A 70498-nucleotide genomic window follows, 5' to 3' on the forward strand; every position below is an offset into this window, starting at 1 on the left:
CTTCCCAAGTAGTAAAACAGGAATACTCCAGTTTCAGAGGTACCACAATGATACTTCTTGCTTCGATAGTGGATCTATAGAATAGTCAAGTGGTGCAAAATTGAAAGGTGAACCGATTCTGAAGTCTACGATATGCTCGCCTACATCACCAGTGCATGAGGAAGTCTCACATGCCTGATCGTACTGGAATTCGGTTGATGGAAAAGCAGAATTACTCAATGGCACAGTGTTCTCTTGACAAGTGCTGGTCCCAGATACATCAGCTCCCTGTTTAAAGAAGTTGTCATCTCGCTGGAGCTGTATTGTCGACGGCTGTGGGTTCTGATCAACAAAAATGTCGAAATGGCCAGAATCAGAGCTACTGCTGTCCTGAAGATTGTTGTCATAGAATGACATAAGCTCAGCAATCATTCTTTCGCCATCTTCCGGAATCCCGAGTTCAGAAATATTCACACAAGTTGGAGCATTATTCATGGGCAAAGTCGAGACCTTGGATTCATTTGAGGGTGCCGAAGAGAGAGCTCGCTTCTCATTGTTTATCTGATAGGTCGGTGCACAGAGCCTTTCTGATGAACCAAAGCGGAATTGGCAATTCATCTGGTGATTGTTCCTCGACATTCGGTCATTAAATCCCATCCGATAATCACTGTGTGGGCATTGGGGAAACTCACAAGTGTATATGTTGGTTACTGTGTGCTTCTCAACAGAAACAGTTGTCTGTTTCCGCTTCAATGTAAAATCCGAATCTAAATTAAATATCTCTCCCTTAACTGGACCGAACGGCAGCATAATGGACTTATCTTTGGTTGAAGAAACACCAAAGTTGAAAAGATTCCCATCCAGGGGCTTACAGTCCACTTCAAAGTTCCCATCATCTTCTACTGCTTCGACATCATAATCACTGGTATCGCTGATCAGAAACGATCCACTCCCAGCAGTCAAGGATGAAGCTGGACAGCTATCTGGATATAACTTTCTAGACAAAGCCTCCTCTTGGTTAATAATAGAAAGCCATGTTGCACTCTCCTTGGCCGTCATCTTATCCTGCAGGCATTTAGACTGTCGAACGAGCTTCCGAATTTTGGCAATATCAGGTGATATGTGTTTGATTACAGCTGTAAGAACCCCAACCTTCCATGCCTTCTTCAAATCATGAGGCTTCTTATATGGAGGCGGTCCTTGGTCCTTTGGCAAACCTACTTGAGGCCACCATTCTTCGCCCCCGGTAGGCCACCAAGGTGGGGGAACACCCTTTTCCAACGGGAACCGCCTTTGTGGTGGATTGCAGTGCTGCATCAGAGCCGACAACAGCGACCCAAGTGTTGTGTCCTGGAGCTCTAGAAGATTATGAGGAGTCGAGGCTGCTGTACTTGAGTCCTCGATTTTTCCAGGAACTGAATGCTCGGCCTGATACTTAGCAATCGCAGCAGGGCCATTCCTATCGAACCGGACTTTCTCCTTCCACCATGCTCGGAGATTATCAGAGGCTCCGGTCACCGGTTTTCCCTTCTCAGGAATGATTCCATATACAAAACCTTGAGCTTTACAAACCTCCATCATCTTCAGCATATACTTCAAGATGCCATCTTGGGCACGAGACATCTTCTTCCTCCGTGCTTGCTCCTGGGAATAACGCTGCTTTGTGCTATCATCACTTCCATCCTTACTCTTCTTTTGCTCCTTAAGCCGCCTCAAGAGCATCCGGTCTCTCCACATCCGCCTTTCTAGTTCATCAACATCCATCTCCTCATCACTGTAGTCTTCATCCACCTGCCCAACAGGTTCAACCTCTGGGGAAACCTCCACCTCTCAAGCAGGTCCAGAGAGAAAATCAAGATGGTCACAAAAGCCCAGTTCGTCGAATATATCCATTTAGCTGGAACGGGCAACAACCGTATGTATCCCAAGCTGATTTTTCTCTCTCTCTTCACCCCTTAATAAAGACAATACCCGATATTTAGGCGTAAATTTGGCTTTTTCCAGATAACATATATCAAAACAAATCCTCCAAAAATCCCAGAGATCTGATCCAAGAAACGAGAAAAGAAAAAATCAATCAAACAATTTCACTAAACACTCAAATCCAATTCTCCCTCACATAAACCGCCATAAGTAACTATTTTGCAACAACAAAATAAACAGCCCCGAGTTCAATTTAAATCAACCCAGAACACAAAGTACTGCAAATTCTTGACCACAAACATATGAAAATATAAACAGAACCCTAAATCGTGCATTAAAGTCCTCCTAGACTCAGTGATCCACAAGCTCTCTTTAAAAATCCACCTAGAATCACTGATCTACAACCTCTCTCTAAAATCCTCCTAGAATTAATGAATCAACAAGTTATTAATAGTCACAATGAATACACACACACACACACAGGAAAAACCAAACATACAGGAAAAAGAAAAGAAAAAACAATTATAATTAACTTGCAAAAGACCAAATTGAATTCTTGCCTGTAACACGATAAAACACCTTAGAACAAGAACTTGGGGTCACAAAATTTGACTCAAATGCCACAGTACTCAAGCTTTAGAGTTCAAACACAATTTTAGAGGAAAAAGAAGTTGAAACTTCAATTTCAAGAAACAAAACAAAAAATTAAAAAAAAAATAAAGTAGAGGAAAATTTACCAATCTTTATCTTCTTTCTGAAGCTTTTCGAGGCTCAGCTGCCATCTGCCATTTGCTGTAATCAGATAAGAAAGAGGAAAGCAGGGGGGGGGGGGGGGGGAGAGAGAGAGAGAGAGAGTGGAGAATTTTTTGTGGGTTTGAGGCTTTGGCAAGAAAAAGCGACTGGAAAGTCGCCAAGAAATGGGAAATGAGCAGCATTAATTTGACATTTCGGTCAACCGACTCCAAACCTCTCTGCGTGACTTAATTACTATTGCCGCTCAATGGAAAGCCCCATAACTTTTGGATATATCACATAAGCCCCCTTCTACTTGCATTTTGGGATAATTACACCATTCCCCCCGAGGTATTGAATAATTATATATTAATCCTTATGATTCAAAAATTACATTTAATATTTCTGATATTTATTTTCGTTCACTGAATAGGTTTATTAGTTAGTCAAAATTAATAGAATTTGTTGATATTATCAAAAAAGAATAATTAAAAATTTATATTTACCACTTATTAATTCAAATGATTATTGGACAAAATTACCTTCATCTTAATACAGTATGAGTTCCTTTATTTATTGTTATTTAATTTTAAAATTAATTTATATCCCATTACATATAATAAAATTTTATTTTTTTAACATGAGATTTTAATCTTTTTGTTTGGCTTGTTCATTTAAAAAGTTAAAGTTGGGTGAAGTGGTACTTTTTATTTTGAAATATTTACAGAAATATTCTTTTTTCCAATTTTAATTCAGGTAATTGATTTGGGATTTTTTATCAACAATTATTTTTAATTTGATAAAATTAAAATTTTGAAGAAAAATGTTTTTTTTAATAATTTTGGAGAACAAATAATACAATTCAGTAATTTAAATTTTTAACTGAATGATTTAGATAAAAAGATTAAAAAGTATCTGAATTTTGTTAGAAAAATAAATATACGAATAAACAAAAATAAGTTATTGTTTGCTTAAACTTTACGAGCCTGACGTGTTAATTCTTGAAAAGACGTTTTATTAGAAAGAGTAGATATTGGATCTTAATTATAAGCCATCCAAACTCCGTGTCCGCAATCGACCATCAGCATCCTAAACGAGAGATTTGAGACGGGCACATGGCCTCATTCTCACAAACGGCGTCAAACGATGCGGTGTGTGACGTTTTGTTGTGTAAGGTAACGTCAACTTTTTTATGTAAGGACATACAATGACACACTATGCACAAATATCCAATGCTTGTGAGTTTGGAGAAATTAAAGTGGTCATGATCATATCATACTCAAATAATGAATGGGCAATTAATTTATATTAACATCCATCTCACCATCACTTAAATATCAAAGGAGCTTTATGTTATATAAAAAGCACATAGATTGGTTCTTTTTGAGATTATTAAATAATAATGTCACCATCAATTAAATATCCCAATAGACCTTTATGTTTAAATAAAAGGGTAGATTGGTTCTTTTTGAGAATACTAAAACATAATCTCACTATCAATTACACATATCTTATAATACACCTTTCTACATTAATATTTGTGAAAAGATGGAGTGGTCCTTTTTGATATTACTAAGACATGCTTGCATCTTGTTATTGGTTCGTACACACATAGTGATTACCAATTATAATTTTATTTTAATTTTTTATTTTTTTGTAAGAAATTGACAACTTAAGATGTATATTTTGTGGGTTGGGGAGATGCATGTAGCATATTCCGAGGACATAGGCCAGGTGATTAGTTGGTCAACCCTGTGTATTTCTCGACAGTTTTGAAAAAGCGTTTTTGATGATTTGATCTTAAAAAAATACTTTTAAAGTGCTCGGAATGTCACTTTTTATTCTTAAAAGTGTGTAAAACATAGTTTTAAGTCAAAAGCTAGACAAGCACTTTAGGAGTGCTTCTAACTGCTTTGATTTTTTCTTAAATAAATTCAACTTTATTTTAGAATGCTTTGCACTCATTCAAATCATTTGAATAATATAACACTAATAAGTTTATAATTTCACATATATAATATTTTATAAGTTTTATGTCATCTGATGTTATTTGAATATCATAGAAATATATAAATTATATTGCTATGATTAATTAATAAAAACATATATAATTTTGCAATCACGCAAATTTATTTGAACGAATAATCATATTACTTAGTGGAGCATTACTAAATTCAATTTTTTAACGGTGTTCAATATTTTATTAGTATAATGAGAAATATTTATAAAAATAAATAAATATTTTAATGGTCTTTAATCAATTAAACTTATTTCAGAAGTGATTTTTCTCCAAATAAAAGATATATCCCACAAATTCATGTTTAAATCACTAAAATCGTGGGGAGGCGATTGCTTTGTTTCTTCACTATTATGTAATTGACATTGGCTAATCATTTCAACTAATAATATTATCGCTATATTTAAAAAAAAAAAAAAAAAAAAAGGTCGCATGTGGTCATGAGATCAAAACTCTGACAAACAACCAATTGAATTTTCTCTTTCAAATTCTACTGTATTTCTTATTTTATTTAATATATACATGCTATCTGTGCAAAAATTGTGCCATTAATTTTTATTTAAGAAAAAATTTTATACACATACATTTACACATTAAATAAATTGAAGATACGACAGAAGTATAAGTGTAATTTTCTAAATTTCTCGATAATTTTTATATATCCGTTATAGAATAATCGGAAAATGGAAAATACCAAAAGTTCTTGTAAAGATTATGTAACAAAAAATGAAGTAATTAAAGCTGCATAATGTGCAGCACTTGGATTCAATATACATCAATTCTCTCATTTTTTAGGCAGGTAAAATTTTCAGAAATCATGTAACGAAAATTAGAAGAAAAAAAAAAAACTAACTTCAACTAATTATGAGATGAAGTGATGATCAGTACTGCAGCAATCCTGCAGAGAATGGAATGGTAGTATCGGGCAACCAGGTATCCCCCATAGTTAAATTATACACTGAAGTTGAAGGCTTCAGAAGCATTCATTACACTATAACCAGGCCACTGCACTCTCATGCTTGTATTAGCACCTGGACCATAATTCTCGTACTCTCCATAATAAAGGGTGTCTAATCCCTTGGTCCCGTTCCATTCCAACCATCCTACCGGATTAATGAAGCTCCCGATGTATGACTGCATGTACACGGTTCTTGAGTACTCTTTCCACGGCCTGCCAAGATAATTCGTGCTCAAACTTGATGAGTATAGGTCCATTGCTAAGTCGGGTGCAGCTTCGATGGTGCAGTTGTGGATGGATATGCCGGTGTTCTGGTTTGGATCGGTCCGGCCTTGGGCTGTGAAGGCCACCTTTTGGTTAGGCATTGGCTTCCGGGCAAAGAGATTGCAGTTTTGGAAGACGGCAGCAGCATTGCCAAATATGAAGTCCACAGTGCCGTAAATGTTACATTCTCTATAGAATTGCCTCAGGGAGTGGATGTAGAGCGTGTCTTGATAGCCTTCAAAGCTGCAACGGTAGAATGTGGAGAGATCTGCGTTGTTTCTCACTGCCACGGCTTGGTGCTTCTCTGGGCCAGCTGTGTTCTTGAACGTTATGTCGATCGCAACGAAACGTTCCCCGGAGACAACTGTGAATGACAGAGTTCAGTATGAATACTAACCAAAACGGTGGGGGATAGCATAAGGATTCCTATGGCTGACTAACAATAGTAAAATAAATTAAAAGTCTAATCCCGTAGAAATCAACACACACGTCAAAAGCACACGTTAGATTTGAACCTGAAATGTGCGTGACAAGATTCAATCTTGTTAACAAAAATGATTACTCACCAAAGGTGGCAGAATTGAAGGTGGTCCAGCCATCAATGACACTCCGGTTTCCAGTAATAACAGTGCTGTTGATCCCATCTCCAATCAACATTATATTCTTCTTGTTTCTTGGAACCACAACGTACTCTTCGTAATAACCTTGCATCGCATAGATGATGAAGTAGCCATCCTCGATCGCTGAGTTATTAGGCGCAAAAGCAATGGCCTCGTTTATGGTTGTAAAGTTGCCACCTCCGTAAGGGCTAACTGTAACAGTATCGTTGACATGAATTCCACCATCCATGTCTAGTTCTCCGAGAAGACGTCGGCCCTTGGGAGACTCCTCCGATGCGTGTAGGATCTGTTTTCAATGATGAACGGCCCAAGTGTTAATTATCACGAGAGCTTGAGTAGGGAGAGAGACCAAGCACATAACAAGTCTGAAGCCTTATCTTCCGACACAAAAAGATGAATTTTCTTTGTAGTGTAAAGGACTTAGAGAAATCAACTACATTAATTATGTAGATAAATGCTCCAAATTGATTGACAGCTTGAATTGCTTATAAACCCAAGACCAAATTCTTTTTTCTAGACAAAATCAATATCATAGAACCAATTTCAACCTCTCGCGATAAATTATGATCAAATCACAAATCATGTAAATATGATATATTCCATATTTAAATTTAGGTTTCACGATCCCGGAAAGATTACAAGAGCATAAATCTACAACAATGGGCATGTATATGTGTACATGTATTTTTTAAAATAAATTAATTACAATCATTTATTAATATGCATGAGGAGAAAACAAATTAACTGATAAAGAAATCACATTTATTTTTAGACAGGTAAAAGAAATGTACTCTTACCTCGATAAGCACGGAAGTGGGGAGTCGTGCCCAATCCAACTCCATCGCCCCCCTCCGCCCCGACACTCCGCCACCCCCCTTCCGCCTCCTCCGCCCACTGCCCAATGCATGCGTCACCAACCCAAGCGAAGCACTGTACATCGCAGCCGCATCTCCGAGCGGCGCAGCCAACGCCCTCGCAATCCCGCTGCCCGCATCCGCCAGCCCGTCGTAACAAGTCTGCTGATTTGTCACGACGGCGCTCAGCAAGCTCTGCACTCTGCCCACCAGCACGTCGCTCATGTTCTCCGCCGTTTTCAGCTCGCCGGTGATGGTTTCCAAGTAGTCGACATTGAGTTCTTGGAGGTGGTGGCAGTCATTGAGCGCGCTGATCTCGGCGTAGCTCATCAGGGACTTTTGTTTCGTGTTGTTTGCGAGGAAATGGAGGATGGAATCGGACAAGCGGCGGGCGTGTTTGAGGCTCTGCTTGACGGAGAATTTGCTGTAGTTGTCGGAACTCGCGGGGGAGTGTTGGAAGGCGGAGAGAATGGAGAGGCATAGCTTGGGGTAGAGGGTGGACCTGCAGGCAGAGGACGGTGGCTGCGGCGGAGAGTGGGCGGAGAGTGGTGGTGGAACGAAAGAGAGGATGAAGAGGGACGAGAAGAGAAGTGTGCAAAGTGGGTTTGGCATTTTGGCCTTTGAGTTTGATCGGTGATTTCTGAAGTGTACTGGTTATCAGTGAGGAACACAACACAAATACTTGACGGAAATTTTTTTTTATATTAATTATATTATATTTGTAATATAATTAGTTCAAATTCATTCAAATCGTAATTTGAATTAAAATTTTCCCATAGTTGATTCAATTTTTAAATTCTATATAAGAGAAATTGCGTGCATAGTCATTCAACTTAGAAACATTTAAATTTAGACATGACTAAATCGAATTAATTACATAATAAGTGTTATGATTTAAATAGTAACACTTTTTTATTGTGTAAATATTGATTAAAATAAAAAATGGAGTCCAGTTGATATACCCAAGACCAATTCACAATAGATCCAGTCACATTAATATTTGGAAAGAGTATTGCAGGGTTGAAGGGTTGGAAATTGGGATGCATGTGGCAGGAATTAAAACACCAGTTGGAGGTTTTCGCGCTTCTGCAACATGACGAGCATGTGCCACAAATTATACACCTTTCATTTAACTTATCACTCTATATTTTTCCTTGCATTTTTATGTTTTTTGATTAAAAAAAATTTATATTTTATTTTCAAAACTTAATTACCTCTATAGTCTTATAAAAAAAAAAAAAAAACAAATAGGTTATGGGTTGACATTTTGCATCCACATGGCCGTGGACTCACTACCACTGTTGGAACATTTCATGTGCGTCAAGCTGCAAGTTGTGCATCTTTTCCTCTCCAGTTATTACTTGGATGATAAACGAAGGACTGTTAGCCGCATTTTTCATTACCACCACTTTTATTAGTGTATAGTTGTTTTTGTTGCACCCGTTGGATGTTTTACATGGATGATGGACATGTATCCATCAGGTGTCAGTTGAATTAGTTTAAAAAGTAGTCTATTTAAACTGGGGTTGTAATATTTTTTTTAATAATTTTTAATTAAATGAAACTTCCTTCGATTATGAACAATCACGCTATTCTTCCTCTTTTGTTTTTGTGGTTTAATGATTCATCTAGCTGATCTTGATTGTTTCCAGACATGTTGATTCTCATCAACATCATCCGTGTTTTGTTAATGAACATAATCTTCATTTTCATCAACATTATCAATACTCTTTCCCTTCTTTCCTCTTCTATTTTTGTCCATCTTGACCTCTTTTAATGATGAAATGCCAGTTGACGACTGATTCCAATTGTTTTCATCAGTGATTCCATCATCGATATCTTGTTTGTGAAGATTTGTAATTATCTTCATCTGCATAATCAATAGGCGCCTTCCTCTTATATATTTCTTCATCTTTTGTTTTTGTAAATTTTGCATAGATACCATTCGCTCAACATAATCTTCATTTTCATCAATCACTACAAGAAATTACAATATTACCGATTAACTATCAAGTGATAATTTTAAAGTTATCATTAATTATATATATTAAGTGACAATAATTTTTACTTTGTCACTATATAATTATTAGGGATAAAAAATGTGTATAAAATTGTTACTAAGTACAATGCATACACATCTGTTGTGACGACAACTATTATTATTTGTCATTAGATCGTCATTATATATGAGTCACTAATTATATTTAGTGACAACTTTGTTCACATTTTTTATCATTAATTCATGTTGTTAATAATTTTTAAAAAATAATAATAATTACTAAAATCAAGAAATTTCTTAGAACAGTCTTGTCATTACGTATATATAACAATTAACATAAAATCATATGATGAAGAGAAATTTGAACAAAAATTAGATTGTGACTCACTATAAATGTCTGAAAATAATACTCCTCCACTCCTCCTATAAATAAGTACAAATTGGGCCACCATGAACGTACAAATTGAACTGCAGACTGTATACCGCCCATCATTATTTACGGTTTCAGACAATCAAATTAAGATAGAGAAAATTATTTTTTTAGTCCTTGTATTTTATCTATTATTAGATTTAGTTCTATAATTATATTTTTTTAGTTAAGTCTTTCAAATTTTAAAATTGATGAGATATAGTTTGAGTTAGGGTTTCCTAAATGATTTTTCTTTCGATTAGATTTCGAAAATCAGTCGAAAATTGAGGACGTGTCATTGTTTGTATTGATGATGTTTATTGTATGTGAAAGAAAGCAAGAACCAAAGTGGATACAGAAGTACGACTCGTAGAAGTTGAGTTCATATGATCAATTTACATTGGAAAATCAAAAGAAAAAAAATCGTCGTCGTCTTCGACATGATCCATACTCGACTTTCTCTTCTTTCCCGATCTTTTATTCTTATAGATTTTGCAGAGAACCCACTGGTTCAACTGCATAGAAGTTGAGGCAGGCGTGTGATCCTTCTGCTCTTTGGTCAAGTATTCATGCATCTTCCATTCCGTTTTAACGCCGCCGGGATGCCTTCCCTCGTAGAAATCCAAAACCCTCTTGAACCCTATCACCTCGCCGTCGTTCTCCACTACTGGTGTATCTTTCCCGATCGCCTTCCAATACCCGTCGCCTGCCGTCCTCTCCGGCCGTTGCCCGTTCGGGTATCTGCGGATTCTTGGCGTGAAGAAGTACCAATCTTCTTGATCGTCCTCCAATTTTTCATGCATCGCTATATATATATACACAGGCAAGAAACTGAAGAATCTTGATTCAAAGAACAAAAATAGAAGGGGGAGGGGGGGGAGGGAATCAAATTAAGTTCAGGAAGTATATATATATACTGACCGATGAGTTGTTGAGGGTTGTGTTGGTACAACGCGACATCAAGAAAAAGCTTCTGAAACCCTTGTGGCAATGATCCGACGATGAGTTTGTGTCTCAGGTAAACTCGCACTAATTCGACGTCGGTGGGGAGAAACCTCATGCCCGGAGGCATAGGTTCCGACATGATTCTCTCGCAGTAATCGGCGCCGTTCATAAGGTTGTCGTAGTACTCCGGAGGGTGGTGGACTAGTGGCTGCTCCTCCATGGGTCTGTGGTGGCTGTGCGGTGGTGTATACATGAGTAGCTAGATCTATGGGTGGATGGTGAAGTTGATGATGTAGTTAGTTAGGTTGTATTAGGAGAGGATTTTCGAGTTGCTCAATGTTTAAGAATGTCTTATATATATATAGATATACATATACATATATATAGTGTGTCAGTTTAATTACTTGGGTTAATTATCTATTATCTAATAAACCGCAGCAGTTAATTAGAATATTGTGCATGTATTGTCAAGATTTTCATCATCTCGTGTTTTACTTCACACGATTTTTTAACCAACGTTGATAGTATTTTTGTAATGTTAAAATATCCATCACGACCACGTCACTTGAGCATCGGAGGATCTAAGTCGGGGACGCACCCGACGAGCCTCACGTGCTTTCTTATCCTCAGGGTCCAACATTGTTTTGGTAGAGTACATGACTGTGAACGAGATTGTCGTGGAAGATCACATACTTCGATCAAGATCAATATATATAAAAATTAATATAACTTTTTAGCCTCTTATTTAAATTTAACAAAAAAGAAAATAAAACTTTTTTTCTTGTCATGTTATATATATATCATCATCTGCCATATTGAACACATTAAAGAAATAAATGAGAGGTTGAGTAAAAAATGTGCGATTAGTAACTAAGTAAGTCGAAGATAATTAAATGCCAATTACCTCAAAAATTAGTGCATTGGGATATTTATAGACCCATGTGGACACTGTTGCTTGGGCTACGCGTCACCATCGAGATTATAGGCATCCTCAATTGTATGGCCCTCCTCGAATCAGGTCTTTAGTTATGAAACGGGTCTAGTTCATGGATGATTTGGCCCGTTTTTAATGATACGCGAATTTTAACCTTCCAAATGACGGAAATGCCCTTTATTAAGGGTATTTTCGATATTTTACTTGAGAGTAAGGATTTTCCCCATCATATATATATTGATAGGCAAGTATATGTATTTTTTGAAACATATAAAAATAAAAAGGATAAGTTACATAAAACATTGGCGTCCTGTACCAAAAAAATAAAAGTACACCTCTTGGTGGGGTGTTAATTGTAATTTAATTTAAGGTAAATTACAAAAATCTTCCCAACGATTTGTTATAATTACGAATACCCCTTGATTTTTAAAAAATTACAAATATCCATATCAAATGAAAAATAATTATGTAATCTCTAGGCGAAAAAATCAAAGCTCCTATTCTACCCCTTGTTGAATTTTTCCTTAAAATCATATATATATAAATATATATCTCTATATTATTATAAAAGAAATTTTTTTGTGTTTTGAATACTCAAATTTACCCTTTAATTCATTTCTTTCTTTAAAAAAATTTAGTCAGATTAATAATTTCAATATTTTTAATAATATCAAAATTATAATTTTTTTCTTTTATCTACCCACAACTTCATACTTTAAATGGAAATTAAATAAAAAGAGAAGTAGGCAAAGAATTGGAGTGGAGATTGGAGAGTGGAGAGTGGAGTCTCCTTATCCTACTCAAACTCCCTTAGTTAATTCAACTAAACTATTATATATAAAGACGAGAAATTAAGGGGTGCAGTGCAGAAGAAGAATTATAAGAATGGGAATGGCGGCGAGAGCGGAATCGAAAGGGCGGAGGAGAGGACGTCCCAACTCCAAGGAAACTTTTTCCAGTAATGGTGCAGAGTTCTTCAAAGTCTTCCTCCCTAATGTCACTTCTCACCATCTTGTACGTATATTCCCTTTTCATCTCTCTCTCTCTCTCTCCATCGCAACCGCTTTCTCCAATAACTTTTCTTCTACAGATGATACCGCCCGATTTTGTGAAGAAGTGCCATAGAATAATAAAAGAAAGGGTCACACTGAAAGATACAAATGGTAAAAAGTGGCACGTTGATGTGGAGAAAACTCCAAAGGGATCAGTTTTCCTCAAGAATGGATGGCAAAGCTTTGTGGCCCATCATTGCTTGACCCCCGGCGACTTCTTGCTCTTTCACTACGACGGACACTACTCTTTCATTGTCAAGATTTTCGGTACTAATGGATGCAAAAAGGAACCTCCTCCTACTACTACACATGTCAAAATTGAACCAGAGATTTAGGTCAAGCTTGCCTTAGTAGATAGCATTGTGTTTTTCTTTCCTATGTTATGTGTAAATACTAATATTATTTTCTCGCAGTTTTTCAAGGTTAAATGCAACAAACCCCTGTAAAATACATTACACAACAAGTATAATATGAGCAACATTGATATCGAATAATAATTTTAAACTTATCGTTAAAAATTTATATTAAACTTTTGTGAAATACCCATATCTCCTGCACAGCAGAAATGAGGTAGAAATAGGAAATCCTGATAGTAGTAAACAAACGACCTCTCTAAATATGTTCCAATTTAGTAATTGGTAAATCCACCAACAGGTATGTGACAAGATTTGATATGGCTGATGATGATACATTTAACTTACACAAAAGACGTGACAATTTTTGCAGAACATTTCTACATCAAGCTCCTAGATACGGAAGACAAACAGGGCCGGTAGTAGGTAGCATCTAGGACATGGGAACACGTAATCGGCTAAGAAATTTACACAAAGTTCACAAGATGAAACAACTCCTAGAGGATACATAAGCGAACTAAAATAAAGTGTGCTAAAAACAAAACACGAGTAACAAAGAACTAGAGGCTGCATCACGATTGCTTTTCCAACATTGGGACAGAGCTCGGTTCATGACCATGTACCCTTAGTCGGTAGATGCATGTATGAGTAGCACTCCCATGGTTGGATGTAAAATCAATCCTAATAGTGTCCACAAGATTAGATGATGCTGACTCCACCTTAAAAGTTTGAGCATGACTCTTCTCAAGGTCGTAGGTAAATTCAGTCAAAAGAAGCATCTTCTTACTACCAACTTCCGAATCAGTTGAATCTTGTTCTTGCAGCCATCCAGAAACTCTACAGTGCTTGGGGGCACTGGACCTATCATAAGCAACACTCTGTTCATAGAAGAGCAGATCCAAGAAAAAAAAAAGGTTAGAGGTAGTAAAAATAAGCAGAAAAACAACAATGCTATAACTTAAAGCATGAATGAGCACATAGTTTGATCACATGGAGATCAAATTATTACTACCAATCAAGGTAAAGGAAAAGGCAATATAAGGCGACAAGGACTTGAAATTCCTAATTGTGTGATGTAATTAACAGCAACATAAGTCCTGATGGGGGCACTTTTATTAAAGTTATTTGCACTATAAATTCAATCTAACAGACATAATAACTGCATTTCTTGTTGGCTGAAATTATCATGTCCATCCATCTGCATGTGAAAGACAATAAAAGTAGTGTTGCAGCCCAAAGAACAGTTAAGCACCTAGCAGAAAATCTAAAAGAAACTAAACCAACACTCACTAAATGCTCTGATAATTGCTTAAATGTAAGATTTGAATATTTCTACTTTATAAAAACTTATCGTTAGGCTTTATCTTATCGAACAAAATTAAGAGGAAGAACCTAAATACTACAGAATAGGGGGGGAAACTGAAAGAGAATCAATTAAATTACTGAAAATCGATCTTTGCATTGGTAATTATTCGGTAGCTGTCATAAGATAGTAGGAAGTGGTACGAGATTTGCTGCAGTTACTTGGCATCCTATGTCATCTCAGTAAGACAAAATGAGACAAAATGCGTTTGGTTGAGAAGTGCTTCTTTTTTAATATGTGATTAATTGTGACATAAAAGCATAATGATAATAGTTGATGTAATGTGTAAAAGGTGTTAGAGGTAAGAAAGAAAATGTAATGATTATAGTTGATGTGGTACGTTTTTTCTTAGAAGTACTGAAGTGTGTTAGAGATTTTTTTTTTCTTTGAGAGAAATTTTTCCCACAACCAAACAAAACATTGGCCTCCTCAAACAAGATGAGATGAAAACCATCCCCCAAGCAAGCGCACCCTATGTTTCTAAATCCAAGACTTCATTAGAAATGATTAATTGATAAAAAGTGGACTCAGCAGCCAAAACAGTCTAGCAGTTTATGCATGGGCTATCCTGTTCAAGAAAACTAAATTCATGATCCAACATCACAAGAAAAGTAACTGTAGTGTTGCACACATCCTATTCAATCTGGAAACACCACCAGATCTATTTACGAAAAGTAGGTGAAATTGCTGATAACCTACAAAATCACTGTAATAATCATTCAAACATGCCCCCCACCTAAGGCCATATCTTTTTCTGTAGCCAAGCACTTGCTTAACATTCACACAATAGGTGGCATTGAAACTTTTGCCTATACCATATACAAAACAATCTCCAACAAACTAAAACAAAATACAGAGAAGATCAAATAACACGAAAATCTGAGAAGCATGTTATATAATATCAACTCTCTTCTATGTCATTCTTTGACTAATAACTACTTTCTAGCAGCATTAAAGGATTTTTATCTTTGAATAAAGCAACAGCAGAATTCTCCCGCCCATAATTCTGCTTATTTTATAGCGGTAATCTTCAGTTTACTAACATGCAAAAGAAAAGTCTGCTAGCACACCAGTATGAAATGCGATCATATAAATGTGCCGAGAGACATGTCATGTTTGCCTACCACAGAGTAGCAATCCATGTTTCAGAGAACCAGGTGACCTTATATGCTGAAAATTTTCATTTTGCCAGGTCCTTCGACAAAGCTTAGGGCTTAAAATTTGCATTGGTTTTTACCCAAAATAAATAAACAACACATATCATACTCCATTTGTTTCCTCCTTTGTCCGGTTGATCAACAGAAATTTACATACATTCAAGCCAGAAAAAGATATATGAGGTTTTGATGCAAGAAATACTTGAAAGGGTGTGATCTGAGTCCATTCTTTGTAAAATTCCATAAAATGTTTCTTCTTGCATTCAGTGAGGAATTCAGCCATTGCAAATATATAAATCATAAAGGTGGACCTCAATTCTAATTTCTAGTTGGTTAGACTGTTAACAGTCAATTTTAAAGATGAAAGCAATTAAAATGTCTAAAAAAGACATCATAAAGAAGATATCAAAAGCCACATAACCATGAAGTTTCTTCTTGAGAAAAACTTGTCCACAACCCCTTCACCAAGCATGCATAGATACAAACATACCACTACAGAAAATTAAAGGCATCAAATTTGATAGAGTTGCAAAGTAATTCTCACATTAAAGTTTCCTTCTGAGATGTAAATCAGGTAAAGTGTTAAGCAAAATCATCATGAAAAAAGTTGTCCAAATAAACTCCCATCATCCAAGCACTAATCAATCTAGTAAACCATTTAATAACATCAAATGTAGAACACAAGAAACACTGGGCTTTGGATAGTAAAGTTTACTTCAGTAATGCAATACATGGAGGCAATGATGCAGTACAGAAAAAGTGCTCCCAACATGTTATGTTCACATAAAATTAACCCCTGAGAAAAAACAGCATAACTATAAGAAGTATAAAATCGTAGACAACAGAGTCAAATGATTACCTCAGCTACATGTTCCAGAGTCACAGCTTCTGGAACAATGGCAGACCTTAGCCTGATTTCAATAAAGCCACTGCTCCCTTTGAGAGGAAAGCATTGCCCAGGCTCCCCAAAGCTTGGCCTAATCATCTTTCCCGCTTCAGGACTAACCCTATTCAGAAACCAAACCCCACCACCATATGGCTCCGAATGCCTCAGCACCCTGCCCCCTCCTGATGCCAATGCATAATCCACCATACCCAATCCATCAGCCGCATGCCTCTCAATTTCCTTCTCCACAATCTCCCTTGCATAATCCCTAATCTCATCCAAACTAACCTCACCACGACCAGGGTTTTCCATGGCCTTTTTGAACTCCTCAAAAAACTCACCAAAGTCTTCCTTTGACAGCAAACTCTTAGTTCTAAACTCATCCATAAACTTCTCAAAAGCATCACTTCTTGCATCCAATGCTTTCAACTTCAAATCCATTTCGTCCCCCTTCTTTTCCACTTTCTCATCAAACTCCCTCCTCACCAAACTAATCTCATCCTCGAGTTTCCGATCAATGGCATTCACCTGAACCTGCATTGCCTTCACTGTCGTCTTAACAAACTTCTCCACCTCAGCAAACCTCCCGTCAAAATCCCCGGAAATCACTGAAAAATCTCTCGTATCAGGGCCCGAATTCAACACCACCCACCGAATCATCTGCACAAACCCCAATATAACTACAAGTAACGCTAAATTCTTAGTGAGAATGCTAACTGCAGTCAGCCATCGCGGCTTCGTTGACTTCCGGGCCAGGCCAGACTTTTTCGACTGGGTTTGGGCCGGGGTTTTCCTCGCATCCCTCAAAATTGCAGCGGCCGTGTCACCGGCTGTCAGCCTGGCGTCTTTATTTTCAGCCACTGTGACATTGGCGGCGGCTAAATCTGGACCCCCAGTGGGAGGATTCTTCTCGACTGCTCGGCGGCGAGTGGTTGGCCCTTGATTCGCCGTAACGGAGACGGTAGATGCGGACATTTGAAAAAATCTGCAATTCTTGGTACTAAGCCTAACTTTCGAGGCGAATTTTATCCGATGTGATTGTTCAATTTAAAGACGGATCAAAAACCCTAAAGAAAGAGGGAAAAAACAGATTGAAAACTTCAGATTAGAGTAGGCAGAGAGAGAGAGAGAGAGGGTATTGATTAATTTATAGCTGCTTCGTAATTCTGAAGGAGCGGTTCCAAATTTTGAATTTCATCTCTCGTGTCCCTTCGAGTAAAGAAGCAATCACTTTTCCCTTTCTTTTTTCTTTTTCTAATTATTTGCTAATGGCTCACATTTAATAATCTACATCTTATAAAAATTAATTTAAATTTTTTGCCCACCCGGATCTTATAGAATCAATTATTATAAAATTATTAATAATTAATTCTCAATCATTTTATTTTAGTCATTCCTTAAACTTAAGTTACTTAATCTTTGCATTTGGATTAATAGGTTTGAATTTGATGTAAGAATTTGAAGAAAGTTTTTTAAATAAATTCATTCGAAAAAAATTTGAAATCCATCAGTATTCAATAAAATATAATTTATAATTAGAATTGAAGGTAGTAAGAGCCACGATGCCTAGTTCAATTAGCGGACTTGAAGCCACATGACTCTAAAATCACATGTTGTATTCTAATTTAATAGTAGATGTTTTGTTTTATAGTGCGTATTACTTAGATATAATTATATAATATTAATTATCAATATATAATTATTATAATTATCATATTTGATATACTAATTGCAATCAACTTATTAAAATAATAATAATTCATCGTTGTCACTTCAAAACAAAATTAAAGTAGCAAGATAATAAGGGTGCTTTGATGAACTTTTAAAGTACGAAAACAACCACACTGAAGTAATTAAATAAGGATAATTACACCTCATTCTCATGAGATTTGGTGTAATTACACGTAAATTTTCTATAATTTAAAAAAATTATATCTAGCATCCTTGAGATTTGATTCCGTCTAACAAATAAGTCAATCCGTCAGTCAAAATTAACTGAATTTGTTGATATTAATAAAAAAATTGAATGAAAGCTGACATTTATCCTCGATTGACTTATTGCATATCAAATATTTTTTTTTGGATTAAACTATTCTTATGACGGTGAATATATATCCCCTCACATGCATTAATGCGTGAGAAAATATGAAGGTAATTTGCAAATTCGGTGAATTTTGACAACGGATATATTTATTTGTCATACGGAAGCAAATTTTGATAGTGCTATATATAATTTTTCAATCTATAAAAAATTTACGTATAATTACACTAAACCTAAAAGCAGGGGAGCCTAATTATTCCAATTAAATATTTTACAATTTAAAATGGGCCAGTGGTGATAATATTTCAATATTACACAACTCCAAAGAATCCATAAAACTAAAATTCAGTTAGAATGAAGCACAATTACAATAATAAACCATCAAACTGTTGCATATACTATGAACAACCTTTGGCCCATTGATTTAAAAATTATATTGTATGGATTAAGCCTGTTTTGAATTTGGGTACTTGAGAATTTCAATTTTGTTTGAGTTTTTACATTCTTTTTTATGTTCAAGAGAAGATCAAAATATAGATTAAAGTTGTTAATGGGCTGCCAAAGGAGTCTATTTGGGCTTGATGGGCTTCACTTGTTATTGCCATCATTTTTATTCACAAACCTCCAAACAACTACTACTCCTTGACTTCAACTTTTTACAGTTGGTATAAAAAATATTAATTATTTCTAACCAAGATAATTTTTCTTAGTATGTGATTCATTACATCATTCAATATGTTTATATTACAAGGGTAATTCAACTCGTTCATGATTCAAATCAACGAATACATTCCAGAAAAACAAGAAACTAACAAAGAAGTAAACACGTACTCACATTCTTATGGCTCAAACCCACAATCTCTTGTGATAATACAATTTAAGTCGTTAAATAGTGCAGCAATTCAGACACGACGTTTCGACTGTAATTTCATTATAAGGAGAACTGACAACGATGTAAAGGGTGTTTAACCGAGCAACGAGCTCATAAGCTCTTTAAAAGAGACAGTCACGTGGCACAATAATGATACTTTATTTTCAGTATAAAAAAATAAAAAATAAAAAACTTACAGTATGGAAGCTTGCAGAATGAAAAAGAATTTTATCTTCATTATGAGGAGAGAACAAATTCCATGCGCTAGTTGTGGAACTTTTGTTCTTTTTGCAACTTGATTTGATATTTATGGTGTAGAATGTGACTAAAGATGGTGAGAAAGTGGTTCTCTTTTGAAAACAACGTCATAGTGTTTGGATTCTTTCTGCAGAGTGTTTTATTGTATTTTATGGAGATAAAGTGACAAAAATAAAGATAAATAAATATGTGTTATAGATAATATGTATATTTAAATTTGTTTTTGGAGATAATTTAAAATAAATATTGTATATTTAATAATGTGTTGTGAGAGACAAAAATTATTATTTACTGTCAAATTATGTATTTTATATATATATATGTGTGTGTGTGTATATATATGTACGTATTTGTACTAAAATAATTCAAAATACCCAGATAAAGTGTTTTTATATGACGACAAACATTAGGTATGTTTTGACTCATTTCGAAAATAATTTGAAAATGAAAACAAACATAGTGCATGTTTGTTTGGTCCGTATAATAGCAACTAGTGTTTTTTTGGATGTACAATGCATGTGTTCCAATTTTTGAAATATAAAATTCTAAATATTTAAATTTATTATATTTTTATGAAATTAAAGTTTTTTTTTTAATTATCTAGTACATTATTGAGTTTATGATGATTTAAATAAAAATAATATGATTAAAAATAAAAAATAAATATGAGATTAAAAAATAAGAACTTAAATAAAAAGTAAGAGGAGAGAAAAAATAGAAAAAAAAAAGTAATTTGAATTATCTTTTAAAATATAATACTTTTGAAAAAAATATTAAAAAGAACACATATGATGGTTCCATTTAAGACCTCTACACTTTATGTAAAATATAGAAATGTACAAAGTATTATATTTGACACAATAAGAAAAGAAAACAATTGCTGAGATATTAATATTATTTAATTTTTTTCTTTGACAGCTTAATTTTCTAAATAAGATTTTCGTTTAAGAGGTTCGAATTTGAATCTCACTTACGCCCATTTATAAAGTAGCAATTACATTTTTTGGAACGACAAATTGAGAAATGGGTTTTTTTAGACTAAAAGGTATTTTTGATATATTTTTAAAATAAAAAGATATTTTAAGGAAATTATAATAATTTTTCCAAATATATTTCTTAAAATATTTTAGAGAACAATTAATCAGTAGTTGAGAATTTTAGTTGATAAATTAAACAAAAAATGTAAAAAATTTATGAAAATTTTATCACAGATAAATGAATACGGTTTTAAAAAATTCTTTTTAAAATTAAATATCAATAAACGAATTTATAATGTAAAATTTATGATAGTTGGATTTTTTTAATAAAATTTTAAGAATAAAATTTAAATATAAAAAAATATTTTGTAGGGGCTTTTTTATTGTAAACGAAAGGGGGGGGGGGGGGGGGGATTTTTGTAATTTTCTGCAACTCTTTATAGCTAACAGGACAAAAACTAAGACGAGGACATTGAAAGCAATAAATTCCCATGGTACGAAAATTTTGCCAATTCTTGGCCAGCCACACTTCATTATGATCTGATGGTGATGATGTCTGAGTACCGGGGCCGTCTGTTGTTTCGCACGAACATTTTAAAAAATTATTTTATATAATATTGGCTTTGGTATATATTTGAATAATTATATTCTCATCTCTGGAGATTTTGCATAATTATATGTAAATTTTTTGTAGTTTAAAAAATTATATTTATCATCCCTAATGTTTGCTTTCATCTAACAAATAAGTTACTCCATTAGTCAAAATTTACCAAATTTACAGATATTAATAAAACAACTAAATAAAAAATAATATTTATTCTCAATTGACTTGTTATTGACTTATCGCAGGTCAAATAAATCTTTTCAGACTAAGCTACTCTTATAACGGTGAAAATATACCTCCTCACATGCATTAATTCGTTAAGACGTATGAGGATAATTTGGTTCTAAAAATATTTATTTGACCTGCAATAAATAAGTATTAAATCATTGGTAGGTAAATATAGAATTTCTTTTCCTTTTTTTTGTTAATATTAGCAAATTCGGTGAAATTTTACTAATAGGGGACTTATTTGTTAAACGAAAGCAAATATCAAAAGTACTAAATATACAAATCACGTAAAATCTCATACTAACAATCAACATTTCTTCTCTTCCCCCTCTCTTTCACTCTGTCTTTTCCATCATCAATTTCATCACAGAATTTATTGGGACAAAGATTTGTTTTAAATATATTGCTAAAAATGAGGTAAAATTATATTTTTTGTCTCACATTTGATTTACATAATTTTTAAAATAATTATGTACATTTAGTCATTTGCTTTACGATTTTTGTGGAATTACATATGACGAGTTTCCTCAACTTTGAAATTATTTTAAAAATTTCGTAAAGTACAAGACTAAATATGTTCAATTTTTTTCCTAATTGTTGGGTCTATCTATCCGAACTGTTCGTATCTTTTGTGGAATTACAGAAACCAGTATTGACAGTCAGAAAGTATAGATAATTTGTGTAGTGATATTGATATTTTTAGGAGTGTAAGTGTAATTTTCTAAAAAAATTGGAATGATTTATGTAAATAATATAATTGATGTTTTTTTTATAGATATATATGTATAACTCTTTAAAAAATATTGATCGTTTACATAAATAAACCATATGCCCGTAAATGTTGAATGCAATTCTCCATATTAAATATATAATTATTTATCGTATAATTTGCTATCAAAATCTAATTTAGAAAATAATTTTAAATTGGAGAAGAGATAGCCACACACGAGTAGTGAATGAGACAGGCAAGCCATCCAAGTAAGAAAATTCAAGAAAAGTTGTAATTAGTCGAATACTCTCTTATTATTTGAAAAATTATAAAATATATTCTAATATTTGAAAAAATTATGTAATTCTTTGATGGAGGTATGAAAATTGTCAACTTTGTCCTTAATGTATCATTTTGATTTTTCTTTTTAAATTAAAATTTATAGAAAAATCGAACATGATAGATGAAAAAAATTATAAAAAAAAATTATCCACTTAATTCGTAAAAATTAAAAAATTTAAAAAATAAATAACATCATATTTTTAATCTGCAAGGGTATTTTGATAAAAAGAATGGATGAAAACCTAACGGATTGAGCTAATTGTTAGACATTTGTTAAAATCAGGGGGGTGTACTGATAATTTTTCAAGCAACGAGAGGATATTCGTATTATGCGAAACTTCTGAGGAGGTTGTTGTAATTTACCCTTATATTTTTTAGTGTTCTATTGTATTTTTTGTGAAGATAGAGAGAGAAATACAGAGATAAATAAGTATGTGTTGGAGATTGTGTATGTCTGAATTTGTTTTTAAAAATATTTTAAAATAAATATTACATATTTGATGTTGTTGTTTTAAAAGACGAAAGTCATTATTTATTATCAAATCATATCTATTCTATATACATATATATATATTTATGCCAAATGGCAGAAAAATACCATTATTTTTTAATGAAAACAAAATATATATTTTGGCCCACCCCAACCACAGATCTGAAAATGAAACCAAACAAGGCTAAGTTTTGAGTCTGCTTTTTCAACTATGTTGTTTTAGTACCAATTATTTTGGTGGGACCATTGCATGTCTCATCATACTTCACTGTTTCCAAGAACTAAAAAATGTGAATACAAATTTAAAATTAAAAAATAGTATTATTTTAGTCCACTAAGTATGCCTAATTTTAATTTTAGTCCGATAACTATGTCCATTTTTTTAGGTCCAGTAACTTACGAAAATGCTTACTTTTAGTCATCTGGCAGATTTTTGGACAATTTTATCCCTATGCAATTTTTGAAAGGCAGTTTTAGTCCATATGCACTCATAGGGGTAAAATTGTCCGAGAATCTGCCAGAAGACTACAAGTAAGCAATTTCGTAAGTTACTGGACCTAAACAAAAATGAACATAGTTATCGAACTAAAATTAAAATGAGATATACTTAGCGGACTAAAATAATACTTTTCCCTTAAAATTATAAATTCAAATTTTATTATAGGGGTGGATATTTATTTTACTTTATATAAATTGTTATAATTTATTTATTTATTTTTAATTATATTAATATATTAATTAAATTAAAATATCCTATAATATATTATGTAATTTATTTATCATTATTTTATTTAAAAAAAGTACGCTTATATATATATATATATTTGTTTAAAAATAAAAAAAAAACAAGCAAAGAAGATCAAAAGGGAAGAGAAATGCAATTGAAAATGATCAAAAACCTCATTGGCGTGTTCAACTTTTCAATGCGAAGGAAGGACACTTCAAATTGAGTTTGATCTCCAGCAGTCAATGTCGCCTAAATATTTGTTGTATTTTTTCTTTAAATAATATATATACGTCACGTCCGTAAAAATCACGATATTATATCGTTATTTTAATTAATATAAATCTAAATAAATATTTTATAAGAAAATTATAAAATTAATCCTTTAATTTATACTTATTTCAAACTTAACCTCACGTTTTATGAGATTTTAAAATTTAACCCCACGTCCTTTAAAGTGGCAAAAAATGGTCACAGCGTTGCAAAGAAAACCCCCTTAGAGTAGTAGACGATAAAACTAACGGCGAACCATTTTTTTGACCAATGTGCACGAGAATTCCATGTGTTTTCTCTCCGCCGTTAATTTTCACGTCTGTTAGTGTTGAAATTAAATTTATAATTTTGTCTATTTTCATCATGCATGATGTATATATATTAATTAAAATAGAAAGTTAAAGTGTTGTGAAAAATATGAGGGATATGCGGAAGTTGTGTTGTGAAGTCGAGACTGAAGTTAGACTCTTTATCTTTACGATAATTATTTGCCCGCTCTGGTGCTAAGGAAAACGATAATTTATTTTTCAAGATACAACGATTTACAATTTTAAAATAGCAGCACTGTAGATTTTGAGAAACGATGAGCCAAATAATAATATTTTTGAATTCTCTTAATAAAAAACAACAACGTGTTTTTATTGCCAACACATTGATAATGCTCTAAAATGTCTTTCAAGTTGAAAGGGGATCTGTCTGTACAAGTTGGAAATATATTATCCAATGGGCATGTCCAATAAAAAAAGATATATTTAAAATAGTATAAATTTTCATCCGAATTGACGCATCATTTTCAATCAAACGAATTCATCGTTTCATTCAAAAGACTTCATCCAATCGACACTGATCCGGGTCGAATTGTTCGATCTCGAGTGACGATCTCACCGTTGAAGGATTAACTCTTCCGAACCAGATTTTTGGGTCTTCTGAGAATAAAAACACGAACCGTGAGCTCGTCGGGCACGTCCCCGTCAATGACCCTCCGACGCTCAAGTTAGGTTGATCGAGAGAAATAGGTGCGATCTAGAAATTCGGTCTCAATTAATACGTATCAGTTACCTCATTTATGGTGCGTCGGGGTCTATTTATAGAACACAGTTGTACGTCAAGTACTGGGCCACGTGGCCTTATCTCGTCGGTGCGCGTTCAGATCGAACGGTGGTCATTATCCGAGTCTTCAGTCAGTCTATGCGATCCGGGTCGGGTCAACTGCGACCCGCCCGCTACAAAATACGCGGACCTTGATCGCGAAATGACTATAATGCCCTTAATGAGGGGCATTTTGGTCCTTTTGTAGGTGTTATATTTGGATACTCATCAGACCATTTCAACCAAATGACACACCTATTCGGTTGATTAGATACAATCGGATAATGATTGGACGCCATTAACCATCATCCACACGTCACAAACTTATCATGCGTCGCACATCATAACTAATCACTTATTACGATTTAATTGAATCAAATAAATGTATTTTTTGAATTATCATTCGTTACTTTTTTTTTTAAATTCTTTTTTATTTTTTTAATACATCTTATGAGTGAAATATTGTCACGTTTCCGCAGTCCGAGTCAATATTTTCTCTTCTTTAGTTTTTTGTTCTATTGTCGTTAAGTTGATTTGACAACTTTCTGTCACGTTGCTGCAATCTGCACCACGGAAGCCCTCATCAATAATTTAAGTGATCCAAGCCCACCTCGGACTATAAACCGTCGTATATCACATCATTGTATCGTATATTAGTATTCTATTTATATGTATATTTTATATTTTTAAATTATAATATAATTTAATTTATAATATAAAATATATTTTAATACTCATTCATAAATATGATATCAATACGTGACGCAAAAGTATGATAACAGGTCCATACTATCTTAATCTCCACAAATCTTTGTAAAAATACAAGTACTTTGTAATTAAAAAAACACAGCAATCAATGGATGTGTTTTTTTGTAATAATTAATTATTAAATAAAAATAATACATAATAATGAATAATAATTAATCACGATGTACAATAAATATTATTTATTATTGTAATAAATCAAGTCAAAACACAGGCCATAATTAAAAACTTTGACAACTACAATTGATCTGATTACAATTTTCATCGATTTTTTAAAATAAATAAATAAATAAAAATAATTCGACAAATATTTAGTTATAAAAATTAAATTTTCATATTATTTTTTTTTAATGATTGATAGTATAGTTTATCACAAAATAAACAATTTATATATTTTATAATATAGGAAATAGTTTATTTTTCCTGTAGTAAAATATGATTAATTCAACATAACGTATACGTGTGAGAAGACAAATGTTGTATTTCAAATTACCGTACATGAAAAATAATTTAAATGTAATATAGATAGAAAATGATGAGGAAAAAAAAAGAAAATTATTTCATTTCCACATCATTTAACGACATCGGCTTCATATGTGTTTTATTTTTAAATTATAGTTTAATTTTGATACGATATGAGCATTAATCATATATCAAAGTATGATCTATTTATAAAAATTATCTTTTTATTTTAAATAATTATAATAATATTATCTTTGTAAATAAAATAAATTAACGTAAAAAATAATTGTATGATTAGGTTATATTGGGTTGGTTGGGGTGGGGATATATTTGTGTTAAATTTCTGACAGTGTGGACCATAAACATAAAGAAATAGGACTGCGATGGCTGCTGCATAACGTGTTTTACTCTATTCCATTTTCATGACATATGCAGTGATGCAAATACATAGATAGATTTAGGGTGAATTGTATTTTAACCCCTGTAAAACCATTAAATTACACAAGAATAATTCCCTGAATATGAAAATAGATGATATGTCTGGATTTGTGTTTTGAGGTAATCTAAAATATTTTAAAATAAGTGGTGTAGGTTTGATGTTGGGATTTGAGAGACAAAAATCATTATTCATTGTCAAATCATGTCTCCTTTGATATATAAATATTGTATGTTTAATCTTATATTTTTTTGAGACAAAAATCACTGTTTATTGTCGAATCACGTCTCTTTTATATTATATATATATGAGTATATAGAAAGTTAAAAAATAAAAAGACACACAGATAAGGTGTAAAAACATAAAAATAAACATTGAGTGTGTTTTATCTTGTTTTTGAAAATGCGAAACATAAAATCAAACATAGTGTATGGGTTCAAGCCCATCAATTAATGTATAGTATACTATAAAAAAAATTAAATTTTCATCACACTATAAATGGTCACAGCTTGAAAATTGAGGTTTATTAATACTATTAATCATGATTAAACAAGATCAACTCAAAAATTTAAATTTTACCACAATTAATCATTCGCCATGGGTTTTAGCCATCGTAAAAAAAATTGGCATGGTTTTGCTCACGGCTAATGTTTTTAACTGTAGCGAAAAATCATATATTTTAATAGTAATTATTAATTAATTATACATATTTAATATCGATATTTGATGTATATTAATAGATGACGATTGAAATTATAATATAATTATAATAGATGACGATTGAAACTAAGTTGATTGCCTCCATGGTCAAGGAGTCAAGATGCCTCTGTTTTTTAATCAGGGGATTGCGTTGTCTTTATTTTTTTATTTATTATTTTTGGCCTATTAGTATTTTTACAAATTTTTTTATTAACTTTTTTTTTTTTTGCATTTAGTCATATATTTATGCTAACAAATATATGTCTTAAAGGTAAAATCCTGTAATAACTAATTTTGGTTGACAAGATATAAATTAATTATATGGTTTGAATATATTTATTATTTATTTTTTAAACAACCAACTCTTAAATTAATTAATTTATATTTATATTGAAATTTAATTTATTTTTCACGATTGTTCATTTATCTTATCTTTCTCATCAATTCATAATAATAATAATAATAATAATAATGATAATAAAACTATGGACACGCACCGAGTATGCTTCAATCGTAAGCATATATGATTTATAAATATGGATTATTTAATAATTAACATGCCGCATTATTTAAGAGTTTGTAAGGTAATTAAGTACCAATGATGTCTTAGCCCAATAACCGAGGTCCCATGAACAAGTTTGAGTTTATGATCGAGTCTCACAGGATGTGTCAGTATTTGTTTCACTTTATATAGGTTATTATAATTTATTTACAGTCAACATTGATTTATTGGTTGAATCGAGAGTGATTGTAATTTATTTTTTATTGTTTGTAGTATATTGATGTATTGATTGAGTATTTCTTTATATACTGTGATTAATAATTTTGAATAGATGGTTTTAAGTAAATTTATGGATCAACTATAGTATTGTCGAATTAATATAACATGTGGAAAAAATTATAATTTAAATTAAGTTTGTTCGAATTAAAGAAATTAGGGAATAAGTGTGATTAGATGATATATTATTTATTTAAATGAGACATGAATCATAGTATGATACGAAAAGTATGTTATATTTATCATGGAATGAATTTCTGAATACATGGGATCGAAAATTTGGACCTGTTGTAATTAACTATTTTTCCATGCATTTAATTCTGTCCATGAAACAGCTGGAAATAAATAGGTGTTCCCCATTCGAGAGTGTGGAGAGGGAAAACCAGGGGAGAGAGAGAGAGAGAGATGGCGGAAGGGCAGGAGCATGTGGAGAGCTTGTTGCGGAAGGATTACTACGTTGAGGGGTGCCCTGGATGTGAAGTTGATCAGCTGAAACAAACGCAAAGAGGAATGCCCATCAAGCAAGTTCTCGTTGTATGGGTTATTGTGCTATCCACAGGTAATCAAGTTTGATGTTCGTCTTTTCGTGAAAAGGAAAAAATAGAAGAATCTAAATGTTTGAGAAGTTTTGTGGGGTTTTTTTTGATGGATTCATGGAAGCTGGTATCTGTTGTTTGGCTTCATTTCACGTTTTTTTATGGGTTTGATTGGTTGGGTGAACATGCATATGCACACATGCTGTTTGTTAACGTGTACCAGAGGTGGGAGATTTATGGAGTGAGAACTGTGAAAATTTAACTGGATTTGAAGAAGATTGAAGTGTATATAGGAATATATATGAGGTGATTGTGTTGAGTGTTTTAGAAATGGATTATACAACTGTTATCTAAAGAACTTAAGAGGACTGTCTGGAAAGTGAAACTTACCTGCAAAGTATTTCTTTTGGAATAAAAGATTTTAGTTAGTTTCTAAATTTTTTGTTTTCTGCGTAGAAAGAACTATAAGATCATGCACTCATCATATGCTCTTCTCTGTGTTAACCATGAGAATCTAGAACTTGTTGCTAAGTGTACTGCCGACTTCAGGGCCTGTTCTCTTACAATTTTCCTTGTCAATATGTCGGTTTCCTTTTCTCAATTCACAGTTTGAGGGGGAATATTTGCATGGTTTGCTACGGCCCATATGAGTTTCTAAATGTTTGATTGAAATTGTAAAAGTTCGGTCTTCAAATGATATTACATTTCCATATGCATTTATCGAGTACAAGATAAACTTAGCATCAATCATCGTGCGTTCGTTGTTTTTTTTTATTTTATTATTATCCATGTAAATCTTTGGTCACGAGTGACTGCAATATCATCCACTTTTTTGGTGGTCTCGGTATCTTGTTATACTTCAACTGCAGACATTTGATATCTTCATTTGGATTGATCTTATTATTTTTTCATTCATTGATAAAGCTTTTTCTGTCTTCTATTCCTTCGCATCTGCAGCTCTGACAATATCATCACTCTTCCCATTCCTTTATTTCATGGTAAGTACTTAAATCTTTAATTCTCTCTTTATTAGAAACAGCTTTACTACCCACCTATTTTTTTGAGATATGTGACACTGAAGATGTTGAAGATGGAATTTGTTCTCTTCTATACATGACAATTTGAAAATAATGTTGTTAACTACTCATCTCCCTTGTGCCACTAATCTATAACGTAACAGTTCAAATGTATTATTTCCCTTGAGATTAAGAACAAAATGAAATCTAGAAACTGTTCTGCCGTTCCTAATTCTATAAAGAGCCGCTTTGCAGACTCTGGCTTTTACTGCAAAGTTTCCTATGAGGCCAATCTGGTTATGGTCTTTGGTGTTCTTATATCCTTTTTTTCTTTTCTTTTTCTTAATATGTAAATTTCTCTTGTATGTAGCTCAAAGAATAATTAACAGTATAATGTACCTTTTTTCCAGACTAAATTGTCCCGATACCAAAAGGAAGCTCAAATCTTCTGTTAATCTCTGATCAAGAAACCTCTGGGTCACCCGAGAAAAATATTGGGTGGGGAAGTGCTCCAATAAAGTGACAATAAGAATACCATTATGACTGCAAAATTGGTGAAATAAAAACAAATTAGCGTCTATTAGAAGTCTTTCCATATTTTATGGAGTTTGTCATGCTTTTATCCAGTTTTATGCATCCTTATCACTTTGCCACTCAAAGTTCTGGTTATCACCAAAAGGTCACAAGTGCTGGTTTTTGGCACTCCAATTTAAATTTGATAACCAGACAAAGTAACATACTCTGAGTTTGGCATTTGAAGTCTTGTTTATCATTACCATGATTAGTACGGAACCTATCCAACCTGATCTTGTAGAAGTGAGAGTAAAACATCTTAAGTCCCATGTATCAATTGCAAAGTGGCGCTATCTTTTTCATGCATAAAGATTCACTATAGGCACATTACATCAGGAAACGAGTTTTTACCAGTCTAGATTCAATCCAAGAATGATGCGCTAATATGATACAAGGGATGAGCATCTTAAGCAATGTAAATATCTTTCTGCAGAAGCGCTTTACTACAATCCATAATATATATGATAAAATATCATGCAAAAAGTAAACCCTAAATTTCCATTCTATTTCTGGTAATGGGAACTTATTAAATGTATACAATAATTTAAGATGTACAGTTACCACATTTTGTACCTTTCTCGAAGGCAATGTTAACTAATTCAATAGATCAAAATTTTATATACTTAAGATGAGATATTGCTGACATGCTCATGGCAAAAGGAGGGGATTCTTCACGTAACTTATGCTTCCTTTTTTCTGTTTTTATATAACATTGACATTTTTGTTGCAGATAAGGGATTTTGGCATTGCAAAAAGAGAGGAAGATATTGGTTATTATGCTGGTTTTATAGGTAGGCTAACTTGTTTTCATTTTTTCAATATAGTTGATTAGTTTCACTGCCTAATGTCTCATTGCACTCTGATAAGACTTAATAAATTTCAACTCATGAAGGGTCCTCCTATATGCTTGGAAGAGCTTTGACATCTATGCTGTGGGGAGTCATTGCTGACAGATATGGTCGAAAACCTGTAATAATTATAGGCTGTGCCACAGTGTCAGTGATCAGTTGCTCTTTTGGTACTTTGCTTTCAATACATGTTCAATCCAGACATCCTAATAAGTGGGCGGTTATGCATTTACAGTGTTGTTTTCAACACCCTATTTGGACTTAGTATAAACTTTTGGATGGCCATCACAACAAGGTTTCTTCTTGGAAGTTTGAATGGTCTACTCGGACCAATAAAGGTATTCTTTTTCTGATGTAACCACATTGCGGCAATATTAAATAAGTTCTTTAGTGCAGTTCTGTTAAGGAAGTGGCATATTATGATTTAGCTTTACTCCCTGACCAGGCATATGCATGTGAAACAGTTCGTGATGAGTACCAGTCTTTGGCATTGTCGGCGGTAAGCAGTTATTTTATTAATTATCTTCTTTAAGTTTTTATTATGTATGTTCTTTATAACTGATAAAAAAGTACTTTATTAAGGGATCAACTAAGGGATACTGGATTAAGGAAGAATAATTATTGGAAGTACAACCAAAAGTATGCATGAATTTAGATTGTGCACGAACAAGGTGATCAGTCTCAGTAGTCATCACTAAGATTTGTAATGAACTAGATAGTTGCAATAAACCATGTTCATATATCCCACTAGTTAAAACTTCTGGACTATTTTTTTGCCTATATGGAGCCAAGCCACGAAGTTTGATGGCAATGGATCCATCTGTACACAGTCTCAAATTCATTCAGAGAAATGCTCTTCTATCTGTTGGAGAGAGTGTTGCAACAGTAAACTCTCTAATTTCTTAGATTCCTCATAAAGGATGTCTTACGTTTGTAGAAATTATTTAAATAGCAATTTCTGAGTATTCAAATTTGTATATGTTTTCAGGTTAGTACAGCTTGGGGTGCAGGACTAATTATTGGACCAGCTTTAGGAGGCTTTCTTGCTCAGGTACATATCATATGTGCATGTATCTTCTTGGATTTTTCCTATTGTCATGTTGGAATGGCAGAGGGAGAGATGATAATTTGTCAATTTTACAGTCATCTTGAATTGATAAATAATACTGATGACGCCAAGGGGCCCAAGTAAATCCAGCTTCACTGATGCAGCTTTTTCTCTGCTCTATTTTATACGCAGCAGGCGAGAAGTTGCTATATTCTGTTCAGAGAATATATCGGCAAGTGGGCAACTGAAAATTCTAAGAAATTCAAAACCACAAAATCAAGAAGTAGTAGTTCTAATAGTGATCTTATTATACCTCCATATTTTTTAACCCCCTGTCGAAGCTTGTTAGTTTCCGAAAGGACTTGTCAAACATGCTTGGTAATTATGGTTGACAAAGTACCAACAGAGAAGCTGTAGGAGTCCAACAAATCTCATCCAACATTCTTTATTGCTACATGACTTCCACCTCCTATTTAGTTTGTTGTACTTATTAAGAGGTGTCCAGTACTATGAGAGACATCTTATTTTGTACACCGTTATTCATTATATTTCCGAGGTCTGAAGGATAGGGCCAGAGGGGTTTGAAGTCCAGACTAAGGAATTGACACTTGCAACTTTTCTCTTGTCAATTTTTTGTTTGCATTTTCTTCATGAGTGTACTGCAGATGATCCAATATGTGAGACAAAGTATAGTATCTTGCCTTGCTTTACAGAGTAACTAAGTCCTACTAAATATTTCAAAAGATATCTTCAGAACCAAGAAAATTTGTACCATCCAAAATTTGTTTTTGTTGATGAGATGAAGTATGTACTAGTGCTTGCAATCATTTATACTCTTATATACTATAGACTTGCTTACACATCCATCATGTATTTTCAGAGAATATAAGATCAGTTTGTCTTATATTTTGTCAGAAACAGAGTAACAAAGGTGGAAAGTTTGTCTTATATGTGCAATTTGCATAAAAGAAAAAGAATTCTATGTTGTTTGATGTGCCTATTCTGTCAATTTTCTTTTTTCAGTTAAGTTGTTTATTATTCTTATTTTTGTTAATTAACTGAGCTTAGAAGTGGAAGTAAGTGTGTGCTTGAAGTTTCCAGAGGATTGATTTTAACAGGAACTACCAGTAGGACTTGCCTGTATATGTTTTCCTCTATATTCAGTTTAGCATTTCTTTATCCTTTTCTCATTTATATTGTTTGAACTAAGCCTGCAGAGAAGTTTCCTGGAATATTTGCATCAGATTCTTTCTTGGCAAGGTACTTTTACTCTTTCTCCTACCTTTTTTCACATAATTATCTTCAAAATCTGGTATTGTGATTTGTAACACGTCTTTTGTAGGTTCCCATACTTCCTTCCCTGTCTGATAATCTCACTCTTCGCGGCGGTTGTGACTGTTGCTTGTTTCTGGATCCCGGTATGTTTCCTATAATAAACATGGTTTATCTGTTTGATATGTCATTTTCTTCCTATTCCAGTTTTAAAATGTATATATTAGACTTTGCCTATACAAGAGTGTTCTGCATTTATTCATAAAAATGTAACTCAGTATATTGCACATTTTCTGAAGTATGAATATTGAAGATTAAGTTGATGACAAAAATATGGCATCTCTAAAGTTCCTGTAGTCACATACGTAAATGCAACAAGATAAAAGGGAGCAAGAGAGGGGAACTAAGGCTTCGCCGTTTGACAATACCCCCTGGAGGCCGACCAAGGAGTAGCAACCCACGGAGGTCGAAGGGGCTGTATATGACATTTATTAGTGGCTTCAGACTGGTAGTTTAATGATATACTTTGTAATCTTGTTGTTCGGCAGCAACTGATTGCCTAGTTGGCAGGCAGGAGCCGTGGAGGCTGGTGGGAGGGTCTAATTGTGATTAACAAACTCAGTTGTTAAGAATTTTGGTAGGCACTCCTATAAATTAGAAAATGCACTTATGTGGTTGCATTAAAATAATAATAATATGATTGCGTGTATCTTCCTTGTTTATGTCATGTTTCCAGGATTATATTCCTTCAATATCTCTGAATTATTCCTTGTTGGCCTCTTCTAAGTATTGAGAAATGCAGGAAACCTTGCACACACACAACTCAGAGAAGATAGCATCCCAAGATTCCTATGATGCTCTGGAATCTGCAAATCAGGGGTCTAGTGAAAAAGAGGAAATAGAGGAACGACGAGAAACTACTTCTAAACAAAGCCTCTTTAAGAACTGGCCCCTCATGTCATCCATCATTGTATATTGTGTTTTCTCCCTTCATGATATGGCTTACACAGAGGTGAGATATCATGGTCTAGTATTTAACATTGAACAATGCTCGAAGTTCCTAATTGCTCTTGGACAAAACATTGATTTATCTTGTAAGTCAGTACAGTTGATCTTTCTCAAGATAACCATGGTTCAGCAATCTTTGTTAGATATATTCCCTGGTGCATGGCTGTGAAAACTGACTTTAAGCTAAAACTGAATGGCAATATTTTTCCTGACAATATGTGTGAATTATTTTCTGCAATTCTTTTTCTATTGTTAATATAAATTCCTTCTATTTCAGGTAGAGAAGTCATATACTCATTTTTGTGCTTGATTAGGCAGCAGTTCTTTAACCTTCTTTAAGTTCAAGTAGTGTCTATATTCATTTAGGCGTGGCTCGCTTGATCCCTTCTTCTGTAATACCAATCTTACTGTTACTTACGCTATAAATATTACGACATAGCACAATAGTTTGAGATGGGATTTTGTTTCCTGGTAAATTGCACCATCACAATAGAGCTACAGCTGAAGAATGTCTTTTGTTTAGTCTTTCTTGTTGCTTTCACTTTGGATGTAATTCCAGTCTTTACTGATAATAAGTGGGAATATGAAGAACAAAACATACAAAATTTCAACTTTAAGTTGACCTTATTTGCTGAAGTTGATCACACTGTTAAACTTTTTACTTCAACAGATATTCTCGTTATGGGCCGAGAGCCCCAGGAGACTTGGAGGTTTAAGTTATACAACCGAAGATGTTGGAACAGTCCTTGTAATCTCAGGTATAGGTTCTGCACATTCCTAACCTCTCTCTACTCTTTGTTCTTTTAAGTTAAAGGTATTTTAGGAAGGAGGAGGAATAGGATCCATTGATGCTGCTCTTGTTGAAAGGAACTTGTGTTGCTAATCCAACTTTTAAATGAGAATAAGGACAGTTGGCGGTGCCTATCAGATGATATAATAACCATACAGTAAAAGTTGTGGCTCCCTCCTTTTACTATTGGACAAAACATTCGACTTAAGAGTTTACTCATGGTGCTTGAACTGAAAGATTCACAAGGCAAACCTTTGGAATGCACAAAAACATGGAAGTTTTCCGTTCTATACCTCTTCCAATTAAATGTCTGTGTCTATGAATGGTGATTGTTATTGAAATATTTGACTGGAAAAACTTCAATATCTATATCATGTCACCTATTTGAAACAAAAACAAGAATGTAGCTTAATAGATGTACATTATAAATGAAATGATTAAAAAACAGATAAAAACCTTTTCTGACTGTTTAGGGCTCTCTGATTCAATTCTGGCTTGCGGATAAACGCAGCACTATAATAGCCATTAGCAGGAGATGTAGTCATTAGATGACAGAGATTTGACTGTGTTGCTCATTTATTAAGTTATAGCCAGCCATCTATAAGGATATCCCCATAAGCACATCTCAGAATGATCTTTCAAGTGCACTAGCACTGAATTTAGGTTTAGCAGTGCTTATCACTCAGGCAGCCAGACTACTTAACAGTACTGAAACAAGCGAGTCATCTGTCTGAGGAAAGAAAAGGACAACCTTTGCTTATCTTGGCATTTCTATTTTTCCCCTCACTGTTTGTGTCCAAACAAGATGAAAGACCATCTGATGGTTATGTTTCTCCATATTCTAGTACGGTATCTAGTGTATCTATGGTTTGCTGACGGCTTGCTCAAATTTCAGGTGTTGGTCTATTAATTTTTCAATCTTCTTTATATCCACTTGTGGAGAAAATCATGGGTCCTATCAGGCTTTCACGAATTTTAGGAGTAAGCACTTGAAACTTGAGATATGGTACTGGAATGGTGATTACCAATCTATTTACTCAAAGAAACTCTGTGAATGCAGATCATTTCAATTCCTCTGTTAACCAGTTATCACTACATAGCCATGCTATCTGGGATCACACTGTCCATAATGCTCAATTGTGCATCTCTACTGAAAAACGTGTTTTCTGTAAGTAACACTTTTATTACAGTTAGTTTAGATAAATTATGCAGCCGTATTGGAGAATGTTGTATCTCTGAGTTACATTTTATCATAATCAAATAGTTTGGTCGCCATTGATTCATGGGCATTGTTGTTTAAATGATTTTCTTTGATGAAAGTGAAATAGAATTATCCTTGTCATGTTCTTGGTGGTTCATAAGACAGTAAACTTTGCATAAGTATACTCAATGCATGTAAAATTACAGCTAGAAACATCAAAATTGTTCCACTATTGTCATATTCTGCTCCATATGGTTCCAATTTTTTGCTCTTCTATATGTCATCAGAAACCCCAAATTGTAGGTTTAGTTCTTAAACTTGTAGTACTTTCATGGACTGTTAATAATTCCACCTTGGACACCTGAGTTTCTGCTGAGTAGGTTTAACATATTCCTTTATTGAGGCTGGTAGTTGCTGGAGACACGTATCTGCACAAAGATGGGGTTAATGAGATATGCCCATGAATAAAATTGTCTTATTAGATAAAAACCAAAAGATGATTATATGAAAATAGTTGGTCCGTGTTTTGGCTTCTAATATGGAAATTCTTTTTGCATCCTGTCAAGTAGATAGCATCGCAGTGCATGTAAATTACATAAAAACACCATAATTCAGAAGTAAAAAACATGCTGATTTCCAAACTTTCTTAATTCTAGACTTGGAACACGAGTACTCAATCCGTTAAAATACTTACTGCTGGGAAGTACAGATGGTATGAGCACGTAATCTACTTGAAGTTCTTGTAGAATAGAGCATATTTTCCAGTACTTGTTAGCATGAGCTTTCTCCACATGGTTCTCTACTTGCCTTGTATGGAACCATGAATTCCAATGACCATTCTTGTTTGCTAATTTAAATTTCATAGCTACTAACCTAGTTTCATTTTCATCAGATCTCCATTGTTACGGGCCTGTTCATATTGCAAAATAGAGCTGTGGTAAGTATTTGCCTTCCTTTAAGCTATTATGCATCCATACAACATGCCTAAATTAGATTTCTTGAACACAGGACCAACACCAGAGAGGAGCTGCCAACGGTATCGCCATGCTTTTCATGTCACTTTTCAAAGCTGCTGGTCCAGCAGGGGGAGGAGCACTGTGAGTAACTGTTGGGTTTCTAATTTGATCTTTCAACCTTCTAAGCTATGTTCAACCGAAACTACTGTTTCTTCAATTTCTGGTGATAACCAGTTATCAAATAACCCACATGCCAAAGATGTTCATGGTTTTAATCATGTAATTTTGTTGTTACTGTCCAAATCGCACTCCACATAGCAAGCAAATTATGCATATGACAAGGGGCATGCATGCTAGCCCCTGTTTATATATAAACGTGACATGAAACTTCATCATTCTCTTCTCCTGCTAAGTATAGTCACCGTTCATATCAATTCATGCAGATTTTCTTGGGCTCAGAAACGCCAGCATGCTGATTTCCTTCCAGGTTCCATTTCACTTGTGATGCCTTGGTGCATAATTTCTACTTAATAAAATCTTAAAGTCTCGAATTTCATGACCTTGTTCTATATGATTTATGAATAATCCTTTCTTCTAGGATTACATATTAACGTTGGTTCATCACATTTTGAAAGAAATTCATTTGATGACTTCTGAAAAATGTACCAAAAGCATAGGAAAAAAATAATGACAGTTTTGTAATTAATATAATTAAATTTGAAACAGTTTGTTAATATCTTAAAAATAAATTAGGGACTCTTGCTTTTTCTAAAGGAGTTTATAAACTCCTAACTTCTTATTTTTTGATCAAATAAGTTCTTTCTCTTAAAAATGTACTAAACACTTTTCAACATGTTATAAACTCAAACATTTCATAAAATGTTTTGAGCAACGTTTATGATCTCACCCAAACACCCTCTTAATTTGAATAAAAGCGACAATATGGGTAAAAACCTTATAAAAGATGCTTGTTGTGTTTGATGCAAAAATTATATGGTTCCTATGATGCAGGCGATCAAATGGTTTTCTTCATCCTGAATGTAATCGAAGCAATTGGAGTTTTGATGACATTCAAGCCATTTTTAGTTGAACGACGTAATAGTTGATTATACTATAGCTACTGAGCAATTGTGTTCGATAATTGCATGATGGAATATTAGGAGCCACAGTCTTTCTAAGTAAGCGAGTGCCTGGGACCAAGTTGCTGTGGCTAGCAGAGGACTTACATGCTCGTTGAACTGTTGTTACTTGTACACTATTCTTGTACCGATATTGTATTCTTTGTGCTATAGAAATTCATAGCTAATACAACCATGATTATGTGTTCAGCTACACTCTTCAGGATTGTGTTTCTTGTTTATGGCATATGGTTGGTTGCATTAGAGCTTCAAACCAGTTAAGCAGCTGAGTTTTTTGAAAATTTCAGGCTTCTTCTCAATAAACTCTTTTAAGCTGCGAGCATAAATTTAGGTTTGAGCATGGTTTGTTTTGGTTCATGGGAAATTTTAAGTCGGACCAAGTTTGGCTAAACATAAATTAATTATATGACAGTGTAATACACTTGTTATGTATCAGTGTATAATTAAAAAAGATGATCAATCATATGACAAGTGTATCATACTTGCAATGTAATTGATTTACTTCAGCCAAATCAGGTTTACATAAGAATTTTTCTATGTTTACTTATAATTAAGCTTATTCAAGTTCGATATATATATATATATATATATGTATATATATATATATAGAGAGAGAGTATGGAAGGTAGTGCCTGTTTTCTTTTTTTTTAAAAAAAAATCTGGAGGATAGGAGGGTATTGTATCGAGTTTTCTATTCTATTATATTTTATATGTCATTTAATATAACATGAAAACATAATGTGTGTATATATCGAATAAAATAAAAAATAAGTTAAAATTTGGAGTAGAAAATTGAATTCAGTTTATGATTTTATGGGATTCTTGCCCTTTAAATTGAGTCTGACACCTCAATTGCAAGATCCAAACGCTATATAATAAAAGTCAAATGAAATTAACTATGGATTTATCGCAATAATATTACAAATTAATATCATTTTTCTTCAAATATATAAATATTGCCATGAGACACAGAGAACACTGAATGACTATTTAATTAATTGATATTTGGTCATTTTTTTATTTGCAACTTAGGCCAAAATAGCCAACTCATTGCGCATTAGTGTTTTTTAACGAAACAATTTTACAGATATAATTATCAAAGAATAAAAAGAATTGGTATTATTGCTACTTCAGAGCGGATGTGATTATAATTAACCTTAAATTTTACTGATACATAATTCAACCTTAAATAAAAATTGATCATAAACAGTAACACTATGTTTGTTTTCATTTTTAATTTATTTCCGAGACAAGTCAAAACATACCAAATTTTTGTCATCATTCAAAAACACCTTATTTTAGGTGTTTTTAACTGTTTTAGCATAAAAATATACATATATATACATAAATATATATAAAAAAGGCATGATTTGACAATGAATAGTGATTTTTGTCTCCCAAAATACAACATTAAACATATAATACTTATTTTAAATTATCTCCAAAGACATGATATGACAATGAATAGTAATTTTTGTCTCCCAAAACACAAAATTAAATATATAATACTTATTTTAAATTATCTCCAAAAACAAATCTAAACGTACATATTATCTCTAATACACACTTGTTTATTTTTGTTTTTCTCTCTCTATTTCCACAAAACACTCAGAAAATGAATCCAAACATTATGTAACCTTTTTTCAAGTTTTTTCTTTTTTTGACTTGTAATAATTCTGACAATGTGATTTCTTTTTTTAAATTATTATTACACTCATACATCCAACATATAAACACACCAAAATTCAAAATAAAATATCATACAGAGAAGTCTTGTATCAAAACCATCAAATCGTCCCTATAGAGACATAAAGTTGATTGTTGTGTCTTAGGTTTATTCTTTCAAAAGTTGGGCTATCCATTTTATGCAAGAGTAAAGCATGAGACATGCCGGCATGTTCAGTTGGGGGTGTTTGTAAACAAAGCCTTTCCCACAATTTATTTTTAAAAAAGTGGACATGTGATTAATGTTTAAAAATAATAGTTATAAGTAGAAAAAAATTAAGATGGATGTATTTGGTAAAAAAGTTTTACTATGACTAGCTCGTTTATAAATTTACTTAACTATTTTGGTAGGCGGGTAGATTTCAAAATATACAAAAATGGTTATGGCAAAAAAAAATCGTAAAAAAGTTCAACTTTGATGTGTATCTAATAAAATATGCTGGGAAATATAAAAAACACCCTTCATTAAGGGTATTATTGTCTTTTTTAAGAAGATCCGTGCCTCCTTTGATGGACGGGTCGAGGGGGACCCGACCCGGACCAAATTGCGCTCTTGAAGACTCGGATAATCACAGCCGTCCAATCAGGACGCTAGCCATCAGGATAAGACCACGTGGCCCAGTCAACAGTATCCAGTTGTGCTCTATAAATAGACATAGACGCTGCAGTTATAGGTAACTATTCTACGTTATTTGAAATCGAACTCTGTAATTGCATACTTTTCTCTCGATCAACCTAATTTGAGCGTCGGAGGGTCATTGTCGGGGACGTGCCCGACGAGCTTATGTTCTTGTCTTATTCTCAGGAACCCAAAAATCTGGGCTTGGAGGAGTTAGCAATCTGTGACGAGGTCGTGCGTTTAGGTCGCTGAATTCGAGTAAAATCAAACTTATTTATAGAATACCTTAAACTGCAACAAACACATTCTCACCAACTTGCAGCTTTTAGCTTAAATTAAGAGAAATTGAGTTATTTATGTTCTATCATAAATATATATAAAAGTTTTGTGTTCTTGGAATATAAACTAAGCTTTTGTATTTTATTCAACTGAAGTAGCTTCAAGGGGTTGCATTGATTTGTAGTCTCTATATGACCCCGTCCTCTTATGTCTACCAACAAATGAAAGAGACGTCTCCCTATAACATTGCTCACAGAAAACAGGACCGACACCTCAGTAGCCATTATTTATGAGCCACATTATTCTTATGGTTTTTTGTTATTTCAGTTGATGTATTTGTACATTCAAATACTATTTTACTCCGTTCAAATGATTTGAGAGGTCGCATTAATAGTTGTCTTTTGTATTACGTGGCTCTTTATTTTTTACCGACAAATACACAACACCTATCCGTGCGCTTTGCTTATCGGACACGTGAAAAATGCTTTGCGTTGCTCTTTTTTTTTTTTTTTTTGTGGGTATGTGTGTATGTTTATAAATTAATTTTTTTGTAAGATTTGTACAATTGTCGTTATTGTCTTGATGTGAATGCCTTTAAATAGTCCTTTACAATATAATTATGGGGTAGGCCACGTCATGAGCAAGAGAGTACCAAACGTGGTGGGAAGTCATTTAGGTCTATTGAATATATTAGATAAGAGATCAATGAAAAATTTGTCTGGAAATTATGGATAGTAACTTAAGGTCGATATAGAATTTATTGGGGCTAAGTTTTACGTATCTTGTAGTTACTTCACCGGTGTGTACTGCTCGACATGCGATGGTGCAATGTTCCGTATTCTAGTGTCTCGATGCTGCTATTTTCACTAGACAAACACACATTTCTACTATATAAAATGAATGTGATATCTATATTATCTAAATATTCATATTTTATTTTATTATATGTGAACAAATCATAATTAATTACACTTTTTACAATGTCTTAATGTAATAAAGAAAACAACGTATAAGAAAATTAAAATATAACCATATAACTTATCTTTAATATATAACTCCTGTGTGTTTATAGTCGTTCATTACGCGGTGTTTTTTCGTAATATAAAAATAATATGAAAAGAGGGGACGGTATATATCTCGAGTTGATTTTAATATTTTTTATATTAGTGGTTTTAGGTTGATTTAACCATTTAAAACTCCTAATGCCATCATATTTGGTGTCATTTTTGATATATTTCAAGAACTAGCAAAAAATAAAACCAACCAAAGGAGTATTATTGCAAATAAATTCGTAGATGGTATGTGGATCAAGAAAGCAACTATTGTCAAAACATAAATATTAAGGGGCCTTTTTGATATCTCTTTAAGAGTATGGGGGTCGAATATATAATATGATATAATAATGGGGTACAAATTGTATTTAGCCCTAAAATAAACCTAAGAAAAGAATCACCAAAGGCAAACTGTAAAAACATGAGATGAAAATGGAGTTTACGGCTCGAGTCCGCGTTTTGACTCTCTGATCTGCACGCATACACTCTCCCTATTTATGCGTCTCTGTCTCTCTCTCTCTCTCTTGCAATTTACAACGACAAAGTCCTTTCTCTGGCCTGGCCTGCCTTATTTTCTCCAAAAGATAAAAAATAAAATTGGGAAAATTGAGTAGAATTTCAAGAATTTATACGGGTCCGATTGCAAATCAATTTCTTTTATTCGCTATCAGTTCAGCCGATAACTTCGAGGTTTTTCTTCAAGTAACTTTCCACTAATTTCGGTTTTTTTTCTTTTTTGTATACTTATGCAATTGGAAAGAATTTATTGGGGGTTTAAATATATATATTTGAGAGTGAATGTGCATATATGAGATGGTTTGTTTTACTTAATAAAACGCCGATTGATTTTTATTGTTGTTCTCTTTTCTTGGTTTTGTTGTCAGGGTTTGATGCTGAACAGCTAATGGTTGATTTTTCTGGAGCTCTTATGTATATGAATAGTTGTATTTCTTTTCTTTTTTCTTTTTTCAGTTTCTGTAGGGTATTTTGGCTGAGGAAGAGAGACCATTTTTTTGTATCTTCATTTACTGTGAAAGCATATGTAATATTTTAAATTTGTATTATTTATGTGGCTTGCCTTTCTTTTTTTTTTTTTTTTCCATCAAAGCATGCAATGACCATTAATTCTTCAAGGGTACATCATTTGACGCAAAGGGTACAGTACTACTGTTACTGTGGTTCGCTCTTGCTATATGAGAGCATTATGCTATGCCTTCTTTTTTTGAATTTAATCTGTGTGAGCATGAGGTTATCACACTTCTTTATCTATTATTGTATTGAACTTTGATACATCTGTTTCTATGTTGGCTTTCACCTGTTCTTGAATCATATCTTTCACTCACCCACCTACCCGCTGGACCGATGTGTATTTCTTTTGACGCATTTCGTTATGTCGGAAATTTTGTAGACTGAGATTGGATTGGATAAGTGCGCCTACTTGATCGTCTGGAATTTGTAGGAGGGCATTCTGTTGTCGCTTAAGTGTTAATGGAGAGCCTAGCCCAGTTGGAAGTATTGTGTGAAAGACTTTATAACTCGCAAGACTCAGCGGAACGAACGCATGCTGAGAACACTCTGAAATGCTTTTCCACGAATATTGATTACATTTCACAGTGTCAGTATATTCTGGACAATGCTTTGACTCCTTACGCTTTGATGCTGGCTAGTTCAAGCTTGTTGAAGCAAGTGACCGAGCATAGTCTCTCCTTGCAGCTACGCCTTGATATCCGTAAATATTATTTAGCTTACAGTTTATGAGCATGTAACTTTACATATTTGTTTTATTATCCGGTTATCTTTATCTGATTCACTTTTGAACTTTAGATTATCACAAGCATAATGGCAGCTTAGCCAAATGTCATCATGGAATTGATTAGTTTTTGTTTGTTATTTTCTTTAATGTGATCTGAATTCATTGGCTTTTACTGTCTATGAAGGAAATTACCTTATAAACTATCTGGCAAACAGAGGCCCTGAGCTGCAGCCCTTTGTGATTGGATCGTTAGTTCAGCTTTTATGTCGGTTAACCAAGTTTGGATGGTTTGATGATGATAGATTTAGAGATGTGGCTAAAGAATCGATTAACTTTCTGAACCAGGTAATTTCTCTTTTTGTCTGGTGAGATTATGTTATGTTGATACAACCCTCTCCACATCACAATCTCTTAAGCTGCTTGCCATCTGTAATTTAGATTGTGCCTGTTCATCTAGTTTGCAGAAGTGAATGCTTGCATGTCCTGCATTTCTATACATCTACAATGGAAGGTATTTGCAAGAATTCATGAAATGTCTTTTTTTGGCTTTATTGAATACTTCAAGTGACACTCAACAAGTTAATTGGAGCAGAGACATTACGTTGTCCGTAAGACTCTAGAAGAAATTAGGTTAAAGGGAGTAATGAGTCTATACTAGAGTCATCTGTTACCCGCTATTTAGAGCTATTTATTAGTGGTTGATGAACTGTGGGAATATTTGGAGATGTTGGATCTGGTTCTAATTTTCTTAAAATCAGGAAAAAATTGAACCATATTTCTTCTCATATTCAACAAGTCTTCTGCCTACAGCTTATAGTCTTCTCACCACTTCTCCCCTAAAGCAGGTATTGCTCAAATGATATGTGTGAAGAAACTAAAGTAGTTGATATCTGGTTTCAGCTTTTCTCAAAATCAGCACCAGGTCCTGCTTGTTTCTTAACACGCCAGCTGATATAGTTCTCATACTGGCTGCGTTACTTAATATTTAATAATACAAAATGCAGAGCATCAACGAGAATAACAGCATGTAACACAAAGCATGAAGCAATTTCTTTTTGCATGCATCCTGTAATTATATCTATCGAGTGCCTTTCGGCGCATCTTCTTGGAACTTAAACTTTTTCCTCCCTTTCTCCACAGCTTTCCTAGTAAATAATTACATATGAATTTTTCCTTTTTACTGCCGTGTTAATGATCTTTTCTTTCCTTTGGTTTTTATACAAATAGTTGTCGGGCAGTTTGCATGTCCTTAGATGAGACATTCATCTTTTTTGGAAAAATATGCAGGTTTTAACTTGAATATGTCTTTAGTTTCATCTGCTGTTTCATAATTAAAATATTTTTTAAATCCTTGCGGACATGATCTCTGAAGAGGTTTTGTATTTTCCAGGCGACATCGGATCACTATGCTATTGGTTTGAAGATATTAAACCAGCTTGTCTGTGAGATGAATCAGGTCGGTCTTTTCTAATTCTTTGTCCATGTGCTTCTTATTGAAGGAGCGGAGGTTCAGAAAGGAACTATTACATAAAAGATATATACAGGTTTAATGTAATGCTTTCTAAATGATATCACAGTTGTCTGGTTACCAATATACACTAAAGTGAACAGATATTGCTTTTCATTTCAGTATTTTAGAGCTTAAAATGTTTTACCTTTTTCTCATGTTGTCAAGTTTCTGCTTGCCTGAATCTTATTTGGATCTTTTTGACCTTTTGCTCTCAGCCAAATCCAGGATTGCCTTCATCACATCATCGGAGGGTGGCCTGTTCCTTCAGGGATCAATGCCTGTTCCAGATTTTCCAAATATCTTTGACTTCATTACATCAACTTAAAAATGATGGTAGGGTGTTGACTATCTTTCTGGTTATGTTGCATTAGTAACTTCATCCTTCAATCATTTATTTTGGGACCATGAGAGTAATACACCAATTTTTTTGCATGCAGCCATCAACCGGTTGCAAGAATTGGCTCTATCACTGTCACTGAAATGCTTGTCTTTTGATTTTGTTGGGACATCAATTGATGAAAGCTCTGAAGAATTTGGGACTGTTCAGGTATAAAATTTCAGGATATTAATGAAAAATCTTCTTAAGTTGATCTTTAAAGCATGACCGTTGCAGATAATGTGTGTGTATATGTCTGCGTGTTTGGCTGTAGTTGTAAATTATGTTATTAGCTTGTTGCCTAATGAATGTATGCTGCAAGGTCAGTACCGCTGAAACAATTTCAATTTTACAGATTCCATCTTCTTGGAAGCCTGTGTTAGAAGACTTTTCAACGCTACAAATATTTTTTGACTATTATGCACTCACAAAGCCCCCTATCTCCAAGGAGGTTAGTTCATTTCGAAATTTCTGTTCTTATCTGCTAATTCACCAACGATTTCCTTGATCACCTTTCTTTTGTGTCATGTATTTGATGTTTAATCGTTTGGTTTTGAACAAGCAGATCAAATCTAGCTATTGAATATCCTCTAAGCATGTTGCTGGACATTTCTATGGTCCTGTTTGCTTTCTTTTCATAAATAAATTATCAACAGTACCTTTATTGATTAACTTTCAAGTGAATTGAAATTGTTGTTTTTCCTTCTATTTTTCCTCCTCATTTTGGTTTAGGCTCTGGCCTTTTCATCGGTGGAGGTTGGATATTATGGGTTTTTAGTAATAATGAGAAACAGAAGAAAGATAGACAATAGCTTGGCTTCTTTCAGATCTATGGACGTGCAGGAGCTAAGTTTTATGAGGTGTATACTAAAACTAAATCATTCATATGAAGTAAGCTGGCTTCAGCCATTCAAGTTGTTGGAACTTTCGTGTCTTATATTTACGTTGTCTTAAATTGTGTCTTGGTTAAACTATTGCACAGTGAATAGGGGTTCTAGTGTTTCACAAGGTGACTCTGAGTAACTTCTTCTGAGGGATAGCAGAGCAGGCTAAAGTTGACATATGCACTCTGAGTTTGACATTACTAAAACTTAGTGCCTTTTGGAACATCGTATTCCAAATAATATCTTTATATTTCACTTTCACATCTGCGCCTTACGGCGTATCTTTTTGCTTCTATTTTGGTTGATTGTGTCTTATGAAATGTTTGAAGACCCTGAAGAGTCATTAATTAGAATATGGAGACTGGACTGGGGTGAACTTGATCTCTTTCGATTGGTCACCGTTTGTGTTATTGCCGACTGGGAGAGAGGTAGGACTTGAAGCATTTGTCAAACCCATCAAATTGCAGATTGAGAAGGATGAGCTCTTGTAACTTAGTAAACAAATTGGAAATTGACCCTGCTCATCTATTTCCTTCTTGAATTTGAGAACTTTAATGTATTTCCTTCTTTTGTTTGACATATATTTGTTGAGTTTCTGCAAGTGAATTGTTCTCCGTTACAATATGGTATTAACTTTCAAATGTTGGGTATTGTTTGTGTTCTCTTCCATCCCATCTTTCTATTAGTGACTGGCGAAATTCATCTTCCATTCTATTCATTGTTATTGAATGCTTGATGTCTTGCGGTGCAATGTTAATTTCCAAATTATATTTGTTTTATGTTATGGATATCCTATTCTAAACTTGAATTATTAATTGGAAGCCCGTACATGCTCTTAAGTGTTATCTTTCTTTTCGCTAAACAATAAATTTTCCAGTCACTGGAGTGCTTGGTACGATTGGCTTCTGTACGGCGCTCTCTCTTCACCAATGATGTCACACGTTCCAAGTTCTTGGACCACCTAATGTCAGGAACCAAAGAAATTTTACGAACAGGGCAAGGTATGTAGATTTGTGTCATACTTTACAGCTTCATTGATATGCAACTTGTCTGTGCTTCCAGATTTCTTATCTTCTATTTCATCTACTTTTCCAGTGTTAAATGCAATAATACCATTATCAGTTTGATAATGTTGCGGTTCCGTAGTTTAGTTGTGCTCTTTGCTTGTAGTCCTGCCAAAGTGGTCTTAGCCTTTATTCTAGTTTTCTAGTCAGAAATGCTACGGTTAGGAATATGTTGTCTTTGTCAGTTAAATATGCCTAACTTATGTTGTACTACCTTCAGCTTGGGGATATGCAGTCCTTGGTCTTCCTTTACCTTTGGTTGGGGTAGGTGTATTCTTTAGATTTCCTATCTCTTGCTTTACAGGCTCATGCGGGTCACTTGTAGTCTATATGCCAAATGTCTTGGCATTCTTCACAGTTTTTTAGAGTATAGTGTGAATTTACATGTGAATTTAATCATCTATTTTTCTGATGATTACTAAAAATATTATTTCCAAGAAGTTGGTATGAATATTTTTTTTTTCTGAAGTATTTCCATTTGAGTTCCATGCTGTTTCTTGGAGGACCTTTATTTATTTGCAAAATTATGTGGTTACTAGTTCCTTGCTGTGACTCTGCCAATTGTTTTACATTGTTCCCTCTGCTGGTTCGTTGAACACCTTTTATTTATTCATGGACTGCCTCACAAATACCAGACTTTTCACATTTGAATAATTTTCTGAACTGGAAATTAGGTCTTGCTGACCATGATAACTACCATGAGTTCTGTCGCCTTCTTGGACGATTCAGAGTTAATTATCAGGTATTCATCTTATATTTGTGATATCTGATCTGGCCGTCGCTTAGCGCAATTGCTATGTTAGGCAATTTGATTCTGGAGATGCACATGTAACTAGTTATTGTATTCTCGAGATCTTTTGGTTTTCTAAAAATTTCACTCTGGTAGTAGTTGAATCTGAGTAGCACAAGTTTTCCAGTTAGACAAAATAAGGTCTCAGTTCTTTGGAGCATTTTGGTAGTTGTAAGAGGTGAAGTACTTTTTATGCAATGGCATACTGAGGAGCCCCTAGCCATAACAAAACTTCCCTCCTTAAGAAGCCGAAACATCTTTGGTCCCACCATTTGCCTCACTCCATCAAATCAGCCATGTGCCCTTTCCCCATTTTTTATGTACTGCTTCACAAATATTGCAGTCTTCTTCATTACTTTCTACAAATACATTATCAGAAGTTTAAAGAATATTTGGATTTTAAGATGTTTTGTATTGTTAAGTATAGCCAAACCACCCTTAGAAGAGAAATAGTAAGAAAGAGGTTGAAGATGAGATGACTTGAATTTACTGAATAGGCACAGAATTGAGCATGGCGAGTAGTACAATCTATGCTCAAATATCCACGGAAATAACTAATGAAATTTTCTCTTAATAATATATATATATTTTTGATTTAACTCAATAATATAATTTTCATGTGAATAAAAAAGCACAATCAGTTAAAAATTAATTAAAAAATCATTTAAAAGAAGAGAGGAAGAATATAAAAAAACTACATGCTTGTGTTTATTTGGTCTAGAAAAATTTAAGCAAAAGAGATGCTGGCCTGACCAGTGGCAGACCTCAGGCACCTTCAGTGGTGAAAATGCTTGTTGGCGGCCCAATGGCGAGTGTCACAGTGTTCCTTTTCAAGTTCTTTCTCTCTTCTATCCTAGGTGGTTTTGAGAGAGTGAGAGATCTTATTTCTTTCTTTTTTCCAATTTATATTGAATCTCCTAAGGTCAAAATAAGAAATTTACTATCCTGGTAGTAAGAAGACGGCCGTGAATTGAATTGGGACTTTGAATAAATTACTTGGGATGAATTGGAGTGGTCTCATGTAAATGAGGTCAGAAATTACAGGCAGTTAGACAATCTTGTGAAAGAAATTAAGAGGCAGAATGTCAATTAATATTCAAAATCAAGACAATATTTATAATCTGTAATCAAAAGGTTGACTACCAATCATGATACTTCCCCTCTGAGAAGCATAATTACCACTACCTCCCCTCAAGTTAACAGCGATTAAAAAATCTGACGGCCTTCTATACTGACATGTTTACCTTTACTATTGTAATTCTTTGTTAAAGAAACTCTGAAAAATTTGACAAAATGAATGGACAATTATACTCCTTGCAAATCCTAGTTTTTAGATAAATTAAAATAATTAAGAAAAAGGGCAGAGATTGAGAAAGACATGGCTTCTTTTCTTTTCAGTTACAGATCATGGCTTCAATTGACCAATTGCTCACAGCATCAAACCATTGTCATAAATCTCAAGAAACCCACTTCCATTTAATTGCTTCAGGAACTTCTCCAGGATGTGACCGCCAATGAGAATGGAAAGCAGTTGGGCAGTTGGTGAGTAAAATGAGGCATGGCGGAGGCCAGTCCGGTTAAGGGGAAGATAGCTGTGGCTGGGTTGGAAATGGGAGACTGAGTAGTGGTGAGCTGAGCTGTTTCTGGTAGCCTTAAAGCTTAGGGAGACACATCCAAACACGGTGGATGCTGAATGTTTGAGAAGGCTCATATTGGAGAGTTTGAACATCTTCACCCATACTGAATTAGGTGGATCAAGAGGGGAGGAAGTGGAGAAGTGATCTAGAAGCAGGAGACGGGAAGAAGAAAGAAAAGGAAAAAGGAAAAAAGAAAAAACTAAAAGGAAGGAAAAAGGAAAAAAGAAAAGAAAATGGAAAATGGATGTGTCGGTCTATAAGTAGGAGAGAGGAAGCAGAAAGGAAAGGAAAAGGAAAAGGGTAAAAGGAAAAATGAAAGGGAAAAAACCAATGGAAACGAGAAAAGGAAGGAGGAAGAAAGGAATGGAAAAGGGAAAGGAAAGAAGCAAAGAAAAAAATAGAAAATAATGTACCTATGTGTCAAATGCCTATATGTGAATATAAAATAAAATTTTATGTTATGACATCTGATTTAAAGCTAAAATTCCAAACATATTTATCTTGTTCATATGGTTATGTTACTAGAATATTAAGAATATCAATTTCATAAAAGAATATTAATGCTTCTGCCCCTTAATTTGGAATTTATTGCACCTCCCCTGACATGAATAATTAACCTTTGTACTCCAGAGGTGCTTTTGTCCAAAAGACCAAGAAATAGGTGAAGGCTGAAATAGGAAATTTATTATTAGCTTGACTTTTTGTGCTGACTATCATCACTATAAGGAGGTTCTAGTAACCATTTGTAAACGTCAAGGGATGTATTGGTAATTATGATTTTCAAACGGGAGTTATCACGAATTTGAACGTACCTCATGGGAGGTATTGGTAAATTATTAAGTTTTCTTATGTATGCGTAACTGAAGAGTCCATATTACTTTCAGGTCAAGTTCGATAGGAGACAGATTGGGTACTTACTATGGGAAGTGGGATGATGGAAGTGATGAAGATAATGGGTTGAAACCAATAACAGTGTTTTAGAGAAAGCAAATCCCAAGAGGTCAGATAGTTGTAAGATTGCATAGGGATGTCCTGCACCATGATTAGAACAGAAATCAGAATAATTTTTTTCCGTACAGCTTAGAATTGTTTGACTTGGCTTTTTTGTTCTCGTCAGCACTTTCTTGGTTGTGCTCTCTGTCATTCTATTTTCTGGTAGTTGGCTGTGGATTATGGTGGCATTAGGGGTTGAACATTCACGCGTCCTTCTGTTCCCTGGATATGTATAATTTTCTTCAAAAGAAGTTAAAGTACCTTAATTGCTCTTAATTGGACTGTGGATGAAGAATCTTCTGTTTCATACGACTATATAGTTGGTTGTGAGTTAGGCAAGGCTGCATATGGATAGAATTTATCACTCCCTTAAGTTTTAATTTATTTAAAAGTAAATGCAAGAACTGAGAATTTACTTAAAAGAAGATGGAGTTTATCCACTACAGTGTCCCTGAGAGGATCAGTGCACTTACTGATGCCTACAATCTTCTCTGTTGACTTTTGTCTGTTATGAGTTCAGTCAAGAAATGTTGCATATGTGTAGGTGGCATATCTTTTTAAAAACAACAGAGAGTTAGATGTCATCCATTTTGTTCCTCAAATCTAGAAGAGGGAGAACAAAAGTGGGGCCAACTTTTTCATAGTCTCGGGGTTTATCAATTTATGTGGTGAATGGAACCTTTTTCTTTTGTCTTTTCCCCAGTTCTCTTTTCTCCTGCTGATTGTATTCTTCCTCCAAGTTTTACTGCCCAATAAGTTTTCGGCTCTCTATGTTTTTCTCCTTTGTATATGTGCATTTCTACATTGTTTCTATGCTCTTCTATACATGGATTGCCTGATAATGCGATTTTTGAGTAGGAAGCAAACTAGTTTCTCTTATGGACAATTGCATAGTTCTTAAATAAGTGTGTTGGTGCATGTGTTTGTTTGAGCTATATATCTGTAAGTAAATGGTTGATGTTCTACTACAGTTGTCTGAACTTGTGACCATGGAAGGCTATGGTGATTGGATACGTTTAGTTGCTGAGTTCACGTCAAAATCTCTGCTCTCCTGGCAGGTAAGTGGTTTGAATAAATTAATCACAAATTTGTCAGTTATATTTGCATGTCTTAAACTTGGATGGTGAGTGGAGAACGTTAAGAGAAGTCTGTGTGTTTGCAGTGGGCCAGCAGCAGTGTGTATTATCTTTTAGGGCTGTGGTCGAGGTTGGTGAGTTCTGTACCATACCTGAAGGGTGATGCCCCAAGTTTGCTTGACGAATATGTGCCTAAAATCACTGAGGGTTTTATAACCTCAAGATTGGATTCTGCTCAGGTCTGGTTCTTAAAAGCAATTGGTTCAAGACCAAGAAAGGCCCAGTACTATTAACTTTTCTTGTGTCTCCTTGTCATTATAGGCTGGCCTACCAGATGATATTTCAGAGCATCCACTTGACAATGTCGACCTTCTTCAAGACCAGCTGGATTGTTTTCCATATCTTTGCAGATTTCAGGTTAAATATGTATTTCATTGGCTTATTTCTTTATGTTCCTGTCATGATTACTTTAATTTTCTAATCAAGGTTATTTCTTTTAATTTAACCTGTATAAGTTCTTGTTTCAGTATGAAAACAGTAGCTTGTTCATTATCAATGTTATGGAGCCTATCTTACAAATTTACATGGTACGCTGAAATTTTATTCAAGACAGACTTTCTTTCTTGCTGCTGAACTTGTCATGTGGCATTTTGGACAAAATCATTTTTAAATTTTGTCCTTAAATAGGAAAGGGCACAGCTTCAGACTGGTGATAAGAGTGAACTTTCTATAGTTGAAGCCAAGCTTGCTTGGATTGTGCATATAATTGCTGCTATTTTAAAAATAAAGCAATCTGTTGGCTGCAGGTAAGTGATGCGATATTTTCTAGTCTAAATTTAATACACTTTCCAGCAGTTTGATTTCTTTGGAATGATTGTTAACTTGGTATGCTGTGTCTGATTCACAGTGCTGAATCTCAAGAAGTAATTGATGCTGAACTTTCTGCTCGCGTCTTACGACTAGTAAATGTTGCTGATAGTGGATTACACAGTCAGGTAACCTGGCAGAACCATTAGGCTTGTCACCTGCAATCTTATTGCTTTAAACTTTGTGGTTAAACCAAGGGTTGAAGAAATAAATAGTGAGACTCTGTGGTTGCTGATGAAGATTTGGGGTGAGAATGAATTTTGTCGTGAATGATCCCGGCAAGGGGGGTGACGAAGGAAATTGTTAAGAGTTCTGGATATGTTGAGATCAATCTCATAATTGATAAATGAACATTGCGGACTAATATTTAACGGGAAGTAGGAATACAGAGGAAATTATTTGAACAAAGAACTGATAGATTGATTACTAGTGAACTATAAACTCATGTCATTGTTGGGATGCTACTGAAGCATTTTTTGTACCTTCACACTTGACAGAGATGTGGTGAACTAAGCAAGCAAAGACTTGATCGAGCAATTCTCACATTCTTCCAGAATTTTAGGAAGTCTTATGTGGGTGACCAGGCTATGCATTCATCAAAGGTAACATAAGTGGCCTTCCTTTTGCTTATGAGGATTATTGTCTTAACCCCCCCTATAATAACTTGGGAGATTATCTGTTTTGTTGCAGCAGTTGTATGCCAGGTTATCTGACCTTATTGGACTTAATGATCATCTGCTGCTGTTGGACTTTATTGTTCAGAAAATTGCTAGAAATCTCAAATGTTATACAGAGGTAATGTTTGCTATGTGGGTTCTTCTATCTTCTGTTGATCTTGTTTCTGTATCTTTTTCCCGTCTCTCAATTTTTTCTAATTGCAGAGTGAGGAGGTCATCGACCAAACCTTGAGTCTGTTTTTGGAGCTGGCATCTGGGTTTGTTTGCTTGCTTGCTTGTTGTTTTTTGAAAAATCTGATTGACTTATAGCTTCAGAGTCATTTAGCTAGCCATTTTATTTTCTTGCAGTTATATGACCGGAAAGCTACTTCTCAAGTTGGACACTGTGAAGTTCGTAATTGCCCATCACACTGTAAGACATTCTTGAGTGGTGTTCCTGTCGGTTAATTGATTTATACAGTTACATAGATTTTTAGCCATGCAGCCTATTATTTATAGTCTTACTTTCGATAACCCTTCTGGATTCTTGAATTCAGAGGGAGCATTTTCCATTCCTTGAAGAGTATAGATGCTCGCGGAGCAGAACGACATTCTACTATACTATCGGTTGGTTAATATTCCTGGAGGACAGTGCAGCCCTCTTTAAGTCTTCAATGGATCCTCTGCTGCAAGTATTGTGCTTTTCCTCTGCCCTCTCCCTTTTTTCTCTCTTGCTTACTCCACGTGCAGACACACACACACGCCATTTGGTGTTCATAGTGGCTCCCATTCACATGCACATAGATGGACACCCACATATATTTCCATTTATTTAGCTCACGTGTACGTGTCTATATATTTGTTTGCTTTTACTCTACTCTGATTAGACATTGGGTCTTTATTTGCTTATTTATGCTAAACTTAAATATCATGGTAGTTGGAAGATGACAAGGTAAATGGAAGTTTGATTGGAATGGCAAAACATGGTATTCTGGGAACTTTCTTTGCAAAATGTTGCAGAAAATCTACAGGAGTTGGGTGATCTACATATCCATAGAGAAAGATGTCTGAGGATGCTGTCACTATAAAATCTTAATGCTATTTGAGGTTTTTATTTTTTCATTATGTTCATGCTGCTATTTAGTGGTCTGAGATGGCCTCAAACTGGAACTCACCATGAATAATTGATAGCAGTACTCTTGGTGGATGATTCTTTTGTGAACAACTTGGCTGAAGGATTATTTCTGAAAAAAATTTCAAGTATTTGCAACTGAGAATCAATGGTAGCGTTACTTGCTTAAACCTCCTGGCGTATGCCAATTTCGATTGGAAGTGAAACAGGAAAAAGGAACATGCGGGTGGGAAGTATTAATTAATCTTACTTATCATTGACACAGTCCTGTTTCTAACCTCTCTGATATGTATCCCTGCACGCAATAAGTCTAAAAGAAAAGAAAAGAAAAGGAGGTTACGGAGTTTTTTTCACATTTACTTCAGATCTTAATTGGTGTTTTAAATTTCCGTGGTTTCCATTTTTGATGGATTTAACAAGATATTCATGGGTATCATATAGGTTTTCATCACATTGGAATCAACACCGGAGACCATGTTTCGAACTGATTCTGTCAAATATGCTTTAATTGGGTTGATGAGAGATCTAAGGGGGATAGCAATGGCTACAAATAGGTTAGTCAAGATGACTATGATTGACATGTTGACGGGCTTTACCACAGCTTGCATAAACTCTTCTCTTCATTGTGTTTCAGTCGCAGAACTTATGGTCTTCTCTTTGACTGGATTTATCCTGCTCACATGCCAATTCTTCTAAGGGGAATCTCACATTGGGCAGATACTCCAGAGGTTAGTTGTCATACTCGATGCTTTATAAATGTATGTCTCACACTTTCAAAAATTTTCTTTTGGGGAAAAATTTTGAAGTGGTGGAGATCTCTCATTTAGATGATTAGATCAGGTAATTAGTCATTTAGATACCTACATGTCTTGGTACATCATCAACGAACGCTAAAAGGTGGAAATGCTATATCAAGAAGCCTGTCAACTAGTTGAAAATGCTGAGAATAATAAAAGAAAAGAGAAAGCTGACATGCAATGCCAGATTCTTTTCAATTAGTTGAGTTATGTTTCAGGTTAAGAAAGTTATGCAGGGTGGTTGGGGTGGGTTCTCCATTACATTGTTGGTGGTTGACTCTAGGATATGCTTTGAGAAGATCTATTTTGGTAACCTTACCCAATATTGACGAAGCTGCAAGACTGGGACCACCGTCTAATAAAGTGGTGGAGGGCGTCGATGTTGAATGTTTCGTGTACAATATTGCTGTGAATGCATGACAATTGGCTCTTTGTTTTCTGGGCCAATTGCTATGAATTCTGACTGTAAGAGTATTGAAACTCTTTGATGAGCCTGAGAAGCTAAATTCTTGCTAAATTAATTTCACTTTGTGTTTGAGCTGGTAAAACATGTGATTGTCAGTGTTTAAACTACTGATACAGAGACAGCTTAAAAAAGGTGCTATTGCAGCTAGGGTTCACGGTGTCAGGAAAGCTTGTCTTTCCAGGGAAAATAATACAGGTCTGCGAAAGGGAAGAATAACATAGTGGTTGTTATGGTCTAGACAATGGTGTCCCTCTGCTTCTATGATTACCCAGGAAGTCTCTTTGAAAACGTATTGAATGGCCATTGTGTAGAAGCTTAAGCTCTAAGGAGAGAAATTAAATAATTAATACTTTTAAAATGTCCCATCACGTGCAGACGGTATCCTTTTTGTGAAGTCTAGCATGCAAAACGTCTTCTTTTCATGCATAAGGGGCATGCTATTTGACTCAGGACCTCTTGGTTGTCCAATGAAACCTTTATCTAAAAGCTTGAATTGGATCAGAGAAAGGCGTTAAATACTCAATCCGATAGAGAACTTTTTCTATAACAGTCTTAACATAATTTGGTGACAATTACTTCTTTTATAATTCTTTCTTCATTTTTTGTTCATTTTGAACACTGGGTATTGAGAAGCACTAATTACCCAACATTAGTTGAATGGAGCACAACTCTGGCTAATCTTTATTTTCTATATTTTATGTACCAGTTGTATAATAGAAGGTTATTCTCTGGTGCCTTTATTCAATAGTCTATCTGTTTTGGCTATGCATATATCATGGCCTTGCAACTGAATATTGTAGGTGACAACTCCATTGCTGAAATTCATGGCCGAGTTTGTGTTAAACAAAGCTCAACGATTGACTTTTGATACTTCATCTCCAAATGGCATACTTCTTTTCAGAGAAGTTAGCAAACTGCTTGTCGCATATGGCTCAAGGATTTTATCGCTTTCTAATGCTACTGATATCTATGGCTTCAAATACAAGGGAATATGGATTTCCTTAACTATTCTTTCAAGGGGTAAAGTTTCATGTCCTAATGCTTTGAAATATCCATTTGGCAGTTTTCTCTGTATTTATGGTTTTCATAACAAAGTGCTTTTTGGCATCTTCAGAGTTGATCTGTATCTCTTACAAGTTATTTTATTGTTCGTTGTGGCAAACTCATTATGTCGCTACACTTGTAATGATATTGTTTCATAATGTGCAGTCTTCCTACAAGTGCAGTAGGTATTGAGATTTAGATATCAACGATCAAGTATATTCATGCGTGTCATCCTCTTTTATTTTATCTTCAGCTGTATATTAAATTGTTGAATATTATTCATAGTTGAGTTAAAGTAATCTTGGAAAAGCTAACTTGTTGTATTAATCAGGCGCTTATTCTTTCATTTTTACCAAGAACTGGGTGAATATGTCCTGCAATGATGCATGTGATGCTTAGGGATCTTTTAGAATCCTAGTTTGTATTCCTCCCCAGTAGTTTTCTTGAAAGTGATAAATATGTTGTTTCGCAACATGTAATATTCTCAGCTGGATCACATCCTGGGGCAGCTAATACTTATCGCCATTCCCTGTTGACACACTACCCACTGATGGAACCCATACCATAATCCCATGAATAGCTTGGATAATATAGTCTCTAGCATACAGATTACTTCTTGTTTATCTGATGGTTGTTCTGATTTTTAATTATCTCCCAAAATACAGCACTTGCTGGAAACTATGTCAATTTTGGTGTATTTGAACTCTATGGTGATAGAGCACTTGCTGATGCACTTGATATTGCACTTAAAATGACACTGTCAATTCCACTGGCTGACATTTTGGCTTACAGGAAGGTTTGTTCGTATTCACATACTTGTACTGGAAGTATTTTTAGTGTTTGATTGCAGTTCATATTCTCACGGATTTCCTATTCTTTACAGTTAACAAGGGCATACTTCGCATTTTTGGAGGTTCTGTTCAACAGCCATCTTGTTTTTGTATTGAGTCTTGATACACACACCTTCATGCATATTGTTGGTTCACTTGAGTCAGGTCTCAAAGGTCTCGATGCTGGTATATCCTCACAGGTCAGTATGTTGGACTAATCCTGATTGTAGTTTGAATCATTACTGTTTCGTATATCACATACTTAACCTCAGTTTTCTGCAAGTTCACTAGGCATGAACTGTCAATGCTATTTTCTTCTGCTGCTGTAGCCCAATGACTCAGTTTATTTCGTTGTGTGTGTGCATGTTGTATGTTTGCTAGGTATATGCTGTTGTTCTGTTTTCTTCTGCTGCTCTAGTCCTGCAAAGGTGTATATGTGGTCTGTGCACATGCACTTGTTACTTGTATGTGGTATCTGCAACTTGAATGGTCGACTCGATAAAATCAGCTCCGGACCTGTTGCTACGTTTGCACCATGACACTTTGGAACTGCATGTCATAAGTTCACTTGTCCTGTTTTGTAGGGAAAGGAGATCTGATGTGGTTCCGAGTAGATATTCATGTATCTTCCACCCCCATTCACTAATATTCTTAATGGATGTAAACTATGGTGACGAGAATAGGTTGAGTGCATAACTGAACAAATAATAAAAACCAATATATTTAATGGATATAATAAATTAGGGTGACAAATAGCTTAGTGCGTAATAAAACATACTTTATTTACACTTCTGCGAACATGTAGAATCTTTTCATATATTAAAATCTTTTTTTGGGTAGGCCGGTGGGCAGTGGTTACAGCACTACAACACCAACATCCTTCTAATCTTCCTCTCTCTCTCTCTCTCCCCCTTACCCATCTACAGACTGGGATGATGTCACTTTGTATATCTTACACTAATTCCTCCCCACACCGAACCATGTCGTGGGCCTTCTCTTGTACAGTCATTATTGATTGCAAAAATGCACATGATATGCATTGACTTTCCATTATTAGGCATCCTTGGTTTTGGATAATGTTTATGTGATCTCTTTTGTTTTCAATAAGAAGGTATGTTGGGGGGTGGAGATTGTTGGTGGTGAGCTGTGGTAAGGGCTGTTGGTGTCACTACACTGGGTGAGGGCTAGTTGTGGGAAGGATTTTCTGGTAAGGATAATGGTAAGGAAAAAGGCAAAAGGTGCAACTTTCTGGACAAAATCTCAATACGATTTCTGATAGCATCTTAGTGGCTGGTGGGTAATGATTTCATGGCAATTAATTGAGTTTGCTCTTCGAGATTCCACTGCAATCAGGTGATCTAAGGATACCTGAAACAGCTGGAAAATTGGTTTAAATTGATTAATTGGTTCTTGCTTCAAGCACACTAGGTTGGCGGTTGTAATTAGGTAATCCACTCAAAGCCATTAACATTGTAGCTGACTCAAAATCACTTGTAATATGGGTGTTTGGGTGACTTGTGGACTTGCTTATTTTGACATTTTGAAATTGGCATAATGAATGAGTGTTCTATTTTTAATTTTTCATTTTCCGTATGGCAGTGTGCATCTGCAATTGATAATTTGGCTGCTTTCTACTTCAACAACATAACCATGGGGGAGGCACCCACGTCAGTTCCCGCAGCTAATCTTGCCAGGCACATTGCAGAGTGCCCAGCTGTGCTCCCTGAAGTAAACGTTTGATGCTTTATTTAGTTTGAGCTTTTTGTTTTATGTGGTTGACTGGTTGCTCACATATTCAGAGCCATGTCGAACCCTGGCAACAAAATGCTTAAGAAAAATATTCTCATAGTTTCTTCTGCTTTTTGGGTTGATTTATCCTAAAGTTTTGGTGCTGCTAGATACTGTGCCAAATGAACTTTTTCTCATGACATGGTGTGACATTGTTTAAGAAGGCCTTGTTCATTGAACTACTTGATGATCCAGTAATATATTGTACCTTTATTCCTTGTTATGTTATGATACTTGGTTCCCTGTTTGTTCTCTGTGTTTAACTCTAATTTAAGCAGAGATTTTTTTCCTAATATTAGGAAATTTTTGAGAACCGTCATCCAAAATAACTCCATAAAGTGTCCAACAATATTAGGAAATATTTGTCATAGGTTGTTTGCATGCACTAGGAGCTGGTTGATGATTTCGTAATTGATTGTACCTTTATCAGTCATTATGTTATAATATTTGATTCCCTGGTGGTATATGTTTAGCTCTAGCATTAAGTAAGTAGATTGTTGTTCCTAATATTAGGAAATATTTGAGAATGGTAAGTTGAAATAACTCCATAAAGTGCCCATTGTATTTCAGTTTCTGCATTCAGTATATTAGTGCATGACAGCCATTTACAGGGGTATTTGTGAACGTCTGATCTGTATGCATTTTGTTGGGGGGAAAATGTGGAAAATGAACTTATTTATGATGGCTGCTGGTGTCTTTCGAGTTATCTTTGGAGTAGATATTAGTGCATGCATGCTGTGCTTCCACCACATAGCTGCTGAAACGCCTTGTCTGGGATAACTTAATATGCTTTATGGTTCAACTAATACACGGCAGGAACTACATGGAAATATGCTCATTAAGCACACTGGATGTTATTCCTTACATTTTGGTGTCATTATGAAGCATAAGATTGCAACAATTTTAAGCTCAATGACAATGATTTTTTATGGTATATGAAAGCTTTTGATGAACATTTCAAAGAGTCATGTCATTGCTTTTGAACTAGTCTTTTGCTACTTACCTTAAAATTTTGTTTGTGCTTTTGTTATCTTACTGTAATGTTGATGCTTTATATTTCTTCAGATACTCAAAACCCTGTTTGAGATTGTTTTATTTGAGGACTGCAGCAACCAGTGGAGTCTTAGTAGGCCAATGTTGAGTTTGATACTTATAAATGAGCAGGTGATTATTTCTGGCCTTTTCACCTGTTTTTTTGGGTCTACGGGGAAGGTTGAATTCTATCGAGTTTGCCCTGTTAATCCTAATTTTTTGTTCGAAAATTGAGACAGCATTTTACCAATTTATATGACTGATGCTTTGTGGGATTCACTTGTTCTCTGGTCTTTCTCCACTCTCTTGTGGTTTTGAATTTTTCTTTTGATATTGTGTTAGACACAATTTAAAAAAATAATCAGAAATTAGCGCCAGTGGCAGGTCTTATCAAATATTGATGTCAATTTTGTTTATTAATGTGGAATTCCTGCATGGTCACATTCAAAACTTCACCATACTGTTGTCTTTGAATATCAAGGACTTTCCTTGTATATTCTTCCTGTATTAGCAATATGCGGCAATTCCTCTGACAGATTATCCACATGCATGCAGATGTTTACCGACTTGAAAGCTCATATTTTGGCTTCCCAGGTAAACATATAAGCTATTTTGCAGCACATTACTGAGTTCTTAAATTTTTTGCTTAGGTTTCTGAGATAGTTTGTCGTTATTTATGGTATCTTAGATCTAAATTGGTGGCTTTTGGAAGTTATTAATTTCAAGTCAATTTTCTCACTGACATGAACCGGAAGATGATACAATTTGGTTTACGAACTAATTAGGCAACTTCACTGATTCTATCTTATGTTTCATATACCGCTGGAGTCTGGACATGAAAAATGGTCGTGAGGTAAAGTGGGTCAAAACTTGGAACAAGGATGTAAAAAGATGGGAAAGACAGTAAAACAACCCATCTCATAGGCCTGGGAGTATGGCAGATGGGGTAATGGCATCAGAGATCAGAATAACAGATATTCTTATGCATTAGGAGATGTGTGCATGTGTATTAGTGGTCATTTCTAAGTGCATGACACTTGACAGGCCCATATCTTATATTTTTCTGCTTCTCAGAAGCTTTTTATGCATCCAAGAAAAAACTGAAAAATGAGCTTGGATCTCCATTTCACCTATAGATAGCCTTGAGCTGATTAACATTTCATGTCGAACAATGGGAGATCTCAAATCTTTCATCTTCACCCAAGAATTGATGTATATTTGTCAGAAACAGACGGCTTACTAAAGTTTTAAAAAAGCCATACATCAAGTAGGCTTCTGGTTACAAGCAACATTCCTCCTGTTTTTAGCTCATAGCATGACGAACAAAGTTCTCAGACTCTGCTTGCAACATCAAATATGCATGTCAAAATAATTGTAAGAATTAGTAAATTGATAATATATATTATTAAACTGATATCCCAGCATGTTGATCGCATTTTCTTCATCTTGCAGCCTGTTGATCAACATCAGCGCCTTATTTCTTGTTTTGACAAATTGATGTCTGATATCACCCGGGGCTTGGATTCAAAGAACAGGGACAAGTTTACCCAGAATCTAACCATTTTCAGGCACGACTTCCGTGTCAAGTAGCACCTCTCTCCACAGCCACCTTCTGCACAGCGATCTAGCGCCTACTTAGCAGTTAAAGATGCCAATGTGGGTGCGTGAACCTTACATATCGATTTTGTTGGTTTCATCCATGAAAGAAAGAGGAATTGTTGCATGAGTTGATTCTGGTTTGCAATGTAGGTTCCTTTTTCATATGGGGTCGGTATTTATCTGTAACATATATGGAAGGCATCTTGACAGGATTCGAGGCTTCAGGCCTGTTAGGTTTTGCTGCTGGTGTAATTTTGTGCATGTATAGAGAGAGGGGTTTACATTTCTCAGCTCCCTAGTGTTATAAGAAGAGTTAGCATGGAAGGTAATATGTTCACATGCATCTGATTCTTTAATTTGTGGATAACAGGGAGTAGAAGTATAGGATAGAGATATTGTACAAAAATGTCACCCTTTGAGGACAAAGCTTCTTACAGTTCTCCCATGTTACATATGATTAGATGTTGCAGTTTGGACAGTGTTTGGTTATGTATGCTTGGATTTCTACTTTGCTACGCTTCAGTGGTAAAAAACGTAGATATATTCTATGGTTATTTACACACAGGCCCCTCTGTGAAAAAAACTGAATTATCATCTTTTACTTGTGCTTTATACTTTAGCTACATCTCTAAAAATGTAAAATGATTACTCTGCCTTTGTTTTAAAATTTTGATGAAATAGTAATTATTGTGTGCATGACTCACAAGTTACGAACACACTCACTTAATTTGGTGAATGAGGCCACATATATATATATATATTACCTTGAATGATAAGAAAGTCATAATTGATTGGATGTTGTGTAGGAGCAAGCAATGAATCAACCAACCAACTTTGGCAAAAAATGTAATTGTCTTTTACCTACTCAACATTTCTATATCACCATTAATTTTCGTTTTTTTTTAGATATAGCTCTCCATATGAAAATATACTTATTTTGAGCTTTCAATAATATTCAATGGTTCTCATTTTTTAATCAAAATCCAACGGCCACCAAAATAGATTACTATATATAAATAGTAAAAGTAGCATAACGTCCATTTAGTTAAATAAATTATCGCTATTAGCAATATATAACGAAAGTAGACTGTGTACAGAATTTATTTTAACGTGAGGGGGCATTTTTGGCTATTTGCATATCACAAGGGATGTTTTTGCACTTTTGGTAAAATATAGGGGGTTTTATGTATTTAACCCATAGTTTTGGGTCCACCCCGCCCCAAAATGGATTGAGAGCCCTACTCTGTTACGAGTTACGACATTTAGTATAAATAGGTATTTTGTACTTTTATTATTCTCTCTCTCTCTCACATACACATATACCATGTGTACGCGTAAATACGTATACATATAGTTACATGTACACCTCCATCACCATGTATCGGTCATTTCTCTCCTACAGTCTCTGATTTTTGCTTCCCGGAGCTCTTCGATTTCCTTTTCCCCTTTCTTCTTCTGAGTTCTTTCAGTTTCAGGTTTTCCTCATTTAGGTAAGAATTTCATTTTAGTCTACGTATTTCCAGTCGAAAGCAACCAAAAAGATCAAATGAAAGCTAATTAATGGACTGAAATTGTAATATTTGGGAGTTTGCTGTTATTCAGTCGGCCTGTCGGAACCTAGAGTATTTATTGGCATGCATTTACGCTTCCATGAATGAAGTGTTTAGTGTAGTACCTCGGAATTTGGTATATTTTTTTCGACTGGGAGTATTAATTTATTACGTATTGAAACAATTGTTTAAGTTGGATTAGATTATGGGTTCTTTTGGTTAACTGCACTTAATAAGTTTCTTGCCCATAGTTATGTTTATGCCAATGATTGTAGCGGTTTAAGTTGCTACCTTCCGTTCTTTCTTTTCTTTTCTATTTAATTCGTGCGTGTAAATTTCTTCTGTTTCTTCGTCCATCATCACTTGGTCTGGTGAAATTAAGCTCCAAAAAGTTTTGATAGGGAAGATCGTTTGTTGTAATTATTTTATTATTGTACAGAAGTGGTTCGTTATTTGTGTATGTCTTATTCACAAAAATTATAACGGCTATGACAATGTATTTATACAAAGACTTTTGACGAATTGCTGGATCTTTTTAGCTTGAATGATTTTCTTTCTCCTTTGTTGTTTGCTCGGTTTCTGAGTTTCCAGGTGATGAGAATAAACTAGAGAGCTATTTGTCCATGTATTATATTTGAATCGTTTTTTGTCGATCGGTCTATGATAGGTTTTTTACCCCATGCTTCAGTACCTTAATGAAAAACAATGAATTCTTCTGCATGGAATATTTATTTGCTCCAATTTACAGGTATTTCAGGACTTAGTGTATGGTTTAATGCATTTGAGCTATTGGCTTTGTGGAGTAAAATCTCTCTTTCTCTCAGCACGCTCAGAGCACTGATTGAAAAGATGGGCCGCTGCATTAGTAATGAGAGTGAAGGTGGGCTGCTGTCTACTGATTCACCTTTGAGCAATGATGGTGATAACTTTGGTGACAGTTCAAATAGGGGCAGTATTTTGAAGAAAGGCCCGTGGACAACAGCAGAGGATGCAATTTTGATCGACTATGTGAAAAAGCATGGTGAAGGCAACTGGAACGCCGTGCAGAAGCATACGGGACTTTCACGCTGTGGAAAAAGTTGCCGGTTGCGGTGGGCCAACCACTTGAGGCCCGACTTGAAGAAAGGAGCATTTACATCAGAAGAAGAGCGACTAATAATCGAACTCCATGCTAACATGGGAAATAAGTGGGCGCGGATGGCTGCACATGTAAGCTTCAATACTCAATTTCAATTTCTTATAAGCTTAGAGCTCAATGTTTCTTTGCAATTTTAAAGAACTAAATGTATTTTGGTTTAGAATTGTTACCCATACTATAAAACAGTTTTACAGTATTTGACTAAAGCTCTCAGAATGCTTTTTGAGGTTTGGCTTGGAGGTCGACCTTTAACAGGTTACATTTGTGATTCTGTTGTGCAATTTCTGGTGTGCTAGATTGCTTGTGGAAACTGCACTTGATTTTATTGGAAGAGCCCAAGATACACATGTAAGCTGTTATATGTTGTAGTTATTTTTGAACAGGGTAAAAAATATTTGAACTTTCTCCCGATGACTTATCTTGAGGCCTCAGTAGCTGTATGTGTCAGTCAACTGACGGAGGAAAAGGGAAGAAGACTCCAAGAAAAATCATTAATGATAAGTTTGTACACTGGGGTGTGGTGAAGAAAAGAAAACATGAAAGGAGAAGCATCAAAAAGTAGGCACAGTATTGTCATTTGAAGCGAAAATTTTCCATAGTGCTTTCGGGAGCGAACTCAAGGACAAAACTTATTATAATGCAAATATTTTAAGAGGAGGAAAAAAATAAAAGAAAATGAGATGAAACCAACTTCAGTTTCATACTTATTATGGTAATCGATGTTGTCAATCATAATTTATGCAGTATCTTCAAGTTTAATAATGTCCATCATCTGAAGCTGATTCTGAGCAGTCTAGGGGTTACAGTGGAAAACTCTGGTGGATTAGCAGCCTAAAAATGTATTTGTAATTTAGCAACTGCATTTGCAGCCTTATGGTCATTGCATGTTGAGAAATGAGGTTCAATTTAAGATTGTAAAAGATTTGTACTTGTCAATTATCTTGATACTTCACCAGACTATGGATCTTGTCCATTTCAGTTGCCCGGACGAACAGACAACGAGATCAAGAACTATTGGAATACCCGAATAAAAAGACGTCAACGGGCGGGCTTACCACTTTATCCACCTGAATTATGTCTAGAAGGACCGCTGGAGAACCAACAAAGTCTTAATTCATGTGCAATGTATGGTGGAGATACAAGATCCTGTGATATCTTGCAAAGCAATGGTTACAAGACCCCTGATATCATGTTTGATAGTTTAACATATGCACCAAAGCTTCCAGATATTTCTGATAGTGGTTCTCTAATAAATTGTTTTGGTTGTCCTCAGTATTATAGTTTTGTTCCCCAATCCATAGGATTGCAGAAATGCCCTCAAGATCCAGATGAACCTATGTCAGACTATGGAGGGGGGACTGCTGCTGAGACACCCTCATTTGACAGGGCTCATAGTGACAATTTTGAGAATAGAATGTCTCAATCATTTGGTTTTTGTATCCCATATGATCCTGACCACACTGAGTTGCCTCTTGGCATAAATCAGGATAGTCATTTTACGCCAAATGGCTTTTCCTCTGCTTCTAAGCCCATTGCTGGTGCTGAGAAGTCGGAGCTCCCTTCACTCCAATATCAAGTAAACGGTTTCGATGTCTGGAACCCTGCACATGAATCGTTGGAATTCATCCAATCCTCCATAGGTTGGACACCCCCATCAGGTTGTCCTTCTCCCAGTAGCTGTGGCCTCTTAGAAGCTTTACTTTATGAAGCTAATGCTCTGAGCCAGTCGTGGAATCAATTTTCTGATAAGGCTACTTCATCTACCATCAGTGCCAGTGATATTACAGATAGTTCTGTCTTGAAAACATCCTCCCAAGAGCTTAAAGGTTATCTGGACCCGTTATCATCATTGGGTAACTCAGTGGGATCTATTTTCAATGAATGCTCTCCTGCCCACGCCGTTGTAAGTTCATTGGAAGAGAAATTGCCTGGTAAGAATCCAAACATATGTGATATGCTATCAAATGATCCATCATTGTGGTTGAGATAAACTCAAACAAAAGAAGCCTAAGTTTTAAAAGACACTTAATATATGTTTCATATTCTTATTTTTTCTTGGTACTACGAGAGAAATCCTCTGTGGCCTATCATTCTCTTTTACTTCATTTGCTTTCATTATCTTATTGGTGTGTGTGAGCGGGAGAGGGGGGATATCACAATTGGGTGGGACCAATGCTTAACCAGTTAAAAGTTCAGAAGGTGGACATAGAGTAAAGATTTGAGAGAGAAAGAAACTAGAAGGGTAGCCGTGTATAAATATTATTACATTTAACCATGCTTACTGGTCATCAGCAGTTAGGGAAATGAGATCAGGTCTGTCGTTTTATGGAAAAAATGCAAGAATTTTCTTAATCTTTCTGATATTCTGTTAAATCCACTGTTTGCACATTATATATTATTTCATTTCTGGTTGATTAGAAAATTGGTTTTAGAGTATTGTAGTCTATGGACTTCTAGATTGGTACATGAATTTGAAAATTTTGTTCCTTTCTGGATGGTATGCCTGAAATACTGCTTGCTATGTTTCAGTTTGGTTTCATCCATCACTTGCATGGTTCTCAAAGTGCTGAAAAACAATTTTCCTTCTATTACTTTGGATATTAATTAGATAATATGTTGAAATTTGAAGTTCGCTATGTCTGAATATGAATCCTTTGAGTTGTGTTTCCAGACATCCTGAACCATCACATCCTTCTCTTAGTTTATCCCCTCACTTTGCACCTGTACCACCAAGTGATGTTTCAATGCTTTTGCTGTTATGATATTTAGAAATCAGCAAGCCTAAGTGAGAAAACTAACCTTGTGTCTCTTAATTTAGCCACAATTTTTAGAGTATTACAACCACCTTCCCTGATATTTGTCATAATTATGAATATCCTCTCGTTGTTTGAAAAATTACAAACATCCCCTTTATGTTTGAAGAAATTATGTAATTCTTGGATGGAAGTATAAAATTGTCAACGTTTGCCTAATTGTATTTTTTTATTTTTTATTTTTAAAAATAAAAACTTACAAAAAAATCAAACAAGGTGGATGAAATTTTTTTAAAAATTATAAAAAAAATTATTCACTTAGTCCAAAAAAATTAGAAAATTTTAACAATTATAATTTTTAATTCACAAGGGTATTTTATTCACATACCATAACAATGGATGAAAACCTAACGGATTGGGTTAATTGTTAGACGGCGGTTAAAATTAGGGGGTGTATTAGTAATTTTTCAAACAACAATGAGGTATTCATAATTATGCGAAAACTCAGGGGAGCTCGTTATATTTGGCACGCTTTGTAAGTGTACATATTTTCTAACTATACAAAATAAATATTGAATCAATTATGTTTGGATAGTAAGATTTTTTTCTTTTACTTTATAAATTTATTTTAGTTCATGGTAACTTGCAAATAGTTATTATTTAAAAAGATTATGATTATAAAGTAAGCAAAAGGAAAATGCAAATTGAAATGGTATAATTTAAAAAAATAAAAAAAAAATACATGAACTATGAAGTAGTGGAACACATGTCTATGAATGACAATGTCGGTTAATTGACAATCCAACTTCAGGGAAAGATACCAAAGGCGTTTATAGAGTATAGATTTATTAACTAGTTACTGCTTGTATGATCTGAGCAAGACATTAGATATTATTAATTCTTTTTTTCTGGTTTCCCTCTGCAGTGCGCATTCTGAAATCAGAACCGGTTGATCAAAGTTGGGTCCTGGATAGAGAAAGGAATGGTATTTTGAATGATTTTGACTGCATTAGACCTGCTGCTACGCTTGGATCATGCTGGCTTGAGCAGAGTGCTTCCTTTGCAAAGCAACAAGCCTCTGCAACTGATTATATCCTCGGTGATGATTTGGGCAGTGAGTTGAACATGTCTTCTGGAACTTCTGTTTCTAGCTTGGGTCTTAGTTCTTGCACCTGGAATACGATGCCAGCTGCCTGCCAAATGTCCGATCATCCCTGAAAAATTGCCTATTCTTGGGGTTCTTTGTTTGTTCTCGTTTTTCCATGGAGATATTTTGACAAAATAGGTCTTCGCAGTATACAGATACAATGGTGATGCTGGTCTAGTGTTGTGGGTGGATTTCAAAATGTTCTCTAAGAACTTGTCTGCATAATTTTGGCATCATGAAGCTTCATGAGGTGGTTTAGTCGACAAAGTTCTTGTGCTTTGTTATGATATTTGTCCTATGCCTCTCCATCTCCATGGACATGATTTGATTGACTTCAAGGTTCGTAATTTTTGAAGAATGTATACTTCAATGAATTTCCGGTAGCGTATAAGCTCATTGATCGAGTGATTGTTTGCCATGTTGCTTGTTCCCTGTTTTGGGAAACAATCATTGTTAGTGGAAACACACAACTCTTTGGCTTAACAGAAGAAAGTGTCTTTCGGCAGTCTGAGTTGTCATTCTTTTATTAAAATTAGTGGATTCATCTCTTGAACGGTATCTCCAGATGTTAATTATCCTCTCTCCTAATTTGAGATTAGATGGCTAATGCTCAAAAGAGTGGCCATCTCAAGCACATAAGATCTTCAAGATTGGTGTGTTGTTACTAGAATGTTCCAGCTACTCATTACTAGGTAGCAGCAGAACTTGATTGTAGATCATTTGGTCGCATGTGGTGTTTCTTTCAATGATATTAGCAGTGAGGCACGGCCTCCCTACGTGTATATAATAAATAATATTTTATATTTTAAAATATATTATGAATAATAATATATATATAAACTAATATATCATATTTTTCAAAAAGAAAGAGAAAAAAAAACTCAACTTAAGGGTATTATTGAAAAAATAATAAAATTAATGTTGCGGTATCCTAATCGTCATTTATGAGAGGAAAAAAAGATCTTTTTCTTTTTATAGTATAAATTATCATACTTTTGTATTGTATTTAACTACTTGCATCTGTGGATTATTATTCACATGGATAATATGAAATGGTTTGAATAGTAGGGATACTCAGGGTTTTAAAATTGGGGGTTTTGCTCAAAAGGGATACTTAGGAAGGAATTTTAAGTAAAATGGGAGATTTGATCGAAAGAGAAAAGAAATCGGGCTAGGGGTTTGTTTAAGAAAGAAAGGAGAAATTCTTTTGGGGATGAAATAGCACAAGTGAGCAAAGAACTCTATCACTATGTTTGGTTTTATGACATTTTCTGAGATAAGATAAGACATATTTAATGTTTGTTTTTGTATTTTTTATATCTTATTTGTATGTTTTTTTATTTTTCAACTTTCTATATATAAT

At 34.5% G+C, this 70498-nt stretch overlaps 6 protein-coding genes and 1 pseudogene across 19 annotated transcripts in view; 3 read left to right on the top strand and 4 right to left on the bottom strand.

Annotated features, from left to right (window-relative positions):
- The window catches only part of LOC105167964 (protein ETHYLENE INSENSITIVE 3 pseudogene), a 3078-nt pseudogene extending 268 nt beyond the window's left edge, over positions 1–2810 (bottom strand). The window contains exons 1-2 of one of the 2 annotated variants that reach the window (XR_016066748.1): positions 2640–2810; positions 1–1933 (exon numbers count right to left, since the gene is read on the bottom strand). The exon at positions 1–1933 is cut by the window's left edge and continues 268 nt beyond it. The product of XR_016066748.1 is annotated as a protein ETHYLENE INSENSITIVE 3 pseudogene, transcript variant X2 (transcript). Of the gene's footprint in view, positions 2025–2639 lie in introns of both variants that reach the window. The other variant, XR_016066747.1, reaches the window with a different exon arrangement.
- A 2532-nt stretch (positions 2811–5342) lies between these two features.
- On the bottom strand, positions 5343–8012 carry LOC105167953 (putative pectinesterase/pectinesterase inhibitor 47). Its single transcript, XM_011087853.3, is given in 4 exon segments — positions 5343–5614; positions 5616–6237; positions 6440–6779; positions 7291–8012. Coding segments are annotated over 4 exon segments (1713 nt in total). The 5' UTR covers positions 7960–8012; the 3' UTR covers positions 5343–5532.
- Positions 8013–10150: 2138 nt separating this feature from the next.
- Positions 10151–10920, bottom strand: LOC105168085 (NAC transcription factor 56-like). The gene is made up of 2 exons (XM_011088019.1): positions 10677–10920; positions 10151–10560 (listed from the first exon to the last, which is right to left on the bottom strand). The coding sequence occupies exons 1-2, from the start codon at positions 10918–10920 to the stop codon at positions 10151–10153; spliced, it is 654 nt and encodes a 217-aa protein (XP_011086321.1).
- A 2359-nt stretch (positions 10921–13279) lies between these two features.
- On the bottom strand, positions 13280–17660 carry LOC105167934 (SUN domain-containing protein 1). The gene is made up of 2 exons (XM_011087830.3): positions 16419–17660; positions 13280–13917 (listed from the first exon to the last, which is right to left on the bottom strand). The coding sequence occupies exons 1-2, from the start codon at positions 17418–17420 to the stop codon at positions 13612–13614; spliced, it is 1308 nt and encodes a 435-aa protein (XP_011086132.1). The 5' UTR covers positions 17421–17660; the 3' UTR covers positions 13280–13611.
- Positions 17661–28450: 10790 nt separating this feature from the next.
- LOC105167925 (protein ZINC INDUCED FACILITATOR 1) lies at positions 28451–38767 on the top strand. Its single transcript, XM_011087809.3, has 17 exons — positions 28451–28750; positions 29685–29725; positions 31047–31107; positions 31209–31311; positions 31400–31502; positions 31610–31663; positions 32153–32215; positions 33423–33472; positions 33555–33630; positions 34287–34496; positions 35163–35250; positions 36178–36263; positions 36343–36450; positions 37376–37420; positions 37492–37580; positions 37883–37926; positions 38451–38767. Exons 1-17 carry the CDS (start codon positions 28597–28599, stop codon positions 38543–38545), a joined length of 1470 nt encoding a protein of 489 aa, XP_011086111.1. The 5' UTR covers positions 28451–28596; the 3' UTR covers positions 38546–38767.
- Positions 38768–42692: 3925 nt separating this feature from the next.
- Positions 42693–63036, top strand: LOC105167846 (ARM repeat superfamily protein). 10 transcript variants are annotated; one of them, XR_016066763.1, is made up of 31 exons: positions 42693–42943; positions 43138–43409; positions 43662–43982; positions 44191–44351; positions 45397–45462; positions 45732–45849; positions 45954–46063; positions 46248–46343; positions 47654–47777; positions 48515–48582; positions 52232–52318; positions 52423–52575; positions 52658–52753; positions 52864–52923; positions 53024–53142; positions 53244–53331; positions 53701–53805; positions 53894–53998; positions 54085–54137; positions 54229–54292; positions 54417–54551; positions 55433–55545; positions 55626–55719; positions 57055–57274; positions 57964–58094; positions 58182–58328; positions 59728–59856; positions 60982–61080; positions 61504–61542; positions 62401–62608; positions 62698–63036. XR_016066763.1 is itself a non-coding variant. In XM_088883599.1 (30 exons), the coding sequence occupies exons 3-30, from the start codon at positions 43742–43744 to the stop codon at positions 62536–62538; spliced, it is 3159 nt and encodes a 1052-aa protein (XP_088739725.1). In that variant the 5' UTR covers positions 42693–42955; positions 43138–43409; positions 43662–43741; the 3' UTR covers positions 62539–63036. The 10 variants fall into 10 exon arrangements, 9 of the variants coding, with proteins under 9 accessions (XP_088739725.1, XP_020551534.1, XP_011086043.1 ...); XM_088883599.1 differs by having other exon boundaries at positions 42693–42955; positions 62401–63036; XM_020695875.2 differs by having other exon boundaries at positions 42693–42955; positions 43138–43183; positions 62401–63036.
- Positions 63037–63821: 785 nt separating this feature from the next.
- Positions 63822–69693, top strand: MYB33 (myb domain protein 33). Of its 3 annotated transcripts, none has more exons than XM_011087770.3 (4): positions 63822–64037; positions 64846–65306; positions 66215–67166; positions 68914–69693. In XM_011087770.3, the coding sequence occupies exons 2-4, from the start codon at positions 64947–64949 to the stop codon at positions 69204–69206; spliced, it is 1605 nt and encodes a 534-aa protein (XP_011086072.1). In that variant the 5' UTR covers positions 63822–64037; positions 64846–64946; the 3' UTR covers positions 69207–69693. The 3 variants fall into 3 exon arrangements, with proteins under 3 accessions (XP_011086072.1, XP_011086080.1, XP_088739770.1); XM_011087778.3 differs by having other exon boundaries at positions 64922–65306; XM_088883644.1 differs by lacking the exon at positions 63822–64037 and adding an exon at positions 64081–64845 and having other exon boundaries at positions 64922–65306.
- The last annotated feature ends 805 nt before the right edge of the window (positions 69694–70498 follow it).

Source organism: Sesamum indicum, linkage group LG1, assembly GCF_026168435.1.
Source record: "Sesamum indicum cultivar Baizhima isolate 11 linkage group LG1, ASM2616843v1, whole genome shotgun sequence".
NCBI classification, from domain to species: Eukaryota; Viridiplantae; Streptophyta; class Magnoliopsida; order Lamiales; family Pedaliaceae; genus Sesamum; species Sesamum indicum.

What these genes read in the sequence shown, in the direction of transcription:
- LOC105168085 (XM_011088019.1), bottom strand. Translation starts at nt 10,920, where the DNA reads ATGGAGGAGCAGCCACTAGTCCACCACCCTCCGGAGTACTACGACAAC. An exon ending in CAACCCTCAACAACTCATCG is followed by an intron (nt 10,561 to 10,676) that starts GTCAGTATATAT and finishes ATATATATATAG; the next exon opens with CGATGCATGAAAAATTGGAG.
- LOC105167934 (XM_011087830.3), bottom strand. Translation starts at nt 17,420, where the DNA reads ATGTCCGCATCTACCGTCTCCGTTACGGCGAATCAAGGGCCAACCACT. An exon ending in CTCTGGAACATGTAGCTGAG is followed by an intron (nt 13,918 to 16,418) that starts GTAATCATTTGA and finishes TTCTATGAACAG; the next exon opens with AGTGTTGCTTATGATAGGTC.
- LOC105167925 (XM_011087809.3), top strand. Translation starts at nt 28,597, where the DNA reads ATGGCGGAAGGGCAGGAGCATGTGGAGAGCTTGTTGCGGAAGGATTAC. An exon ending in TACTGAAAAACGTGTTTTCT is followed by an intron (nt 36,451 to 37,375) that starts GTAAGTAACACT and finishes CATTTTCATCAG; the next exon opens with ATCTCCATTGTTACGGGCCT. An exon ending in TATTGCAAAATAGAGCTGTG is followed by an intron (nt 37,421 to 37,491) that starts GTAAGTATTTGC and finishes TCTTGAACACAG; the next exon opens with GACCAACACCAGAGAGGAGC.
- LOC105167846 (XM_088883599.1), top strand. Translation starts at nt 43,742, where the DNA reads ATGGAGAGCCTAGCCCAGTTGGAAGTATTGTGTGAAAGACTTTATAAC. An exon ending in GCAGCTACGCCTTGATATCC is followed by an intron (nt 43,983 to 44,190) that starts GTAAATATTATT and finishes CTGTCTATGAAG; the next exon opens with GAAATTACCTTATAAACTAT. An exon ending in CTCATATTTTGGCTTCCCAG is followed by an intron (nt 61,543 to 62,400) that starts GTAAACATATAA and finishes TTCATCTTGCAG; the next exon opens with CCTGTTGATCAACATCAGCG.
- MYB33 (XM_088883644.1), top strand. Translation starts at nt 64,793, where the DNA reads ATGAAAAACAATGAATTCTTCTGCATGGAATATTTATTTGCTCCAATT. An exon ending in TTATTTGCTCCAATTTACAG is followed by an intron (nt 64,846 to 64,921) that starts GTATTTCAGGAC and finishes TCTTTCTCTCAG; the next exon opens with CACGCTCAGAGCACTGATTG. An exon ending in ATTGGAAGAGAAATTGCCTG is followed by an intron (nt 67,167 to 68,913) that starts GTAAGAATCCAA and finishes TTCCCTCTGCAG; the next exon opens with TGCGCATTCTGAAATCAGAA.